At 39.2% G+C, this 72,089-nt stretch overlaps 1 protein-coding gene across 3 annotated transcripts; it reads left to right on the top strand.

The window, feature by feature from the left end:
- Positions 1-25,937: 25,937 nt before the first annotated feature.
- On the top strand, positions 25,938-70,753 carry LOC117345226. 3 transcript variants are annotated; one of them, XM_033908250.1, is made up of 3 exons: positions 25,938-25,994; positions 66,222-66,840; positions 66,913-70,753. In XM_033908250.1, the coding sequence occupies exon 3, from the start codon at positions 67,635-67,637 to the stop codon at positions 70,365-70,367; it is 2,733 nt and encodes a 910-aa protein (XP_033764141.1). In that variant the 5' UTR covers positions 25,938-25,994; positions 66,222-66,840; positions 66,913-67,634; the 3' UTR covers positions 70,368-70,753. The 3 variants fall into 3 exon arrangements, with proteins under 3 accessions (XP_033764141.1, XP_033764142.1, XP_033764140.1); XM_033908251.1 differs by having other exon boundaries at positions 66,222-66,912; positions 66,961-70,753; XM_033908249.1 differs by lacking the exon at positions 25,938-25,994 and adding an exon at positions 51,766-51,966 and having other exon boundaries at positions 66,222-70,753.
- The last annotated feature ends 1,336 nt before the right edge of the window (positions 70,754-72,089 follow it).

The following is a 72,089-nucleotide window of genomic DNA, read 5'->3' as shown; positions in this document are numbered from 1 at the left end:
CCATTCAGACTGATCTGTCTACAGTGGCTCAGTGTCTGGTGAGCATACATGGTTTGTTCAGGATGATATAGATTTGTCTCTATAAACAGATGGATAGAGATTTGTCGCTATAAACAGATGTATAGAGGTTTGTCTCTATAAACAGGGGTATAGAGATTTGTCTCTATAAACAGAGTGATAGAGATTTGTCGCTATAAACAGATGGATAGAGATTTGTCTCTATAAACAGATGGATAGAGATTTGTCGCTATAAACAGATGGATAGAGATTTGTCTCTATAAACAGGGGTATAGAGATTTGTCTCTATAAACAGATGGATAGAGATTTGTCTCTATAAACAGATGGATAGAGATTTGTCCCTATAAACAGATGGATAGAGATTTGTCTCTATAAACAGATGGATAGAGATTTGTCTCTATAAACAGATGGATAGAGGTTTGTCTCTATAAACAGAGTGATGGAGATTTGTCTCTATAAGCAGATGGATAGAGATTTGTCTCTATAAACAGATGGATAGAGATTTGTCTCTATAAGCAGATGGAAAGAGATTTGTCTCTATAAACAGATGGATAGAGATTTGTCTCTATAAACAGAGTGATAGAGATCTGTCACTATAAACAGATGGATAGAGATCTGTCTCTATAAACAGATAGATAGAGATTTGTCTCTATAAACAGATGGAAAGAGATTTGTCTCTATAAACAGGGGTATAGAGATTTGTCTCTATAAACAGGGGTATAGAGATTTGTCTCTATAAACAGATGGATAGAGATTTGTCCCTATAAACAGATGGATAGAGATTTGTCTCTATAAAAAGATGGATAGAGGTTTGTCTCTATAAACAGAGTGATGGAGATTTGTCTCTATAAACAGATGGATAGAGATTTGTCTCTATAAACAGATGGATAGAGATTTGTCTCTATAAACAGATGGATAGAGATTTGTCTCCAAACAGATGGAAAGAGATTTGTCTCTATAAACAGATGGATAGAGATTTGTCTCTATAAACAGAGTGATAGAGATTTGTCACTATAAACAGATGGATAGAGATCTGTCTCTATAAACAGATGGATAGAGATTTGTCTCTATAAACAGATGGATAGAGGTTTGTCTCTATAAACAGAGTGATGGAGATTTGTCTCTATAAACAGATGGAAAGAGATTTGTCTCTATAAACAGATGGAAAGAGATTTGTCTCTATAAACAGATGGATAGAGATTTGTCTCTATAAACAGATGGATAGAGATTTGTCTCTATAAACAGGGGCAAAGAGGTTTTTCTCTATAAATAGGGCAATAGAGGTTTTTCTCTATAAATAGAGCGATAGAAATTTTGAACAGATGCATAAGTCAATAAATGGATGAGGTTCAATTGATGATGGTATGTAGTAATTTGTACCAATTCTCCTCAGAATTGATCAGAAAGCAGTCTTAAGACTATGATTTAATTGTCACGTTGTAGGCGGCCATATTGATGCTATAGGGTAATAATCTCGCCTTACTGAGTCTTCTGGAATGAGCCAATCATTGTGGTATTCTGGTCCAGGAAATTGGTTGGGGAGAGGGGTAACAGGGTCGGTGCATAATCAATTTAGATTTTTCAAAGCATTATTTCAGATAAATGTTAATGCTACAAAATAAACTGAATGAAGCTTGGACAGGCTACAATGAATTGATAAAAAAGGGTGTTACATGTTTAAACATGGGTATTACATGTACAGACTTGGGTATTACATGTACAGACTTGGGTATTACATGTACAGACTTGGGTATTACATGTACAGACTTGGGTATTACATGTACAGACTTGGGTATTACATGTACAGACTTGGGTATTACATGTACAGACTTGGGTAATACAGGTTTAGATTTGGGTAATACAGGTTTAGATTTGGGTAATATGTGTTTAGACATTAATTCAGAATGGTGGATGTCCTTGTGACTCTGATATAGGATTGTAGAAGAGTAGAATATATCACTAACTTATCATTATGTGTAAACTTTTAATTATTTGCTAGATCAGTTTGATTTGAATTATAGTAGTTCGTTATATTCCACCATGTAATCATTATATTTCATTGTACGTGACTTAACCAGCTAGAATTAGATGTCTGTGTAACTTGTTTGTCATTTAGGGTCATATTGGGGATAGTCTTCTTGTAGTAGCTGGTGACTTCCTCACTGAACAACATTCTGGAGGCCCAGACTGTATGCTATCCACAGTAATTGGGGTAAAGTGTCCTTCTTGAAGACACAACCACAGCAGAGGATGGATTATGATCTCAGTTTCCCGAGGTGGGAATCCAATCTTAATTACCCTGAGGCTAAATTCTCTGACACTCTGCTTACTGAGGTATAGAACTTATAGTCTTTATAAATTAAGTAACTAAAAAAACCTGATGTTTCGCCATCTTATTTCAATCCATGATTCTCTTCCTTTGTTTATCATACTTTTCCTTTCTTTAATCTTTTCTTATTCTGTTACTACTTTCTCCTTTATTACTTTCTTTGCTTTTTCTTTCTGATCTTCAGTTCGTCTCTGCATCGTTGTCGATCTCCTCCACTTTCTCTCACTCTTTTCCCCATGTGTACCATGTAACATGCACTTGAATCCAGGCTCTCATGGCTGTATAGAATAATGACTTGCATTGACATTTTAGCCAAATGATTGATGGTATAATTAAGCTTAATTTGAGGTCTCGTTTATATAACATCCCAGTTATAGATGACATCAAACTTCAAAGCCAGTAAAAACACTTAGGTGCAGTTTTTGTATAGAATTATATAGTTTGTCACCGCTCTGTCAGTTATTTGATTTGATTATACATCCTTTAAATATTTGGAATTCCTGTTTGTGAATGGGAGCATAAATACTGGAGAGAATACAAGATAATTTGATGAACATTAGTGAAGCAGTATTGTGTATAGAGGATTACAGATAATACCCGTAGGAGGTATAAAGGTACTACCCCTTATCCTCCAACAGAAATCCACATATTTATCAGCTGAAATGAAGCCTGAAGTGCCATTTGTGGAGGCTTTTGTTGTGCGAGTCTCTAGTAAACCTGTTATGCCCAGGGTCATGATATTGGACCAGTAGCATGCTGGGGTGACAGGTTACCAAGTTTATTCAAATGAATGACCTTGACCTAATTTCAAGATCACAGGGGTCAAAAGGAAATGAATCTTGGTAATAAATAAGCAGTACAAATACATAATTCTAATGCAGAATATAACATTAGTTTAGAGACTACTAGATAGTGCATAAAGACTAGGGATTGACATTCATATTTGGGAAAATATAAATTGATTCAGGAAATGCACATGTAATATATATATAGGTCATTAAAAAGGGCAGTCTTGTATCCAACATAGTGTAAGCTGGTAGCATATGCAGGATTATAAACCTCTAATTTTGAATGGTATTGATGGTTTGTGGAAACCATTTTTTTTTTTTTTTTTGAAGAAAGTTTTAAGTTCCAATTGATTAATTTTTTTGTTTGTAAGAGTTTAAATAAACTTAATTTATCATGTTTAATATCCATATTGCAAAGTGCTACTGCTATATCTAAAGAGATATCTCCAAGAAATATATTTCCAAACCATTATTATCTGATTTTACAATTTTTTTCTTTTTCTTTCTCACAATAAGGTAAATATAATGGGTTTTTTTTTAATCAGGTACACTTGTAAATACATTTGTATGCTTTTATGTTTTATTTATTTCATTCTGTATTTGTTCATGTCTTTTACTGTTTGAGTCGGTTTTGATAGCTCGATCATCATTAGAGCTAATGTTGATTTGTTATAATATTTACCAACTATATAGATGAAGTTTGAGTTGAATTGAATTGAACACATCGATGGACATGGATGAATGATTGACTTTCAATGTAGATTAGGTTAATCACCTTTGGAATGTCAAAGAAAAAAATAACAATTATTTCATTCATACAGGGAAAATCATATTTTTGAGCATCATTTGTTGAATTGCCGTTGGAAATAATCAAAATTTTGTTAGAATTATAAGTATTCATGGGATGTCAGTTTGAGGGTATGTACATATTGGCCCTTACTCACCTTCTGGGGCCGATGGATGGGACCAAAATTGGTCAAATTGACTGAAATATATTAGAACTCAAGTGACTAAAAAACAACAGGCCTCTTCTTTTTAATAGACTGCAATGTGAAGGTATATGTTTTATATCTTTCAGAAAATTTTGCCATAGGATTTTAATTTTTATTGTCATCATCACTGCAGTAAATCATTATTGTCTTTATTAGCGGTTTAATATATTTCTAGCATGTTACTATTTACATTTTACGTTTGATATTAATTTTTTTCTTGAAGGGATTAAATTAGGATTTTTTCTCTAATGGCACTGTAACATCCTTAAAACACAAATATATGGTTGGAATTTGATGGATGTTTTTACAAAATAATATCATATTTACTTGTTAAGGTCACTCTAAAACCCCCTCCTTATTTCAGAATAGCATGGTTCTAATGTACATGTACATCATTTATTCACAATTATGTAGAATGGTTTATGTATTTATGAACAGAAAAGATAGTTTTAAATCCATTTTGATTTATAAATATCCCTTTGGAGCCCCATGGGGAGGAAAACCTAGTAATCACCACCCCGCCTGAACCCAACAGGGTAAAAAGAATGATAATTTGCCATGCTTGACATTCCCGTATAGAGGCTACAGCAATACACACACCATTCTGGTCCCTACTGATAGCACCGTACAGCTGTGTCTATTGTGATCTACCTGTGTTCTGTGTGTAATTACTGGGACAGGTATTTACTCTGACAACCTGGCAAGGTTTGAAGGATAAAAACATGGAGTTAAGATGGAAGATGTGGTATTTCAGCCATTTGGATTTAAACAAACAGAGGGCTAGTGTTTTCTAATCATCACACCAACAAGCTACAAAACGTGATTCATCTCTGGTCTGACACAGGTATGTTACACACAACCACACTACAACATTGAAATCTCCATGAATTTGATCAATTTAAGCTCTACCTTCACCTGTTTAGAATTAGTGATGATCTTCAGGGGCCCCCAATATAGAAAGTTTGGATTTGATAAGATGTTGGCACACGTTTTCCCATGTTTACATGGCTATCTAGTGCAATGCCTAACCCCTGACAGGCCCAAGTCTGTCTAAGAGTGCTACACTGGGTTGTTTGTAGTAAATACAACATTTGTGGGAGTGTAGCGAAATTTCACCTTGTATTTACCTGTGAATGTGTTAACGTTGGCCTGTTACCTGGTCGTTTTCACGTGAACCACCATTTTTTAGTGGTTCTGACCTACATGGGTAGTTTTAATGGAGTAATGTTAGAATGAGGGAGCCGTAGACTTTGAGCCCACTCAGTCTAGTTGGAATTCCTATCTATAGTGATGTGTTACAAAGTTAGCTGTATCTAGACTTTACATTGATTTTATATAGGAGGACTAGAAAGTTAACATTGATTTTATACAGCAGGTCCAGAAAGTTTTTATTTCCCCTGTGTTCGTCTAGAAAGTTTTTATTTCCCCTGTGTTCGTCTAGAAAGTTTTTATTTCCCCTGTGTTCGTCTAGAAAGTTTTTATTTCCCCTGTGTTCCTCCGTGGTGAAGACTAAAATGGTCCTTGTATAAACTTGTAAAAGTAAAAGATGCAAATTCTGTACAACTTTGATAACAAAGAGAAGAAAAAGCCGAATCACATTTTATATCACATTTTGTATATACAATGTATAGTCGTATCAAGTCTATGTCTACAAATTAATTCAAATTCATCTGTTTTGTTATGTTTAAATAATTTGTTGGTCAATTGCTGTAAATAAAGGGGCTCTATTCAGAAATGCTTTAATCCACCCAGCTAAACATTATGTTGGGCAGTACAAGTATGATGGACCACAAGATAATGGAGTAACATCAATCACTAAATGGCTATCAAAACTCGGGCCAAATTCAAGATAGAGGTTAAAAATCACTTGTTAACTTGTTCTTTTTGAGTCTCGTATAGACTCCCTGTACATATATATACATGTATCTTAGACTCCCTGTACATATATATACATGTATCATAGACTCCCTGTACACATATATATACATGTATCTTAGACTCCCTGTACATATATATACATGTATCTTAGACTCCCTGTACACATATATACATGTATCTTAGACTCCCTGTACACATATATACATGTATCTTAGACTCCCTGTACACATATATACATGTATCTTAGACTCCCTGTACACATATATATACATGTATCTTAGACTCCCTGTACACATATATATACATGTATCTTAGACTCCCTGTACATATATATACATGTATCTTAGACTCCCTGTACATATATATACATGTATCTTAGACTCCCTGTACACATATATACATGTATCTTAGACTCCCTGTACACATATATATACATGTATCTTAGACTCCCTGTACATATATATATACATGTATCTTAGACTCCCTGTACACATATATACATGTATCTTAGACTCCCTGTACACATATATACATGTATCTTAGACTCCTGTACATATATATACATGTATCTTAGACTCCCTGTACACATATATACATGTATCTTAGACTCCCTGTACATATATATACATGTATCTTAGACTCCCTGTACACATATATACATGTATCTTAGACTCCCTGTACACATATATATACATGTATCATAGACTCCCTGTACATATATATACATGTATCTTAGACTCCCTGTACACATATATACATGTACGTATAGACTCCCTGTACATATATATACATGTATCTTAGACTCCCTGTACACATATATACATGTATCTTAGACTCCCTGTACATATATATACATGTATCTTAGACTCCCTGTACACATATATACATGTATCTTAGACTCCCTGTACATATATATACATGTATCTTAGACTCCCTGTACACATATATACATGTATCTTAGACTCCCTGTACACATATATACATGTATCTTAGACTCCCTGTACACATATATACATGTATCTTAGACTCCCTGTACATATATATACATGTATCTTAGACTCCCTGTACATATATATACATGTATCTTAGACTCCCTGTACACATATATACATGTATCTTAGACTCCCTGTACATATATATACATGTATCTTAGACTCCCTGTACACATATATACATGTATCTTAGACTCCCTGTACATATATATACATGTATCTTAGACTCCCTGTACACATATATACATGTATCTTAGACTCCCTGTACATATATATACATGTATCATAGACTCCCTGTACACATATATACATGTATCATAGACTCCCTGTACACATATATACATGTATCTTAGACTCCCTGTACATATATATACATGTATCTTAACTGCTCAAGACATATGTTCTGTACATTCTGCAACACTTGAAATAATATGTATTATTTTATTACGTAATGTACAGCACATTAGAGTAATTTTACAGATTAGATAGTGCGCTATGTAAATGTTGTATATTAATCAAAGCACCATTTGGATCCGACTTGTCCTAAGATTACTGTAAGGTAAAATTAACAAAGGTGTTTATACATGACGGACCCTACTGCACCATTTCATGATTCATAACTTATTTCTTCTTCCTGAACAATAAATATATATCTTCCGTGACACTTCCTCCCTTTTGACGTTAGAGTGGAGTATGTCCTCTGTGAAAGCTTTGATTCTGTCCCCTATCTGGCTAAGACAAACCAAAGTCTATAATACTGGTACTTGCTGTCTAGCATGACATTTAATTTAAACTTCTGAATGTTAATTCTGTTGTATATTGTGATCAGATTAGATCCCATACCATGCTTAAGTACCCAGGTATGGCATTTCAGTGTGATTACACTGTAAAAGTCAGTCAGTGGCCCCATCATCCCTGGACAATGTCTGTATAAGTAACCTGAATGTGTTAATAAAACATTTTCAGGGTTTGATCTAGACCTAGACTAGTTTAATGTATTTGATAAAGATACAAATTTATATGCAGTGAGACTGCTCTGTTTAAAGTGACATTATGTATCTGTTTATTGATGGCCATGTATCAGTGTTTATCTGTGTTACGACCATGTATCAGTGTTTATCTGTGACGTGGTGTAACGACCATGTATCAGTGTTTATCTGTGTTACGGCCATGTATCAGTGTTTATCTGTGTTACGACCATGTATCAGTGTTTATCTGTGACGTGGTGTTACGGCCATGTATCAGTGTTTATCTGTGACGTGGTGTTACGACCATGTATCAGTGTTTACCTGTGTTACGGCCATGTATCAGTGTTTACCTGTGACATGGTGTAACGACCATGTAACAGTGTTTACCTGTGTTACGGCCATGTATCAGTGTTTACCTGTGTTACGACCATGTATCAGTGTTTACCTGTGACGTGGTGTTACGGCCATGTATCAGTGTTTATCTGTGACTTGGTGTTACGACCATGTAACAGTGTTTACCTGTGTTACGGCCATGTATCAGTGTTTACCTGTGACATGGTGTAACGACCATGTAACAGTGTTTATCTGTGACGTGGTGTTACGGCCATGTATCAGTGTTTACCTGTGACGTGGTGTTACGGCCATGTATCAGTGTTTACCTGTGACGTGGTGTTACGGCCATGTATCAGTGTTTATCTGTGACTTGGTGTTACGACCATGTAACAGTGTTTACCTGTGTTACGGCCATGTATCAGTGTTTACCTGTGACATGGTGTAACGACCATGTAACAGTGTTTATCTGTGACGTGGTGTTACGGCCATGTATCAGTGTTTACCTGTGACATGGTGTTACGACCATGTATCAGTGTTTACGTGTGACGTGGTGTTACGACCATGTATCAGTGTTTACCTGTGACGTGGTGTTACGGCCATGTATCAGTGTTTACCTGTGTTACGACCATGTATCAGTGTTTACCTGTGTTACGACCATGTATCTGTTTACCTGTGACGTGGTGTTACGGCCATGTATCGGTGTTTACCTGTGACGTGGTGTTACGACCATGTATCAGTGTTTACCTGTGTTACGACCATGTATCAGTGTTTACCTGTGTTACGACCATGTATCAGTGTTTATCTGTGTAACAACCATGTATCAGTGTTTACCTGTGACGTGGTGTTACGTCCATGTAACAGTGTTTATCTGTGACGTAGTATTACGACCATGTATCAGTGTTTACCTGTGACGTAGTGTTACGTCCATGTATCAGTGTTTACCTGTGACGTGGTGTTACGGCCATGTATCAGTGTTTATCTGTGATGTGGTGTTACGTCCATGTATCAGTGTTTACCTGTGTTACGACCATGTATCAGTGTTTACCTGTGTTACGACCATGTATCAGTGTTTATCTGTGTAACAACCATGTATCAGTGTTTACCTGTGACGTGGTGTTACGTCCATGTATCTGTGTTTACCTGTGACGTGGTGTTACGGCCATGTATCAGTGTTTATCTGTGACATGGTGTTACGGCCATGTATCAGTGTTTATCTGTGACGTGGTGTTACGGCCATGTATCAGTGTTTACCTGTGTTACGACCATGTATCAGTGTTTATCTGTGACGTGGTGTTACGGCCATGTATCAGTGTTTACCTGTGACGTGGTGTTACGGCTATGTATCAGTGTTTACCTGTGACGTGGTGTTACGGCCATGTATCAGTGTTTACCTGTGACGTGGTGTTACGACCATGTGTCATTGTTTACCTGTGACGTGGTGTTACGACCATGTATCAGTGTTTATCTGTGACGTGGTGTTACGGCCATGTATCAGTGTTTACCTGTGACGTGGTGTTACGGCCATGTATCAGTGTTTACCTCTGTTACGGCCATGTATCAGTGTTTATCTGTGACGTGGTGTTACGGCCATGTATCAGTGTTTACCTGTGACGTGGTGTTACGGCCATGTATCTGTGTTTACCTGTGACGTGGTGTTACGACCATGTATCAGTGTTTACCTGTGACGTGGTGTTACGGCTATGTATCAGTGTTTACCTGTGTTACGACCATGTATCAGTGTTTACCTGTGTTACGACCATGTATCAGTGTTTATCTGTGACATGGTGTTACGACCATGTGTCAGTGTTTACCTGTGACGTGGTGTTACGACCATGTAACAGTGTTTACCTGTGTTACGGCCATGTATCAGTGTTTACCTGTGTTACGACCATGTATCAGTGTTTACCTGTGTTACGACCATGTATCTGTGTTTACCTGTGACGTGGTGTTACGGCCATGTACCAGTGTTTACCTGTGACGTGGTGTTACGGCCATGTATCAGTGTTTACCTGTGACGTGGTGTTACGGCCATGTATCAGTGTTTATCTGTGACGTGGTGTTACGGCCATGTATCAGTGTTTACCTGTGTTACGACCATGTATCAGTGTTTACCTGTGACATGGTGTTACATTTCTGTATTCATGTTTCATGTTTCACTTTATATGTGTATGTGTCATTGTCACTCCAGTTGATGGCTCTATAACAGTTAACATCATCCGAAAATAGAAAATGATAAATTCCAGGTATAAAATATAGCGGTAATTATGGATAACAGTGTAATGCTGTCAGCCTGTGTGAGTTAACCCCTACAGAACTATATTGTCATCCTGTAGTCACGGTTAAAATAACATATTTACATATTTCACCTGAATTCCTATATTATTTATTGGTGTGTGTTGTGTTTGGAGCGATGATAATGCAGGTGTACCTGTGCTGGTTTGTTGATAGCTCGTCACTGATAAACAATACTGGTTAGTAAAGTTTTCTACTTATTTATTATTTTCTAAACCAGAAAGTATATACCAAATGGTGCGGCCATTTCCCTCCCAGCAGTAGACATGTTGTAAGAGGGGTCACTTAAAATGAATACATCCTCAGTTAGGCTAATTTACACCTGGAAATGTGAAAGGAAGTAAAATGAATATAAACTGAGAAAGTCTTCAAAATAGAATTGTTAGATATATAGGACAGCCCCTATGTATCTCTGTCAGGAGACGTAGTGGAGTACTGATATAGGACTAACTCCCTCTATATCTGTCTGTCAGGAGACGTGGTGGAGAACTGATATAGGACTAACTCCCTCTAGTACTCCCTCTATATCTGTCTGTCAGGAGACACGGTGGAGTACTGATATAGGACTAACTCCCTCTATATCTGTCTGTCAGGAGACACGGTGGAGTACTGATATAGGACTAACTCCCTCTATATCTGTCTGTCAGGAGACACGGTGGAGTACTGATATAGGACTAACTCCCTCTGTATCTGTCTGTCAGGAGACACGGTGGAGTACTGATATAGGACTAACTCCCTCTAGTACTCCCTCTGTATCTGTCTGTCAGGAGACACGGTGGAGTACTGATATAGGACTAACTCCCTCTAGTACTCCCTCTGTATCTGTCTGTCAGGAGACATGGTGGAGTACTGATATAGGACTAACTCCCTCTATATCTGTCTGTCAGGAGACACGGTGGAGAACTGATATAGGACTAACTCCCTCTAGTACTCCCTCTGTACATCAGCCCTCCCCCCCCCCCCCCCCCCCCCAAAAAAAATAAAAAATTAACACCAAAAACCATCTTCCCTCTCCCCTTCTCTCTCCATGAACAGGTATATCTTACTCCTCCCCCCTCCCCATAACACACCCTGCAGTACATGGTACCTCGCACAGCCCCAGTATCCCCATGTACATTTCACTCCCCAAGTCCTGCTGGACTCATTAATAACACTCCAAAACTCCTTGCAGCTGTAACAACACATACTGTTCCTTCATTTGTATTTGATACAAAAAGAACCATGTACTACTCCATAGCCTCTTATGGTATGATTTGATCGCTGATTTCACAAGTTTATGATATAAATGTTAGTCTTTCTTTCTGGTGTATTAAGGCTTCCATCTTTTCTTTTGAAGCCATTATTGTGTACACTGTAAGATCAATTTGTTCTGGACCAAGTGTAATGATGGATCATCACAAACTTAATGATATATCTTACTTAAAGTGACATTCATTCTCATCCTACAGTAATATGTTCTTATAGATAGTGAAATAGCAATGCCTGAACCTATACTGTAAAAATGTTCTATAAGTATATATTGATGGGTCTCAAAACGTTAACAGTACTGTTTTCTTGGTTGATGTTTGTAAACAATACTTGCAGAGAAAGCTGAATGGAGTCACTTGGATGCAACTATGGGCAGTACCATATAAGTATTTTTGGTAGGACCTACCAATTTGTAATATTATTACTTTGCTCTGATTCATGTAGTTACAAAACTCTGTTTCATACACTAAATTTTAATGTTACTTAATTAAGGGAAAGTCTTAGTTTTATGTTATATTTTTTAGAAAATACTGTTCACTCTTACCTATTGTCTTTGTGTTTTCCTATAATCTATTGTCCTTATACTTTCATTGTGACCTATATTGTCCTTATACTTTCATTGTGACCTATATTGTCCTTATACTTTCATTGTGACCTATTGTCCTTATACTTTCATTGTGACCTATATTGTCCTTATACTTTCATTGTGACCTATTGTCCTTATACTTTCATTGTGACCTATATTGTCCTGGTATTTGTCTGGATGACATTAGAATCTACAACCAGAATGTTATGAAAAGTGTGTTGTACTGGGGTAGCTGTTTTAGTGTTGTTAAAAATAGGACTGGGTACATGACAGGAGATATGGATTAGGTAGATAGACTGTTTACACCTAAAACTGTGTGGCTTTATGGATTAGGTAGATAGACTGTTTACACCTAAAACTGTGTGGCTTTATGGATTAGGTAGATATACTGTTTACACCTAAAACTGTGTGGCTTTATGGATTAGGTAGATAGACTGTTTACACCTAACACTGTGTGGCTTTATGGATTAGGTAGATAGACTGTTTACACCTAACACTGTGTGGCTTTATGGATTAGGTAGATAGACTGTTTACACCTAAAACTGTGTGGCTTTATGGATTAGGTAGATAGACTGTTTACACCTAACACTGTGTGGCTTTATGGATTAGGTAGATGGACTGTTTACACCTAAAACTGTGTGGCTTTATGGATTAGGTAGGTAGACTGTTTACACCTAACACTGTGTGGCTTTATGGATTAGGTAGATAGACTGTTTACACCTAACACTGTGTGGCTTTATGGATTAGGTAGATGGACTGTTTACACCTAACACTGTGTGGCTTTATGGATTAGGTAGATAGACTGTTTACACCTAACACTGTGTGGCTTTATGGATTAGGTAGATAGACTGTTTACACCTAAAACTGTGTGGCTTTATGGATTAGGTAGATAGACTGTTTACACCTAAAACTGTGTGGCTTTATGGATTAGGTAGATAGACTGTTTACACCTAAAACTGTGTGGCTTTATGGATTAGGTAGGTAGACTGTTTACACCTAACACTGTGTGGCTTTATGGATTAGGTAGATAGACTGTTTACACCTAACACTGTGTGGCTTTATGGATTAGGTAGATGGACTGTTTACACCTAAAACTGTGTGGCTTTATGGATTAGGTAGGTAGACTGTTTACACCTAACACTGTGTGGCTTTATGGATTAGGTAGATAGACTGTTTACACCTAACACTGTGTGGCTTTATGGATTAGGTAGATGGACTGTTTACACCTAACACTGTGTGGCTTTATGGATTAGGTAGATAGACTGTTTACACCTAACACTGTGTGGCTTTATGGATTAGGTAGATAGACTGTTTACACCTAAAACTGTGTGGCTTTATGGATTAGGTAGATAGACTGTTTACACCTAAAACTGTGTGGCTTTATGGATTAGGTAGATAGACTGTTTACACCTAAAACTGTGTGGCTTTATGGATTAGGTAGATAGACTGTTTACACCTAAAACTGTGTGGCTTTATGGATTAGGTAGATAGACTGTTTACACCTAACACTGTGTGGCTTTATGGATTAGGTAGATAGACTGTTTACACCTAAAACTGTGTGGCTTTATGGATTAGGTAGACTGTTTACACCTAAAACTGTGTGGCTTTATGGATTAGGTAGGTAGACTGTTTACACCTAAAACTGTGTGGCTTTATGGATTAGGTAGGTAGACTGTTTACACCTAAAACTGTGTGGCTTTATGGATTAGGTAGATGGACTGTTTACACCTAACACTGTGTGGCTTTATGGATTAGGTAGATAGACTGTTTACACCTAAAACTGTGTGGCTTTACCAGTATTTGTTATAATTACGGTGAAGATGTATAGTTTTGTAAGGACTTTAAAGTGGCAAGGGGTGCAACACTCAAATACCATTGCAGGTTGTTACCTGTGTGACAATTAGTGGGACGGGAGGTTAGTTGGTACGTCTGTAGACAGAAAGACGCTTTAACCATTCAATCTGGCCATCATTATTACGATTCAGAGATAATGACAGACAATTACCCTGTCTCGTCGTCACTTTTCTGTTGTCACACTCTTACAAAAGATTCCCACTTATCCTTCAGCCTCCAACTATTTAAATGGGTTTTTTTTTGTGTAATTATTTTTGTCTTAATTGCTGTTTATATTTGTTCATCCAGATAGTTTTAAATTGCATGTAAAGAGCGTTTTTTTTTTCTTTCTCTGTCAGCTTTAAGATTGACTAATCTGGGAGCCTGATTGATGGAGTTGTTTAAATGCCTGTAATGACATTCATCTGGGTTCATTTTAAGTATAAGAGACATTCCATAATGAACTCCAGGACTAGATTTTGACAAATTCTGGTTAAGGATATAACCCTTCTAGTGGATGGAACATCTCCGGCTCATCTTCAATTACCAGTGGCAGACTCTAAAACAAGGCACAGCTTAAAATGGTGTCATATCCAAGATATTAACTGGTATGCTCGTTATGTTTTGCCATTTTGTCAGTAAAAGATAAAGAAAATATCTTTGAAAAAAGATGTGTTAGCTGAACACCAAATATATCATAATGTAGGTAACAGATATACATATAAAGTGTATATATGTACATTTCACCCTCATACCCTCTTTACCCTTATAAGGAGAGCATTTATATCTCAGCTAAATTTGTTGTTACCAGTATTGTGTTATGTAAACTTAATTAACAAAGGGAAGTGCTGCAAAATTGCTGCCCTGCAGGTAGGGCGTAAGAATTGTACCTGCTGCCCCCATTGCATGATCGTAAGAAGCGACTAAACTTGGGATCTTATCTTTTCTCTTCTTTCTTAACAACTTTCTTTTTCCTAATGTCTCCCTTGACAATGCCACACTTTTGGCCTTTAGTTGAGCGTTCGCCGCTGTGAGGAAGGTTTTGGGTTCTGTCCCCTAGCCGAGACATACCAGAGTCTTTAAAAATGGTAGTTGCTACTCCTGCTTAGCGCTCAGCATATTTGGAGTGGGACGACTGGTTCGCCCGTGTCAGTATAATGTGACCGGGTGGGGTGTGCTGCTGGGTGTCTTCGGCAGTATGCTTCAGTGAGATAGCACTTTAAAAAAGTTCCGGACTATCACAAGGAGACTTAACACGAACATACCGCAGCCTCCTAAAACACACATACGCACTAACCAGGTTAGGGGGTGACATCCTCATCTAAGATGGAGGTGGAATGTACCTTACGATGAGGTTAGGGGGTGACATCCTCATCTAAAATGGAGGTGGAATGTACCTTACAATGAGGTTAGGGGGTCACATCCTCATCTAAGATGGAGGTGGAATGTACCTTACGATGAGGTTAGGGGATGACATCCTCATCTAAGATGGAGGTGGAATGTACCTTACAATGAGGTTAGGGGGTGACATCCTCATCTAAGATGGAGGTGGAATGTACCTTACAATGAGGTTAGGGGGTGACATCCTCATCTAAGATGGAGGTGGAATGTACCTTACAATGAGGTTAGGGGGTCACATCCTCATCTAAGATGGAGGTGGAATGTACCTTACAATGAGGTTAGGGGGTGACATCCTCATCTAAGATGGAGGTGGAATGTACCTTACAATGAGGTTAGGGGGTGACATCCTCATCTAAGATGGAGGTGGAATGTACCTTACAATGAGGTTAGGGGGTCACATCCTCATCTAAGATGGAGGTGGAATGTATCTTACAATGAGGTTAGGAGGTGACATCCTCATCTAAGATGGAGGTGGAATGTACCTTACAATGAGGTTAGGGGGTGACATCCTCATCTAAGATGGAGGTGGAATGTACCTTACGATGAGGTTAGGGGGTGACATCCTCATCTAAGATGGAGGTGGAATGTACCTTACAATGAGGTTAGGGGGTGACATCCTCATCTAAGATGGAGGTGGAATGTACCTTACAATGAGGTTAGGGGGTGACATCCTCATCTAAGATGGAGGTGGAATGTACCTTACAATGAGGTTAGGGGGTGACATCCTCATCTAAGATGGAGGTGGAATGTACCTTACAATGAGGTTAGGGGGTGACATCCTCATCTAAGATGGAGGTGGAATGTACCTTACGATGAGGTTAGGGGGTGACATCCTCATCTAAAATGGAGGTGGAATGTACCTTACAATGAGGTTAGGGGGTGACATCCTCATCTAAGATGGAGGTGGAATGTACCTTACAATGAGGTTAGGGGGTAACATCCTCATCTAAGATGGAGGTGGAATGTACCTAACAATGAGGTTAGGGGGTCACATCCTCATCTAAGATGGAGGTGGAATGTACCTTACAATGAGGTTAGGGGGTCACATCCTCATCTAAGATGGAGGTGGAATGTACCTTACGATGAGGTTAGGGGATGACATCCTCATCTAAGATGGAGGTGGAATGTACCTTACAATGAGGTTAGGGGGTGACATCCTCATCTAAGATGGAGGTGGAATGTACCTTACAATGAGGTTAGGGGGTGACATCCTCATCTAAGATGGAGGTGGAATGTACCTTACAATGAGGTTAGGGGGGTGACATCCTCATCTAAGATGGAGGTGGAATGTACCTTACAATGAGGTTAGGGGGTCACATCCTCATCTAAGATGGAGGTGGAATGTATCTTACAATGAGGTTAGGGGGTCACATCCTCATCTAAGATGGAGGTGGAATGTACCTTACAATGAGGTTAGGGGTGACATCCTCATCTAAGATGGAGGTGGAATGTACCTTACAATGAGGTTAGGGGGTCACATCCTCATCTAAGATGGAGGTGGAATGTACCTTACGATGAGGTTAGGGGGTGACATCCTCATCTAAGATGGAGGTGGAATGTACCTTACGATGAGGTTAGGGGGTGACATCCTCATCTAAGATGGAGGTGGAATGTACCTTACAATGAGGTTAGGGGGTGACATCCTCATCTAAGATGGAGGTGGAATGTACCTTACAATGAGGTTAGGGGTGACATCCTCATCTAAGATGGAGGTGGAATGTACCTTACAATGAGGTAAGGGGGTGACATCCTCATCTAAGATGGAGGTGGAATGTACCTTACAATGAGGTTAGGGGGTCACATCCTCATCTAAGATGGAGGTGGAATGTACCTTACAATGAGGTTAGGAGGTGACATCCTCATCTAAGATGGAGGTGGAATGTACCTTACAATGAGGTTAGGGGGTGACATCCTCATCTAAGATGGAGGTGGAATGTACCTTACAATGAGGTTGGGGGTTGACATGCAGTCATTCTGCTGTTTCTTTGTGTTACACATATAATGTAATTGTTGGTGGTTACTAGAAACTACACAAGTTAGTAAGACATAATTAGGATCAGAAAGTACATGTAAATGTTTGGTGTTTAGAGAGAACATACCACTCCAGTCCATAATTTTCAATTAACCAAACTCTTGTCTAGCTGCAGGGAGTGTGACAACTAGAAGTTGATTTAATCACATTGCATGCATTCTGCTCATAATTAAAGTAGCAAGTCTTCATACCACTGGACAAAGCATGTCTGAACACCCAGCTTCCATTCATTATTCAAACAAAAACATGCTACAGACAAACACCAGTGAATGTGTTCCTTTGATTCCACTGTCTGTGTGGTAAAGCTGTCTCCATGCAATTACACAAAAATCTTTGATGAAGGTCAATGTGATGAGAGTTTGTTTGATACTGGAATATCTTGGGCATAAGACCATTCATCAATATTAACCTCTTTATGAATGGTAAAATGTACAGGGGCAATTTTTTTTATCGTACATAGCCTAGGTTTAGGCATCAGGGGTATATATGGTAGTTTTTCTATTGTACAGCAATCAACTTAGAAATTAAAAATATGCTAATGAGTAATGAGCTTACCTCCATCTTTATGGCCTCGTGTTAGAATTTTCTGAGTTTTGATAATGTGATAAAGTTGTTGATGGGAGTGTTTAGGTCAGACTGAACTATTAGCTGTGGACAGTAGCGTATTTAATTCTCTTTGTTGATGTCTCTTACTGATGTTCTTTCCATCCTAGCTGTACATGTTCAAGTTTTTTTTATGAAATATTTGATGATGACAATTGTCTCAGTTTTAGGACATACACTTTTGGAAAAACAATTTGGTTAGGTTTTTGCCTGCTCTAGTTTTGAATGGATCTTTTTGTTGTATTTTGGCCTGAAATTCCTATAGCAGATGTGATCAGCTTACTGGCAATAAGACGGCCTTACATTGTACATAATCATTGAATCAGAAAATCCAATAAAACAGGTATTAATGCATTGACTTCAGTAGTAAAATTCCTCTGAAAAAATTTAATCTATTTTAAATTTTTTTCCTTCGATCTTTTCATTGAGAGTATAATGTTGATTTTTATGTCTTTTCAGTCGAGGGAATAATGAAAGCGTACCCTTAATCTCCCGTCATGTAAATACTTGTCCACAAGGAAAACTGGGCTACGTGTTATATGTCATGGATATATAAGAATAGACGTCACTCTCAAAGTGTACAAGCGTTAAAGATATTTAAGTTTACTAAAGATTGTCGGACTGTCCTGTCAGTTTGAGTTTTAAAAGGAATAATCATTGAATGTTATTATGAAAAGGGTAACGGAATTAAGCATGCTTGCCTAAATCGGTATCCAGTGGTTCATTTGTATGCCCTGTTCCTAAATCTCTTCCCCGTTAGAGCACTGCACCTTGAAAATATCCTATACTTCTCCTTAAGTTCCAATTCATGTCTACTCTTATGTCTAAAATCACTCCCCTGTCCCCTCCCTGACACCTCCAACATGTCTACTCTTATGTCTGGTTTCCAGTTTTGATTTATATTTTACGTTATTGCAGCCTATTGAGATTTTGCCTGATTCCTTCCGTGTGGTTTTGCTCAGGTTATAAAGCCTGACCTTGTGTGGTTTGTAGGGAACAAGATGTGACAATTAAAGCTCACCTTTGTCAATAAAGACCTCCTTCTGGCATCCACAGGTGTGAGAGATTAATGGCAATACGTGAAATGTGTTCACTGGAGATTGGTGAATTCATCATACGGTATGATGTAATGGGACAGAGAGAGTAGATTTGAACTCAGAACCTCAATCCATTCCTTTATTTCCACCCTCCCTCCCTCCCTCCAGGTAGGGCTATTGGTTTAGTTACACTCTACCAGGTTCTACACTTGACTAGATCTCCTAGCTACTTGATCTCCTATCCTCTAGATCTCCTATCCTCTAGATCTCCTAGCTTCTAGATCTCTAAGCCTCTAGATCTCCTAGCCTCTAGACTTCCTACCCTCTAGATCTCCTAGCCTCTAGATCTCCTAGCCTCTAGACTTCCTAGCCTCTAGATCTCTAAGCCTCTAGATCTCCTAGCCTCTAGATCTCCTACCATCCAGATCTCCTAGCCTCTAGACTTCCTAGCCTCTAGATCTCCTAGCCTCTAGATCTCTTAGCCTCTAGATCTCCTAGCCTCCAGATCTCCTACCATCTAGATCTCCTAGCCTCTAGACTTCCTAGCCTCTAGATCTCCTAGCCTCTAGATCTCTTAGCCTCTAGATCTCCTACCCTCCAGATCTCCTAGCCTCTAGACTTCCTAGCCTTTAGATCTCCTATCCTCTAGATCTCCTAGCCTCTAGATCTCCTACCATCTAGATCTCCTAGCCTCTAGATCTCCTATCCTCTAGATCTCTTAGCCTCTAGATCTCCTAGCCTCTAGACTTCCTAGCCTCTAGATCTCCTAGCCTCTAGATCTCCTAGCCTCTAGATCTCTTAGCCTCTAGATCTCTTAGCCTCTAGATCTCTTAGCCTCTAGATCTCCTATCCTCTAGATCTCCTAGCCTCTAGATCTCCTACCCTCTAGATCTCCTAGCCTCTAGATCTCTTATCCTCTAGATCTCTTAGCCTCTAGATCTCCTAGCCTCTAGACTTCCTAGCCTCTAGATCTCCTAGCCTCTAGATCTCTTAGCCTCTAGATCTCTTAGCCTCTAGATCTCCTAGCCTCTAGAGTTCCTGGCCTCTAGATCTCTTAGCCTCTAGATCTCTTAGCCTCTAGATCTCCTACCCTCTATATCTCCTAGCCTCTAGATCTCTTACCCTCTAGATATCTTACCCTCTAGATCTCCTAGCCTCTATATCTCCTAGCCTCTAGAGTTCCTGGCCTCTAGATCTCTTAGCCTCTAGATCTCCTAGCCTCTAGATCTCCTAGCCTCTAGATCTCCTATCCTCTAGATCTCCTAGCCTCTCAGTCTCGACAGAATTAATCACAACAAAATTTAAATAAACTTGATAGTGCACCTGTACCTGCTAACTAATGAATAATGCTGTTGATAACACCAGCTTAGCTTTTTAGAAAGCTAGTTAATACTGGACTTTAGTGCTAGAACGTTGGAACTAGTGCTGGGAACAAGATAGAGCAATAACATCTCCATAGGTTTCTTTTGTAAAGAATTCTCACTATATTACTGAAGTACGAAATCTTGATCATGATCTACACCAAGGTCCACAATGGCGTCTACACAGTCACATAGGCACTACTGACTACTGTACAACACTTGGCCTGTACATGTCTGACTACTGAACAATACTTGGCCTGTACAGGTCTGACTACTGTACAACACTTGGTCTGTACATGTCTGACTACTGTACAACACTTGGCCTGTACATGTCTGACTACTGTACAACACTTGGCCTGTACATGTCTGACTACTGTACAATACTTGGCCTGTACATGTCTGACTACTGTACAACACTTGGCCTGTACATGTCTGACTACTGTACAACACTTGGCCTGTACATGTCTGACTACTGTACAACACTTGGCCTGTACATGTTTGACTACTGTACAACACTTGGTCTGTACATGTCTGACTACTGTACAACACTTGGCCTGTACATGTCTGACTACTGTACAACACTTGGCCTGTACATGTCTGACTACTGTACAACACTTGGCCTGTACATGTCTGACTACTGTACAACACTTGGCCTGTACATGTCTGACTACTGTACAACACTTGGCCTGTACATGTTTGACTACTGTACAACACTTGGTCTGTACATGTCTGACTACTGTACAACACTTGGCCTGTACATGTCTGACTACTGTACAACACTTGGCCTGTACATGTCTGACTACTGTACAACACCTGGCCTGTACATATCTGACTACTGTAAAACACTTGGTCTGTACATGTTTGACTACTGTACAACACTTGGTCTGTACATGTCTGACTACCGTACAACACTTGGTCTGTACATGTCCGACTACTGTACAACACTTGGTCTGTACATGTCTGACTACTGTACAACACTTGGCCTGTACATGTCTGACTACCGTACAACACTTGGTCTGTACATGTCCGACTACTGTACAACACTTGGTCTGTACATGTCTGACTACTGTACAACACTTGGCCTGTACATGTCTGACTACTGTACAACACTTGGCCTGTACATGTCTGACTACTGTACAACACTTGGCCTGTACATGTTTGACTATACTGTACAATACTTAGCCTGTACATGTCTGACTATTGTACAACACTTGGCCTGTACATGTCTGACTACTGAACAGGTCCTGTATTGGCTGATCTGTATGATCACTTCCACAATGTTTACACTTGGCAGGCAGTTTGTGTACTTATGATTTAATCATGCACTAAGGTAGCCCCATGTTGTAAGGAGCTGCTTCCAAAACCGCACATGTTTAATCTTCTCCTTGTGTTGATTTTGTGGTTTTGGGACAACTTCTCCTTACACAAGGCAGAAGAGTCAGCAAATAGGTTGATTTGAAAAAAAAAAGTGACTGAATCTTCTAGGAGGTGAGTCATCAGTGAAAACTTTAACTTAAATTAAAATAGTACATGAAATGGTCTGTGGAATCAAATGGTCTGTACAGTCCATATGTGAAACCAAATGGTTCGTAGATGTACATGTGGAACACAATTCAATGGTCCGTAGATGTACATATGGAACCAAATGGTCCGTAGATGTACATGTGGAACACAATTCAATGGTCCGTAGATGTACATGTGGAACCAAATGGTCCGTAGATGTACATGTGGAACACAATTCAATGGTCCGTAGATGTACATGTGGAACCAAATGGTCCATAGATGTACATGTGGAACACAATTCAATGGTCCGTAGATGTACATGTGGAACCAAATGGTCCGAAGATGTACATGTGGAACCAAATGGTCTGTAGATGTACATGTGGAACCAACTGGTCTTTAGATGTACATGTGAAACACAACCAAATGATCTGTAGATGTACATGTGGAACACAAATGGTCCATATATAGATGTACATGTGGAACACAGTTAAATGGTCTGTGTGTACCTGTGTAAAACTCTTCGTACAAATGTACCTGTTGATGTATTCTCCAGTGTACACAATTCACCAACAGTATAGATTAAGATACAGATGGATGTCTTTAAAAATTCCACATGTCAGAGAAAAACCTGGTTCTGAAGATAAAAACTAGAGATAAAGAGTTGTTGTGTTGTCGTTATATACCGGTTACCTTGTATATCTTACCAGTTTTTTGTCAGCTTTAAGAGATTTATCTACTATCAAGATGACATTTACATAATGTATATAGCCCACCATTTTTGACTTACATCTATTACAATGTGGGTTATGAGGAAGTATATTTGTGTAGAACAGACACTGGTGTAGTTTATTGTACATACAACTGTATATCAACTTCTTTATCTGTAAAACAAAACAAAAAATGGGCTAATTGTTTGGAGATCAATTATCATATTGACATGCTGTAGAATGTCCTGGTGTGTGATACAGTTTGTATCAAGTTACACTTATAGCTCACATGTCCAAAGGGTGTCAACTTTTCTCTTTAAACAACTTCTTCTCAAAAACCAGAGACCCACAGACAAGATACTGGGCATACTGGATGAAGAGCTCCGGAGTTTGTTCTGACTGACTGTCAAGGTTACAGGGGTCAAATGTGCTAAACTCTTTAGATAGATTTTTCTCAACAGTCAAGAGTCCCAGAGACCTTGTATTAGGCATGTTGCATGCTGAGGTGAAAGGCTGAAAAGTTTGTTCAAGTGGATGGCCTTGACCCTTCATTCAAGGTCACAGGGGTCAAATATGCTTAAATCTTTAAATGACTTCATCTTGATAACCAAAATCTTTAAATGACTTCATCTTGATAACCAAAAGTCCCAGAGACCCAATATTAAGTCTGTTGCATGCTGTGATGAAGGGCTACCAAGTTTGTTCAAATGGATGACCTTGACTTTCATTCAAGGTCACAGGGGTCAAATATGCTAATATATATACGTGTATCAAAACTCAGGTGACGTTAAGGCCCATGCGTCTCTTGTTTAATAGATACATTACTTGCTCATATAATGTATGCTGTCTTACAGAATAAATGGAGGAAATTCAAATTATAAACAAATAATGATCACTGGTATCATTCTTAGGACTTCTTTTAGAGTTTTATTTTTGCTGGTAAAACATTTATTGAAATTCAGACAAATAGCTCACTCTGCCAACAACACCAAGAGCTGTTCTCATATGAGATCAAGAGAGATCCCCCTGGGCCACGTTTACCTACCACAAACCATTCAATCTGTTCCACAGCTCACCAGACAAAACATTTCTACTTTGAAGATTTCATATATAATCCATGTGTTGGAATGATTTTGGCCCTATATACTATTTATTTAGACTGTGTCATGTATTGCCAGGAAGTTGGTTAAACAAGAATATATTACATTGTATTTCCATCACTATAAAATGTGGGTTAAGAAGTACAATGCTCATATACATGGATATTGTGGTTTTATCTTTGTGAAGGTCAACCTGATAAACTCTGACGACAGAGTGTACTGGTTCTGAGACATCCCATTAGTCAATACATGTATTTCTAAAGTGAATTATGTGTAGCAAAACAGATCACCTACCAAACAAGAAATATCTTTAAAAATGATAAACGGCATAGTTTAATTCTGGTGGTTATAATGTAAATCTACTGGTGAAATAAATTAACAAAGTAATGTGTTTCAGCACGGATAACAAAATAAGATCAGTTTGAATCATTTTTGGTGATAATAAGACTGTATTTGAATCAGGAATTTTATTAAAGTGTCATTTGAAAAGATACATCCACTTATTCAGCTTGCATTCAATCTTAACTTTGTTTCATTTTTAACTGCATATCTGCATTTTGCATTTATCGCCACATTGACCAATCACATACTTCATCTTGACCAGTCGCGTCATATCCGGGGCCAAAAGAATATTATACAGCTATGCAGAAAAAATATTGCTATAATGTGGCACATTGTAGCTGGTTTCCAGCTATTTATAGCACATATTCTTCTGTGAAAGGTGTTAAAAAGGTCTCTGTCACTCAGCTGAGGGAACATGCACCTTAGGCTCCGGAGGTAGAGTCTGGCTTATCATGACTGAGATGGAGGCTCCGCAGGTAGAGTCTGGCTTATCATGACTGAGATGGGGGCTCCGGAGGTATAGAGTCTGGCTTATCATGACTGAGATGGAGGCTCCGGAGGTAGAGTCTGGCTTATCATGACTGAGATGGAGGCTCCGGAGGTAGAGTCTGGCTTATCATGACTGAGATGGAGGCTCCGGAGGTAGAGTCTGGCTTATCATGACTGAGATGGAGGCTCCGGAGGTAGAGTCTGGCTTATCATGACTGAGATGGAGGCTCCGGAGGTAGAGTCTGGCTTATCATGACTGAGATGGAGGCTCCGGAGGTAGAGTCTGGCTTATCATGACTGAGATGGAGGCTCCGGAGGTAGAGTCTGGCTTATCATGACTGAGATGGAGGCTCCGGAGGTATAGAGTCTGGCTTATCATGACTGAGATGGAGGCTCCGGAGGTAGAGTCTGGCTTATCATGACTGAGATGGAGGCTCCGGAGGTATAGAGTCTGGCTTATCATGACTGAGATGGAGGCTCCGGAGGTAGAGTCTGGCTTATCATGACTGAGATGGAGGCTCCGGAGGTAGAGTCTGGCTTATCATGACTGAGATGGAGGCTCCGGAGGTAGAGTCTGGCTTATCATGACTGAGATGGAGGCTCCGGAGGTAGAGTCTGGCTTATCATGACTGAGATGGAGGCTCCGGAGGTAGAGTCTGGCTTATCATGACTGAGATGGAGGCTCCGGAGGTAGAGTCTGGCTTATCATGACTGAGATCGGGTTCGATTCCTGTTGGGGCACTCGGCAGGAATGTGTTTTTTTCACTGTTCTTTCACACAACTTACCCAATACCTTTGTGGAACAAATATGGTTGGGTTTTAAATTGTTAAAAGTTGTCTTTTTTTAAGGTATGAAACACACATTGGTCATTAGAAATAATGTTTAGTTGTATGACCATGATGATACACCCATTGTCTGCAAATGTTTGAATACAAAAGTTTGATTATTAAGGACATCGTGTAAAATTCATGATTGCATATGTGACATATCATCAAATCATTAAGGATGTATAACACACAGAGTATGACCCCAGAAAGTATTTGTACTTCTGTCTCATTTTGAAGGATATTGATGGTGGTTTTAAATACTAATTTTGATATTTACAGGTGTCACTGCTAACCTCTGTGGATTAACAAGATCAGTCCGTCCACAAAGACACCGGTAAGTACTCTAATACAGACAGTGTTTAATGGAACCAATGGTGTACAGTTATGTTGTGTAATACATGTGTAACATTGGTATAGCTTCAAATTCAAGCGTTTACAGTCTTTACCTTTCCTGTATCCATATTGGATCTATTTAGCCATATAAGACTGGACCAGATAAATCACTGAAAATATTCTCGTAAATACCAGGAGTATTTGTGGAAACTTTGGAATTTCTATGATGCTGGAAGGTCCTAATAGGCCTGTATAACATTGTTGAGTGTAGTGTTGATCCTACAGTATACTATTGTTGAGTGTAGTGGTGATCCTACAGTATAACATTGTTGAGTGTAGTGGTGATCCTACAGTATAACTGTGTAGTGGTGATCCTACAGTATAACTGTAGTGGTGATCCTACAGTATAACTGTGTAGTGGTGATCCTACAGTATAACATTGTTGAGTGTAGTGGTGATCCTACAGTATAACTGTAGTGGTGATCCTACAGTATACTATTGTTGAGTGTAGTGGTGATCCTACAGTATAACATTGTTGAGTGTAGTGGTGATCCTACAGTATAACTGTGCAGTGGTGATCCTACAGTATAACTGTAGTGGTGATCCTACAGTATAACTGTGTAGTGGTGATCCTACAGTATAACATTGTTGAGTGTAGTGGTGATCCTACAGTATAACTGTAGTGGTGATCCTACAGTATACTATTGTTGAGTGTAGTGGTGTTCCTACAGTATAACATTGTTGAGTGTAGTGGTGATCCTACAGTATAACATTGTTGAGTGTAGTGTAGTGGTGATCCTACAGTATAACTGTGTAGTGATGATCCTACAGTATAACATTGTTGAGTGTAGTGGTGATCCTACAGTATAACATTGTTGAGTGTAGTGGTGATCCTACAGTATAACTGTGTAGTGATGATCCTACAGTATAACATTGTTGAGTGTAGTGGTGATCCTACAGTATAACATTGTTGAGTGTAGTGGTGATCCTACAGTATAACATTGTTGAGTGTAGTGTAGTGGTGATCCTACAGTATAACATTGTTGAGTGTAGTGTAGTGGTGATCCTACAGTATAACTGTAGTGGTGATCCTACAGTATAACATTGTTGAGTGTAGTGGTGATCCTACAGTATAACTGTGTAGCAGTGATCCTACAGTATAACTGTGTAGTGGTGATCCTACAGTATAACATTGTTGAGTGTATTGGTGATCCTACAGTATAACTGTGTAGTGGTGATCCTACAGTATAACATTGTTGAGTGTAGTGGTGATCCTACAGTATAACATTGTTGAGTGTAGTGGTGATCCTACAGTATAACATTGTTGAGTGTAGTGATGATCCTACAGTATAACATTGTTGAGTGTAGTGGTGATCCTACAGTATAACTGTGTAGTGGTGATCCTACAGTATAACATTGTTGAGTGTAGTGGTGATCCTACAGTATAACATTGTTGAGTGTAGTGGTGATCCTACAGTATAACTGTGTATTGGTGATCCTACAGTATAACTGTAATGGTGATCCTACAGTATAACATTGTTGAGTGTAGTGGTGATCCTACAGTATAACATTGTTGAGTATAGTATTGACCCTACAGAAGTCGTGACATGATAGAGACCTGTTGCTGTACATGATCCGATGCCAGGTAGATGATAACAATGGCCTCCTTTTCCTTCACCTCCATTTACCAGGCTTTCACCAACTTGTTAAGTATTAATCACCACCTATTCACACAAGTATGCTGAAAACTAGGTCAGCTTCGATTTTTTTCAGTTGTTGACAACAAAGAGTTTTAGTGACAGTGAATGGGGTTTGAGTGTATTTATTATGATGCCGATTTAGAACGGACTTTGAGGACATGTTTTGTGGTTAAGATTGTGTTACAGTGATGGAACATTAATGTTGTTTTCTTTACTTGGGAGAAACATTACTCGTGACAAGTGACACACCATGATAGGTTTCAGGTTCTCAATCTCTGAACCAGGTGTAATTGTGAAATCAATTTTCTATGGTCATTAAATACAGGCGTTTTAAATTATTATTTAAGTTAATTAAAATATAGAAAATTGGCATTGGGCTATGCTACAGTAATTTTTTAGAGAATTTTTTTTTTTTTAATTCAAGTTGTATACACCTCATACATTCAGGTAATACTCTATTTCATTTCGACAAATATTCAAACCTGTTTGAGCCTATATCATTTCAGCTCTAGATATATACCACACATCAAAAACACTCCAGGCCTATATTACTTCTCTCCTACATATAATATTCTATAACTATGTTTCACTCTAAAGAAAAACCACACATCAAATATGAAATAGCTCTGTGAAGCATTCATTTGTAGGTGTAATAGAAAATGTATTTATACAGCGGTTTATGATCTTATGAACTGACATTCCAATGTACATTGTATCAGTGTTAATGTTGATTGATACCTGTAATGATGATTGTAGTTTTTTATCTATGTGTATACATGTTTTAGATCTTGTCCTATATACACGTACATGTACCATACCACTCCTTAACTCTGTGTCTCACGTACTATCCCATCCTAAACTCTTTATGTGTCCCACTCCCCAACTCGTTCTGTGTCCCACACGTACTATCCCATCCCAAACTCTTTATGTGTCCCACACGTACTATCCCACTCCCCAACTCTTCTGTGTCTCACATGTACTATCCCACTCCCCAACTCTTTCTGTGTCTCACACGTACTATCCCATTCCCCAAACTCTTGCTGTGTCTCACACGTACTATCCCACTCCCCAAACTCTTGCTGTGTCTCACACGTACTATCCCACTCCCCAACTCTTTCTGTGTCCCACACGTACTATCCCACTCCCCAACTCTTCTGTGTCTCACACGTACTATCCCACTCCCCAACTCTTTCTGTGTCTCACACGTACTATCCCACTCCCCAACTCTTTCTGTGTCCCACACCCCAACTCGTTCTGTGTCCCACCCCAATTCTTTTGTGTCCACACCAACTCTCTCCCACCCCAAACTCTTGCTGTGTCCACTACACCACTCCCAACTCTTTCTGTGTCCCACACCCCAACTCGTTTCTGTGTCCCACACCCCAACTCTTTCTGTGTCCCACTCATGCCCGCCAACTCCCCAACTCGATCTGTGTCCCAGTAATGCATCCCACTCCCCAACTCTTTCTGTGTCTCACACGTACTATCCCATCCAAAACTCTTTGTGTCCCACTCATGCCCTCCCACTCCCCAACTCTTTCTGTGTCCCACATGTACTATCCCACTCCCCAACTCTTTCTGTGTCTCACACGTACTATCCCACTCCCCAACTCTTTCTGTGTCTCACGTACTATCCGACTCCCCAACTCTTTCATGTCCCACACGTACCCTCCCACTCCCCAACTCTTGCTGTGTCCCACACGTACTATCCCACTCCCCAACTCTTTCTGTGTCTCACACGTACTATCCCACTCCCCAACTCTTTCTGTGTCTCACGTACTATCCCACTCCCCAACTCTTTCTGTGTCTCACGTACTATCCCACTCCCCAACTCGTTCTGTGTCTCACACATGCTTTCCCACTCCCCAACTCTTTCTGTGTCTCACGTACTATCCCACTCCCCAACTCTTTCTGTGTCTCACACGTACTATCCCACTCCCCAAACTCTTGCTGTGTCTCACACGTACTATCCCACTCCCCAACTCTTCTGTGTCTCACACGTACTATCCCACTCCCCAACTCTTCTGTGTCTCACACGTACTATCCCACTCCCCAAACTCTTGCTGTGTCTCACACGTACTATCCCACTCCCCAACTCTTTCTGTGTCCCACACGTACTATCCCACTCCCCAACTCTTCTGTGTCTCACACGTACTATCCCACTCCCCAACTCTTTCTGTGTCTCACACGTACTATCCCACTCCCCAACTCTTTCTGTGTCCCACTCATGCCCGCCAACTCCCCAACTCGATCTGTGTCCCAGTAATGCATCCCACTCCCCAATTCTTTCTGTGTCCCACACGTACCCTCCCACTCCCCAACTCTTTCTGTGTCTCACACGTACTATCCCACTCCCCAAACTCTTTCTGTGTCTCACGTACTATCCCACTCCCCAACTCTTTCTTCTGTGTCCTCAACGTACTATCCTCCACTCCCCAACTCTTTCTGTGGTCTCACACGTACTATCCGGCTCCCCAACTCTTCTGTGTCCCACACAATCCGACTCCCCAACCTTCTTTCTGTTGGTCCTCACACGTACATCATCCCACTCCCCAACTCTTTCTGTGTCTCACACGTACTATCCCACTCCCCAACTCTTTCTGTGTCTCACGTACTATCCCACTCCCCAACTCTTTCTGTGTCTCACACGTACTATCCCACTCCCCAACTCTTCTGTGTCTCACACGTACTATCCCACTCCCCAACTCTTTCTGTGTCTCACGTACTATCCCACTCCCCAACTCTTTCTGTGTCTCACACGTACTATCCCACTCCCCAACTCTTTCTGTGTCTCACACGTACTATCCTGCTCCCCAACTCTTTCTGTGTCCCACACAATCCGACTCCCCAACTCTTTCTGTGTCTCACGTACTATCCCATTCCCCAACTCTTTCTGTGTCTCACGTACTATCCCACTCCCCAACTCTTTCTGTGTCTCACGTACTATCCCACTCCCCAACTCTTTCTGTGTCCCACACAATCCGACTCCCCAACTCTTTCTGTGTCTCACATGTACTATCCCACTCCCCAACTCTTTCTGTGTCTCACACGTACTATCCCACTCCCCAATTCTTTCTGTGTCTCACACGTACTATCCCACTCCCCAACTCTTTCTGTGTCTCACACATGCTTTCCCACTCCCCAACTCTTTCTGTGTCTCACGTACTATCCCACTCCCCAACTCTTTCTGTGTCTCACGTACTATCCCACTCCCCAGCTCTTTCTGTGTCCCACACGTACCCTCCTGCTCCCCAACTCTTTCTGTGACCCACACAATCCCACTCCCCAACTCTTTCTGTGTCTCACGTACTATCCCACTCCCCAATTCTTTCTGTGTCTCACATACTATCCCACTCCCCAACTCTTTCTGTGTCTCACACGTACCATCCCACTCCCAAACTCTTTATGTGTCCCACACGTACTATCCCACTCCCCAACTCTTTCTGTGTCTCACACGTACTCTCCCACTCCCCAGCTCTTTCTGTGTCCCACACGTACCCTCCTGCTCCCCAACTCTTTCTGTGACCCACACAATTCCACTCCCCAACTCTTTCTGTGTCTCACGTACTATCCCACTCCCCAATTCTTTCTGTGTCTCACACGTACTATCCCACTCCCCAACTCTTTCTGTGTCTCACACATGCTATCCCACTCCCCTATATGGGCTGATCAGGAGTATGCCATTCATCAATATTTAGACAAGGGATACTGTAAATGTACATATTTTAGTGGTAATTTTATTTTAGCGCTTTTCGCGCTGGAAGCCTTGCGCTAAATTATGATTGCGCTAATTACTTTTTGTACGTTCTATTTCTATAGAAAGTTCTGTGGATGCGCTAATTCATCATTGCGCTAACTGGCTAAAATCTGCAAATGCGCTAAAATTTGATTGCGCTAAAATAAGTACGTTTACAGTATTCAATTATGTAAATGTCCTAACATTTTGCTCTTTAGAAATGAACACTTAATTATGGTTTTTGTTGCTGGTATGTAACAATGAAAATATATACAACAAATAAAGTTGATATACTTGCAAACTATCTGTATTAGATTGAATGTTAAATATCATCAAACTACAAATAATATGGCCGTGGATATTTCCTGTGGTAGAGGTTTTTTTTATGTAGTCTGACCAGGTATCTAATGTTAGTGATCTGTGTTTAGTACCAATCTGAACATTTATACAAAAAGATGTGAACTTTTTTATTCAATAATGAAATTTTAAATACAGATTCTGTAGAGAAAAAAATTAATGGTTCAAAGTTTGTGAATATTTGTTGTACCGAAATGAAATTCTTGTGTACTGTGAGGGCCGGTAGTAACATTCCGCTTGGCATGTCACATTATATTCTGTATAAAGAATTACTATACATACAGGTATTTCGGGACACATAATCAGCCCGAGTCCCGTAGGACATTAGGCTCGAGTCGATTGGTCCATTATGTGATTATAGAGCAATTGTGAATATGAAGGCCCAGAGATAAGATGGATTATACTACATATTTTCTTAAACAAATGACTATCAATTTGGTGGGATCGACTCCGTGATCAGTGTGTTAAAAATAACTCAGAATTAGTGGGACAATTCTAAACGTGGCTGGGTCAGAAAGATCCTCGGAATTATTGCGACAATCCGGTAGATTTATTCACAAAATTCCTCAGGATTAGTAGGACAATGCTGATTGGAAATTATGTCGGCGTACTCAAGTTTGCAGAAAAATCCTTAAGGTACGTCTTATAACACCTCAAAGTTTATTGGGTTCTAAAGATAGATTATATATCACTTTGTAGAATTTAAGGGACTGTTCCATCTGTATATCGGTGGTCAGTTACATAAGTTGGGTTTTATCTCGCTTAAAGTAAAAAGTAAATATTTAGATCACATACATTATACTAAACCTTAAAAATTGCTATCAGGTTTTGGAATGTGAGCTAGAGTACAGGTGTACACTTCTATGAGCGCTGTCAAAGACAAACATGTTTTATACATTATTAGCTATTCTGTTCAAGATGTTGGCTCTTGATAAACAAGGCTTGTTTAATATTCTGTTTAGGGGATTGATAAATCTCTTGGTTAAATTGAATTGATAAGTTTATTAAGCATTAAAAGTTTCAGGGCAATATTCAATGAGTTAAACCATACATTGTGACAACACTGAATTACTGCCGTCCAACGGCCAATGGCATAGTACTGGTCAAATACTGCCGTCCAAAGGCCAATGGTATAGTACTGGTCAAATATTGTCGTCCAATGGCCAAGGGCACAGTACTGTGGTCAAATACCGCCACCCAATGGCTAAGGGCACAGTACTGTGGCCAAATACTGTCGTCCAACGGCCAATGGCATAGTACTGGTCAAATACTGTCGTCCAACGGCCAAGGGCACAGTACTGGTCAAACACTGTCGTCCAACTCTAAGGACACAGTACTGTGGTCAAACACTGCTGTCCAATGGCCAAGGGCACGGTACTGTGGTCTAGTAATGCTGTCCAACGGTCAAGGGCACAGTACTGGTCAAATACTGCCATCCAACGGCCAGTGGCACAGTACGTTGGTCAAATACTGTCGTCCAATGACCAAGGGCACAGAAGGGTGGTCAAATACTGTCGTCTAATGACCAAGGGCACAGAAGGGTGGTCAAATACTGTCGTCCAATGACCAAGGGCACAGAAGGGTGGTCAAATACACAAGTACCTGTAATCACTTAAATACATGTAAACAAAAGAAGAGTTTGAACTTTTAAACATTTGTGTTTAGAATTCTTGGATGATGTTATGGATAGATGTCAATCGGTTTTTGACAGCATGTATGGTTTAGTAGGCCCCTGTGTAGCCCTGGTAAATACTAGCCGCAATATACCACTCGGCTAGAGAGATCTTCTCTTTAGCTCGATCGGTTGAGCGCAAGACTAGTAAGCCAGAGGTCCCGGGTTCGATCCCTAGCGGAGGCAGCGATTTAAATTTATATAATTCCTGGCTCTGTTACATTGGTGCCCATGAAGGGACTCGGGAATGATACTCGTCGGCTGTGATGGCATGCAGATGTTACCCATGCAGAAACTGCAGGGCGAGTTCTAGTTCTCTGGAAGGGAGTAGTATATCATGGGTAAACTAGCGCATATATGCCGGCAGAAATCTCTCTTTGGCGATCGGTTAGGCAAGTAGTAAGTCACAGGGTCCGGGTCGATCCTAGCGGAGGCAGTGATTTAAATTTATAATTCCTGCGCTCTGTTACACCTGCATGCAGTAATATCCATATCATGTAGAAATGTCTATATCATGCAGTAATATCTATGGCATGCAGTAATATCTATGGCATGTAGAAATGTCTATATCATGGAGTAATATCTATGGCATGCAGTAATATCTATGGCATGTAAAAATGTCTATATCATGCAGTACGTAATATCTATGGCATGCAGAAATGTCTTTAGCATGCAGAAATATCTATGGCATGCAGAAATGTCTTTAGCATGCAGAAATGTCTAGAATGCAGAAATGTCTATATCATGTAGAAATATCTAGCATGTAGATCTAGTAATATCTATAGCATGCAGAAATGTCTATAGCATGCAGAAATGTCTTTAGCATGCAGAAATGTCTATAGGATGTAGAAATGTCTATATCATGTAGAAATATCTAGCATGTAGATCTAGTAATATCTATAGCATGCAGAAAGTCATAGCATGCCAGACATGTCTTTAGAGCTCAGAAATGTCTATAGGATTGTGAAATGTCTATATCAGTAGAAATATCTAGCATGTAGATCTAGTAATAGTATCATGTAGAAATGTCTATATCATGTAGAAATGTCTATATCATGCAGAAATGTCTATATCATGCAGAAATGTCTATATCATGTAGAAATATCTAGCATGTAGATCTAGTAATATCTATAGCATGCAGAAATGTCTAGAATGCAGAAATGTCTATATCATGCAGTAATGTCTATATCATGCAGTAATGTCTATATCATGTAGAAATGTCTATATCATGCAGAAATGTCTATATCATGCAGAAATGTCTATATCATGTAGAAATATCTAGCATGTAGATCTAGTAATATCTATAGCATGCAGAAATGTCTAGAATGCAGAAATGTCTATATCATGCAGTAATGTCTATATCATGTAGAAATGTCTATATCATGTAGAAATGTCTATATCATGTAGAAATGTCTATATCATGTAGAAATGTCTATAGCATGCAGAAATGTCTATAGCATGCAGAAATGTCTATAGCATGCAGAAATGTCTTTAGCATGCAGAAATGTTTATATCACGTAGAAATGTCTATATCATGTAGAAATGTCTATATCATGTAGAAATGTCTATAGCATGTAGAAATGTCTATATCATGTAGAAATGTCTATATCATGTAGAAATGTCTATAGCATGTAGAAATGTCTATAGCATGCAGTAATATCTATAGCATGTAGAAATGTCTTTAGCATGTAGAAATGTCTATAGTTGTGTATAACTTTGCAGACTTTGATGAGTCTGAGCTGTAAATACCAGGATAGAACATGAGTCAGAACTTACAAGGCTAAACTCGATCTCTGTGTGGTAGTTTAAATCTCAAGAATTTCTAAAATTGGTACAAGGTCATTGTGTAAAAAAATTCCTGTTGATAATTGTTCACTGTATATAAGTTTTAGACTGGGGAGATCAAACTGATAAAACTGTTTAAAATAGCTTTGTTGAACAACGATTTGTTTTGGAAGTACTTTGTAGATTTACAAAATATTTTACTCTTATCCAGATATTACTGTAGATCTCTGTCCATCAGCTTTTTCTAAAATTTTATATGGCGTGATACACTGGTTTGCAAATGTTCAATCGGCAAATTAAAAAAAAGGTTCTAATGTTAATGTCAAGGTTGCTGTAACTATAAATGGAACAAAGAATATATACTTTCAAAATACATTACATTGTTGAGGTCAAACTTTATGTGATTATTACCTGTATATATTCTTTAATCCAAATGATTGCTTTTGTATTTGCTTCATACCTATAGGGAGACTCGTTGTACACTGTGCACCCTATGGGCAGGGTGAGCTATAATTCTGGAATACAGCTTTTACCAAGGTCAAGGTCATTAAGATAAATGGGTTTAATGGGTTTTTTTCCTGTATAAGCAAGAGAGCTAGGGCCATGATATTTGACCGGTAGTTTGCTGGGACCAAGGGCTACATATGTACACATGTATTTAAATGAAACCTACTTTCATATTTGAATATACGTACTGGTAATCAGCTTAGCATCAACATAAAGTACCTAGATCAACTTCAAAGTTGCATCAGATGAGCAATACAGGCTCATTGGGCCTCATGTTTTGTTGAACATCTAATATCAATACCTATATATATATATATTGGTGCTGGTGATTGTTGGGTGATATCAATAGATTGATTGAGGTGCACGCACATAAACAAAATAAGGTCTGTGATCTTAGTTGCAAGTCTGCATGAGATATAAAACTGTTTATGCTACAAGCCATGCATTAGAATGACCTTAGAAGTCGGTGACCTTCTAGTCCACCACCTGGGATTTGCCAATTCATTTACTGGTAATAGTCAACTTAAGAATAGTTTTTAAAATGAATCAACACGTTGCTAGGTAGTTGTGGATGAGTTGTGGTAACAGGACGTTATTAATTATATACATGATTTATATAACACTAAAATCAAGTGGTTTGGTACACAGAAAGGTGTTTCTGTGAGTCACATACTACAGCATTCAGTTGGACTACGTATCCTAGTGATTGTGAAAGAACAGGGAAAACTGCTTCCAGGGTGGTCGGGTGGCACAGTGGTAACACATTGCCTTTCACCTAGGCAGCCGGGGTTCGATTCCCCAATCGGACGTGAAAAGGTATGGGGTCACCTGCCCAACCACGTGGGTTTTCCCTGGTACTCCAGTTTCCTCCAACAGTAAGACCCCTCGGGCGCTTCCATCAGGCCCAACAAGCGTGATTAATATAAGTTAATATAACTTGTTTCGTAATTGTTGTAAAATAAATAAAGTTTACATTTTCTTATTCTTGTAATGTGCCCTGACAGGTATGGAACCAGGATCTCTGATGTCATCCTTTTACATGAGGGGCCATGATAGCCCATTCAGTTAGAACCCCCGAGCACATAACCTCAGGTGAAGGTCCGAGAAGCAATATGGTTCAACACTCCTTACCCGTGTCAGTTTTTGTCTCTCGGAAAGCTGAGAAACCGGCCGAACTGTGCTGTCGTAGATTTGTCCTTGGACAAGGCTTTTTACCCTAATTGCTCCGCATGGCATGTGACTTTCTTGAAAGATTTTGATCAAAATTCACACAATTACTTATTTATCTCAGACAAGTTTGAGTTGTTGGGTTAGGACAATGATATACCTGAGACAAGTTTGAGTTTCAGGGTTAGGACAATGATATACCTGAGACAAGTTTGAGTTGTTGGGTTAGGACAATGATATACCTGAGACAAGTTTGAGTTTCAGGGTTAGGACAATGATATACCTGAGACAAGTTTGAGTTGTTGGGTTAGGACAATGATATACCTGAGACAAGTTTGAGTTCCAGGGTTAGGACAATGATATACCTGAGACAAGTTTGAGTTCCAGGGTTAGGACAATGATATACCTGAGACAAGTTTGAGTTCCAGGGTTAGGACAATGATATACCTGAGACAAGTTTGAGTTTCAGGGTTAGGACAATGATATACCTGAGACAAGTTTGAGTTCCAGGGTTAGGACAATGATATACCTCAGACAAGTTTGAGTTCCAGGGTTAGGACAATGATATACCTGAGACAAGTTTGAGCTCCAGAGTTAGGACAATGATATATCTCAGACAAGTTTGAGTTCCAGGGTTAGGACAATGATATACCTGAGACAAGTTTGAGTTCCAGGGTTAGGACAATGATATATCTCAGACAAGTTTGAGTTCCAGGGTTAGGACAATGATATAAATGTACCTGAGACAAGTTTGAGTTTCAGGGTTAGGACAATGATATACCTGAGACAAGTTTGAGTTTCAGGGTTAGGACAATGATATACCTGAGACACGTTTGAGTTCCAGGGTTAGGACAATGATATACCTCAGACAAGTTTGAGTTCCAGGGTTAGGACAATGATATACCTGAGACAAGTTTGAGTTCCAGGGTTAGGACAATGATATACCTGAGACAAGTTTGAGTTCCAGGGTTAGGACAATGATATACCTGAGACAAGTTTGAGTTCCAGGGTTAGGACAATGATATATCTCAGACAAGTTTGAGTTCCAGGGTTAGGACAATGATATACCTGAGACAAGTTTGAGTTCCAGGGTTAGGACAATGATATACCTGAGACAACTTTGAGTTCCAGGGTTAGGACAATGATATACCTGAGACAAGTTTGAGTTCCAGGGTTAGGACAATGATATACCTGAGACAAGTTTGAGTTCCAGGTTTAGGACAATGATATACCTGAGACAAGTTTGAGTTCCAGGGTTAGGACAATGATATATCTCAGACAAGTTTGAGTTCCAGGGTTAGGACAATGATATACCTGAGACAAGTTTGAGTTCCAGGGTTAGGACAATGATATACCTGAGACAAGTTTGAGTTCCAGGGTTAGGACAATGATATATCTCAGACAAGTTTGAGTTCCAGGGTTAGGACAATGATATACCTGAGACAAGTTTGAGTTCCAGGGTTAGGACAATGATATACCTGAGACAAGTTTGAGTTCCAGGTTTAGGACAATGATATACCTGAGACAAGTTTGAGTTCCAGGGTTAGGACAATGATATACCTGAGACAAGTTTGAGTTCCAGGGTTAGGACAATGATATAAATGTACCTGAGACAAGTTTGAGTTCCAGGGTTAGGGCAATGATATACCTGAGACAAGTTTGAGTTCCAGGGTTAGGACAATGATATACCTGAGACAAGTTTGAGTTCCAGGTTTAGGACAATGATATACCTGAGACAAGTTTGAGTTCCAGGGTTAGGACAATGATATACCTGAGACAAGTTTGAGTTCCAGGGTTAGGACAATGATATACCTGAGACAAGTTTGCGTTCCAGGGTTAGGACAATGATATACCTGAGACAAGTTTGAGTTTCAGGGTTAGGACAATGATATACCTGAGACAAGTTTGAGTTCCAGGGTTAGGACAATGATATACCTGAGACAAGTTTGAGTTCCAGGGTTAGGACAATGATATATCTCAGACAAGTTTGAGATTCAGGGTTAGGACAATGATATACCTGAGACAACTTTGAGTTCCAGGTTTAGGACAATGATATACCTGAGACAAGTTTGAGTTCCAGGGTTAGGACAATGATATACCTGAGACAACTTTGAGTTCCAGGTTTAGGACAATGATATACCTGAGACAAGTTTGAGTTCCAGGTTTAGGACAATGATATACCTGAGACAAGTTTGAGTTTCAGGGTTAGGACAATGATATACCTGAGACAAGTTTGAGTTCCAGGGTTAGGACAATGATATACCTGAGACAAGTTTGAGTTCCAGGGTTAGGACAATGATATATCTCAGACAAGTTTGAGTTTCAGGGTTAGGACAATGATATACCTGAGACAAGTTTGAGTTCCAGGGTTAGGACAATGATATATCTCAGACAAGTTTGAGTTCCAGGGTTAGGACAATGATATACCTCAGACAAGTTTGAGTTCCAGGGTTAGGACAATGATATATCTCAGACAAGTTTGAGATTCAGGGTTAGGACAATGATATACCTGAGACAACTTTGAGTTCCAGGTTTAGGACAATGATATACCTGAGACAAGTTTGAGATTCAGGGTTAGGACAATGATATATCTCAGACGAGTTTGAGTTCCAGGGTTAGGACAATGATATACCTGAGACAAGTTTGAGTTTCAGGGTTAGGACAATGATATACCTGAGACAAGTTTGAGTTTCAGGGTTAGGACAATGATATACCTGAGACAAGTTTGAGTTCCAGGGTTAGGACAATGATATACCTGAGACAAGTTTGAGTTCCAGGGTTAGGACAATGATATACCTGAGACAAGTTTGAGTTCCAGGGTTAGGACAATGATATACCTCAGACAAGTTTGAGTTCCAGGGTTAGGACAATGATATACCTGAGACAAGTTTGAGTTCCAGGGTTAGGACAATGATATACCTGAGACAAGTTTGAGTTCCAGGGTTAGGACAATGATATACCTGAGACAAGTTTGAGTTTCAGGGTTAGGACAATGATATACCTGAGACAAGTTTGAGTTCCAGGGTTAGGACAATGATATACCTGAGACAAGTTTGAGTTCCAGGGTTAGGACAATGATATACCTGAGACAAGTTTGAGTTCCAGGGTTAGGACAATGATATACCTGAGACAAGTTTGAGTTGTTGGGTTAGGACAATGATATACCTGAGACAAGTTTGAGTTCCAGGGTTAGGACAATGATATACCTGAGACAAGTTTGAGTTCCAGGGTTAGGACAATGATATATCTGAGACAAGTTTGAGTTGTTGGGTTAGGACAATGATATACCTCAGACAAGTTTGAGTTCCAGGGTTAGGACAATGATATACCTCAGACAAGTTTGAGTTCCAGGGTTAGGACAATGATATACCTGAGACAAGTTTGAGTTTCAGGGTTAGGACAATGATATATCTCAGACAAGTTTGAGTTCCAGGGTTAGGACAATGATATACCTGAGACAAGTTTGAGTTCCAGGGTTAGGACAATGATATACCTGAGACAAGTTTGAGTTCCAGGGTTAGGACAATGATATATCTCAGACAAGTTTGAGTTCCAGGGTTAGGACAATGATATACCTGAGACAAGTTTGAGTTCCAGGTTTAGGACAATGATATATCTCAGACAAGTTTGAGTTCCAGGGTTAGGACAATGATATACCTGAGACAAGTTTGAGTTCCAGGGTTAGGACAATGATATACCTGAGACAAGTTTGAGTTCCAGGGTTAGGACAATGATATACCTGAGACAAGTTTGAGTTTCAGGGTAAGGACAATGATATACCTGAGACAAGTTTGAGTTCCAGGGTTAGGACAATGATATACCTCAGACAAGTTTGAGTTCCAGGGTTAGGACAATGATATACCTGAGACAAGTTTGAGTTCCAGGGTTAGGACAATGATATATCTCAGACAAGTTTGAGTTTCAGGGTTAGGACAATGATATACCTGAGACAAGTTTGAGTTCCAGGGTTAGGACAATGATATACCTGAGACAAGTTTGAGTTCCAGGGTTAGGACAATGATATACCTAAGACAAGTTTGAGTTCCAGGGTTAGGACAATGATATACCTGAGACAAGTTTGAGTTCCAGGGTTAGGACAATGATATACCTGAGACAAGTTTGAGTTTCAGGGTTAGGACAATGATATATCTGAGACAAGTTTGAGTTCCAGGGTTAGGACAATGATATACCTCAGACAAGTTTGAGTTCCAGGGTTAGGACAATGATATACCTGAGACAAGTTTGAGTTCCAGGGTTAGGACAATGATATACCTCAGACAAGTTTGAGTTGTTGGGTTAGGACAATGATATACCTCAGACAAGTTTGAGTTCCAGGGTTAGGACAATGATATACCTGAGACAAGTTTGAGTTTCAGGGTTAGGACAATGATATACCTGAGACAAGTTTGAGTTCCAGGGTTAGGACAATGATATACCTCAGACAAGTTTGAGTTGTTGGGTTAGGACAATGATATATCTCAGACAAGTTTGAGTTCCAGGGTTAGGACAATGATATACCTCAGACAAGTTTGAGTTCCAGGTTTAGGACAATGATATACCTGAGACAAGTTTGAGTTCCAGGGTTAGGACAATGATATACCTGAGACAAGTTTGAGTTGTTGGGTTAGGACAATGATATACCTGAGACAAGTTTGAGTTCCAGGGTTAGGACAATGATATACCTGAGACAAGTTTGAGTTGTTGGGTTAGGACAATGATATACCTGAGACAAGTTTGAGTTCCAGGGTTAGGACAATGATATACCTGAGACAAGTTTGAGTTCCAGGGTTAGGACAATGATATACCTGAGACAAGTTTGAGTTCCAGGGTTAGGACAATGATATATCTCAGACAAGTTTGAGTTCCAGGGTTAGGACAATGATATACCTGAGACAAGTTTGAGTTCCAGGGTTAGGACAATGATATACCTGAGACAAGTTTGAGTTCCAGGGTTAGGACAATGATATATCTCAGACAAGTTTGAGTTTCAGGGTTAGGACAATGATATACCTGAGACAAGTTTGAGTTCCAGGGTTAGGACAATGATATATCTCAGACAAGTTTGAGTTTCAGGGTTAGGACAATGATATACCTGAGACAAGTTTGAGTTCCAGGGTTAGGACAATGATATACCTGAGACAAGTTTGAGTTTCAGGGTTAGGACAATGATATACCTGAGACAAGTTTGAGTTCCAGGGTTAGGACAATGATATACCTGAGACAAGTTTGAGTTCCAGGGTTAGGACAATGATATACCTGAGACAAGTTTGAGTTGTTGGGTTAGGACAATGATATACCTGAGACAAGTTTGAGTTCCAGGGTTAGGACAATGATATACCTGAGACAAGTTTGAGTTCCAGGTTTAGGACAATGATATACCTGAGACAAGTTTGAGTTTCAGGGTTAGGACAATGATATACCTGAGACAAGTTTGAGTTCCAGGGTTAGGACAATGATATACCTGAGACAAGTTTGAGTTTCAGGGTTAGGACAATGATATACCTGAGACAAGTTTGAGTTTCAGGGTTAGGACAATGATATACCTGAGACAAGTTTGAGTTTCAGGGTTAGGACAATGATATACCTGAGACAAGTTTGAGTTCCAGGGTTAGGACAATGATATACCTGAGACAAGTTTGAGTTTCAGGGTTAGGACAATGATATACCTGAGACAAGTTTGAGTTTCAGGGTTAGGACAATGATATACCTGAGACAAGTTTGAGTTTCAGGGTTAGGACAATGATATACCTGAGACAAGTTTGAGTTCCAGGGTTAGGACAATGATATACCTGAGACAAGTTTGAGTTGATGGGTTGAAGTCACCATTATTTTTTACAAAATCCTCGTCAGTGCGCTAGCAGCTTCATATCATGAGGAATCTTGATCAAGCTTCACACAATTATAAAGTACCTTATACATAATAATTAGTACCTTAGGTTTGAGTTTCAGGGTTGTTGGGTCAAGCTAGGACACCATACTATTTTTAGAAAATTCTACTTTCATTTTATATAGCTCCTCAGTCAAAGTACTAACATTACAATTTCTTTTGTTATTACATTAAAATCAGTTAACAAGCTTATCATATACTTTTTATTTTCCCAAATAAACACGAAAGGGTGCTGGATCTTTATAAATCATAGCTAGCGAGGGTGGGTAGGGGACATGTTTTGGTTTAGCTATACTCAGTAAACTTGTTATGTTGTTAAAGTACACAAGTCATTATGGACTATCAGACAGTGATGTGAAACTTTATTGATATCCTTATACAATAAATGTCCTCTACTCCACCTGTGTATATTTGTATGTGAGAAAAAGGGAAAGCTTACCTGTAGGACCGACCACCAGTACTCTTAACGATCAGGCATGAAATGACGGTGATCAATCATGCATGTTATTGATGAGCGATCTATTTCTGGTGATGTATGGTTGACAAATCTACTGTTTGTTTAGATTGATTGAGGATACTGTTTGATGTTTAATTAAGGATTACCTACACCAATGTAATGGGTCAAAGTACAGTCAAACCTGTATTAAGCGGCCACCCAAGGGATCGACAGATATTGGCTGCTTAAGACAGGTCGCTGTTTAAACCAGGGTGGCAAGAAACGGCCTATTGCCCAATTTTTTTTTCAACAGTTTATTGAATTTATCATATTATAATGCACTTATTGATATTGATAACAATATACCGTGTACAGTGTATTTTGAAATGAAAACCAACAAAGACGCGATGAATTTGATAAAAATACCTGGCTTTGTGATCATCGCGGATGCCTACTTCCGGACAAAATGGCTTAATACAGGACGATACAACAACTCAGGGCAGATTTTTGTGGCCGTTGCCTGTGTTAGACAACATAGTGTTTTCCATCGGGCGGACCACAGACTGGCTGCTTAACGGAGGTGGCTGCTTATTCAAGGTGGCTGTTGCAGCAGGTTTGACTGTAACTGAAATTTCAAAAATCTTCTTCTATATATACTCTCTGATATAGTGGAATCAAACACTCTTCATAGATGGAAGGGTCTTAGGTAGCACACCACAGTAAGACAGCCTGGCCATGGGCAATTTTTTTGTTAAGCAAATAACTCCTGTATTATGATATGTATAAAAAATGAAAAAATAAATGTACACTATAATTGGTATATCCAGTATGAAGTAGTACATACAGGCTCCACATTTATTAAAACAAAAGTCAATAAATTGGTTCCGGATTTTAAATATCCGGATCTTCCGAACGTGTGTTTACACAGGAAATTTAGTTTCGCCTACAGCGCAAAATGGAAGCCCACAGAAAAGGTAAGATAGCGGAAAAACTTAATTTACAACATATGTCCAAACAAGATTAATTCTGTCTTTGGGATAGAGATATTTAATTTTAAATAGGTTTCAGAAAAAAAATTGTGTAGAGAATTGTGCCATTTTGGGTCAAATATCATAATATTTTGCAATTTTTGAGAATTTTTTAAGCTGTTACCATGGTATTCACAGCTCTAAAAATCACAGAAAATATCAGTTTACTTATCCTTCAGAGCTCTATTAAAATTGCAAATGTTGTACAGATTTCAAATATATATACTTTATTAGAGGTTATATGTAAGGTTAACTGGCAATGTTTACATATCTAAAGCGTGTGCCATATTTTTCAGAATTTGGCATTTTTACTGTACACTGCTACCTTATAAGGGCTGAAAAATGTAATTTTTTGGAAATTGTGCTTAATTATGCTTGATTAAGCTTCATTTTAGTTCATTATTGCTGAAAAATGCATAAAAACAATTTAAAACTTGTTTATTATCTGGCTTGTCATATTAGAGGAATCAAGGGAGGTAACTCGCATATTTACCCTTTTTAAGGGTGGGTTAATTAAGCATAATGTTAATGAGTCAGTGTAAATTGAAAAGATATTCTATGTTTTATAACAAACCCAAAATAACTTATTGGGTATCTAACAAACCATATAGACTGAATTCTGGTTTGTTTTACCTGATTTATTACCCCGTATCCATGGAAACTATTACAGTAAGTGTTATTTTTTGAAATATTTGGTGAAACCATTATTTTCAATTTATTTATACATTGGTAAGCATGTAATTTCAATTGATGGAGTGTACGGTTGATACAATATTGTCAATTATTGTCACTTCCTTCGGTAAAGCAGAAAAAATAGCATTTTCCGCATAAAATGGGATCAGCGGACACTTTCATATGATCATTGGTACATATCTGAATTACCGGGGTGGAAACAGATGACTGTAATGTCATAGGCATGACATTTTGAAATCTTGGATGTCATGTCATGATTTATCAGTTAGAATATTGCATGTGTTGCTAAGCTGAGGTTTGGAAAGGAATTTGGTTATTTATTATGACACCATTGAGTATTTATGACGTCATAGATACCATCTGATGACGTCATAGTTACTGATGACGTCATGATAACTATGACGTCATATTACAAGGCTAAATTTGATAGTTGTATAGTATTTTTTTGCTTGATTACATGCACAGAGACTCAAAGTACCACATTCAACTCAAAACACAACTTTATTCAAGAGATATACAGAATTATGGGAGTTTTCATCTTTAAAATTACCTCCCCTTATTACTGGATTGGGAGAAAAAGTTGTCAAAATACACCTCTCAGGGAAATCAGCAATACTCGGTGACTATTAAAGATACACACTAACCCGATATGTCATTTTGTTCGTCGGAACATATTCTAGACATTCATGGGTTTTTTAGTAAAATTAGAATTAACAAAAGTGATGTATAAGGTAGCACACCACAGTAAGACAGCCTGGCCATGGGCAATTTTTTTGTTAAGCAAATAACTCCTGTATTATGATATGTATAAAAAATGAAAAAATAAATGTACACTATAATTGGTATATCCAGTATGAAGTAGTACATACAGGCTCCACATTTATTAAAACAAAAGTCAATAAATTGGTTCCGGATTTTAAATATCCGGATCTTCCGAACGTGTGTTTACACAGGAAATTTAGTTTCGCCTACAGCGCAAAATGGAAGCCCACAGAAAAGGTAAGATAGCGGAAAAACTTAATTTACAACATATGTCCAAACAAGATTAATTCTGTCTTTGGGATAGAGATATTTAATTTTAAATAGGTTTCAGAAAAAAAATTGTGTAGAGAATTGTGCCATTTTGGGTCAAATATCATAATATTTTGCAATTTTTGAGAATTTTTTAAGCTGTTACCATGGTATTCACAGCTCTAAAAATCACAGAAAATATCAGTTTACTTATCCTTCAGAGCTCTATTAAAATTGCAAATGTTGTACAGATTTCAAATATATATACTTTATTAGAGGTTATATGTAAGGTTAACTGGCAATGTTTACATATCTAAAGCGTGTGCCATATTTTTCAGAATTTGGCATTTTTACTGTACACTGCTACCTTATGGTGCTTTACCAAAATTGTGAATTTCATAACCCTGGGGTCACACGTTTCCTCCTGGGGAGGGGATAAACTTTAGTATAGTTTATATAGGGAAATCACATTTTTGACCATCATTTGTTTGATTTTGATTGGAATTCATTCTAACTTTGCTAATATTATCAGCATGGGATGACAGCTTAATGGTATGCACATTTTGGCCCTGACTGATCCCTTAGACAGATGGGTCGAGCCAAAAAAGGCCAATGAAATTTACTGAAATATTTCAAATCTCAGGTGACCGTTAAGGCCCATGGGCCTCTTGTTATAGAAAACATTCCCATATTTTCAGGTAAGTTCAATCCTAATTTATTTCTTATATGTGTACGGCTGTATAGTAGAAATTTAACACTCCTGAATACACAGTGAGCATGACAAAAAATGCTACAACTCACAGGGGACATCGGGTAGAGAAGTAAGGTCCTACTTTAAAGTTTGTTGAGAACTTTTTAACATTTGTCTTGCCTCCCCCCATTGACAGAGGTGTGACACACATAGGGGTTACCAGGTGCAAGCAAAGAGCAGTTGGGGTTAGCTAGGTGTTTGATTCAAGTGCAAAAAATTGATGTAAGAAGAATTACTTACTGGAAGCTCGAGGCTGAAGTGTACAGGAGCCATGGCGACAGAAATGAGACAGAGTATTGGTAATGAGAGAGGGTCACAGGGTACACTCTCATTCATTCCCATCAGCTGAAATATTTCACCAGATACACCTATTTGTGTTGTATACATTCATTTATGTTTTATAATCAAGTGTTCAATAGTTTTGAGAACACTTGAAAATAATGTAATATTCTTGAGGTCTTAATCATATGCAAGGAGTTATCAGGATTTCTAGAACAAAACTTACTTGAATAAAATGGTATACACTATTTGGAGAAGTAAAAATAAAATGGAATACACTATTCAGAGAAGTAAAGATGAAATGGTGTATACTATTCGGAGAAGTAAAGATAGAATGGTATACACTATTCGGAGAAGTAAAGATAGAATGGAATACACTGTTTGGGGGGAAAAAATAAAATGGTATACACTATTCGGAGAAGTAAAGATACACTATTTTGAGAAGTAAAGATACACTATTTTGAGAAGTAAAGATGAAATGGTATACACTATTCGGAGAAGTAAAGATAGAATAGAATACACTATTCGAAGAAGTAAGACTTTATTTTGAACATGACTGTTACTGAGCATATCTTAATAACCATGATGAGATGTCTCACTAGTATGTATCTGTTTAATAGATCAGATTAAATGTTATGGAAAAGTCATCTTTTTAGATGCGCAAACCGTGACACAGTTTCTGTTTTATGACAGTAGGACTTCTAGATCTATTGCTTTTTACTTTGGACACATGTTGGGGGGACATGTTATTTACAGCTAGTTGGGGGACATGTTGTTTATGGCTAGTTGGGGACATGTTGTTTACAGCTAGTTGGGGACATGTTGTTTATGGCTAGTTGGGGACATGTTGTTTACAGCTAGTTGGGGACATGTTGTTTATGGCTAGCTGGGGGACATGTTGTTTATGGCTAGCTGGGGGACATGTTGTTTATGGCTAGTTGGGGACATGTTGTTTACAGCTAGTTGGGGACATGTTGTTTACAGCTAGTTGGGGACATGTTGTTTATGGCTAGTTGGGGACATGTTGTTTACGGCTAGTTGGGGACATGTTGTTTATGGCTAGTTGGGGACATGTTGTTTACAGCTAGTTGGGGGACATGTTGTTTACAGCTAGTTGGGGGACATGTTGTTTACAGCTAGTTGGGGACATGTTGTTTACAGCTAGTTGGGGACATGTTGTTTATGGCTAGTTGGGGACATGTTGTTTACGGCTAGTTGGGGACATGTTGTTTATGGCTAGTTGGGGACATGTTGTTTACAGCTAGTTGGGGGACATGTTGTTTACAGCTAGTTGGGGGACATGTTGTTTACAGCTAGTTGGGGACATGTTGTTTACAGCTAGTTGGGGACATGTTGTTTACAGCTAGTTGGGGACATGTTGTTTACAGCTAGTTGGGGACATGTTGTTTACAGCTAGTTGGGGGACATGTTGTTTATGGCTAGCTGGGGGACTTGTTGCTTATGGCTAGCTGGGGGACATGTTGTTTACAGCTAGTTGGGGACATGTTGTTTACAGCTAGTTGGGGGACATGTTGTTTATGGCTAGCTGGGGGACATGTTGTTTATGGCTAGTTTGGGGACATGTTGTTTATGGCTAGTTGGGGACATGTTGTTTATGGCTAGCTGGGGGACATGTTGTTTATGGCTAGTTGGGGGACATGTTGTTTACAACGTAAAAAAATGATTATAAATTTGTATTGTGCTCTAAGTTTAAAAGCCAGAAACAATTAAAAGTTGTCTATCCTATTTCTGTCTAACTTTCTTAGTCTGGCCTCAGGCAACCATGACATACGGTTTTACCAGGAAATATTTGAGTAAAACAGTGCATGTATACAGGGAAACAAACCATTGGGTGGGAAACAATGTTGTACATTGTATCTAATGTAACAACTAGTGGTTGTTAACAATATTGATCAGAATTTTTCTAGCCAGGCGATTCCTTTTCTGTCTTACTCCCAAGGTATAGCTAGATGTGCAGTATATATAGAAAGTTTTAGAACTTTTTATCTTTAAGAAACATTTTATCACCATTTTATGTTGTTGCGGTTGTTTGCCTACACTACACACTCCTGAGGGCACCAAACATATGGTGGATGATTTGGCCATTAGTATGGGCACACCTCACCCTGTGGGAACTGGCCATGGATGGTCAGTATGTGTCAGTGTGGTGATGGATGAAATCTCTACTGACCACAGCTGACCTCTAAACATGTAATGTCCAGTCAATGTGTCTGTAGCCCTAGCTCTGACCTTGTCACTCCAGGTATCACCATTGACCTAAAGACTTATAGCTCCATAATGCTTAATCATTATCATCATACAGTTATATAAATGTACTGTAAGCTGTATGTGTGTGAGGAGGACTGGAGATTGGTCTGTAGGTGTTGGCAGTGATGTAGATTAGAAACTGTTCCAAATTATCAAATCATATTCTAGGAAGTATTTATCTTGGTAATGCAATTAAAGAAGAATTTAATGAAGAAAACTTGCTGACACAACAAATAACATTCGAGAGTTTTCTTAGGATGTGATGATACAGTGAAGGCCAAGAACTGCTGATTTAATTCCTAAATGATCAAAGATTTTACCACATTTTAGCAATTTTGTTATATTTGAAGACTTTTAGATCTACCTGGAGGTGAGGAAGTAACAAGTCCCCTGTCAAAACCTTTTAACACAGACTTACTATATCTACCTGTAATTATCCCAGTAGGATTTTGGCCAGGAAGTCCATTTGTCCAGATGGTTTACTTGAAGTGATCAAACCTTTAAAACTAATGGGTTACATTAGTTAGTTTATTAGACCGGCATGGCTTTTAATACCCAGCCATGCATGAATTCTAAATAGGAAACATTAATTAAGTTAACCTAATCTAAAGACAAAGCTATATAAGAAAGAACAGGGAAATAACTTTTCAATGTAATTAAGTATACAATTGCATGGGACATCTGTGACTGTACTGGTTAACATCCCTGGGACACTTTGACTTGTCTGTCTTTGTTTACATGTCATTAGTGACAGAATGTGTGACCTGCTGTGTCCAGTAGGGCCATGTAATCAGAAAATTGATCTTGACCCAGTCTGGACAGTAGGTGGCTGTAGGGTGTGTAGTGGTCAAGAATCAAAGAGCCTGGTGATGCTAAATTGATTGTCAACACATGTCATGATTGTAGGAAGTATAATGGTCAAACTGACCACTACCACAGAGTGATAAGGCTCTTTACAGGTATTTCTGTCAATTGTTTTACACATTACAATGATGAACCACATCATTTTCCCTTTATCTTACTTCACTATTTCATTTTACATAGAATTATCATTAGATATTTATACAAAGACTAGGTCACCTGACTCAGGCTAACAGGAGTTTTTCTTTTTCCTATAGTCAATGGTGGGATGTCAGAGTGGTTGAAACTGGCTCAGACAGAATGGTAGGATGTATTCTTGGGCAGGATTCAAAACACAATGTCCTATTACATGTTAAATATTTGTAAACAAGTTCAACAACAGAGCTTTGTCCTAAAAATAAGAAACAGAGTTATTTTACTCAGATCTTGTATGGATGGTCATTGCATTTATCCTTTGGTGACAAGAGTGTCGATGATCGAGAGTTGATGATTTCATTGTACATTTGTGAATGCCATTGATCAATTCCTCTTGAAATCATAGGTGTACATGTGAGACATTTGAAACTGGACATTCATTCAGTGGTCACCTGACTGTGACTAAGTCATTGGAGTAGACATAATTCAGGTGTAAATCTTGGAATGACCACTAGACTTGGGCCGAGTGTGTGGAGTTGCCTGAAGGTGGCCTCAGTTGACAATGGTTGATATCTACCTGAGGTATACACCTGTTGTACACAGATCGGGTGTGAAGATGTTGACTTACGGCATTAAGGCCTTATTAAGCCTTGTTAACATGTTTGTGTGTTGACTCAGTAAAAGCGTTCAAATACTTGATCTGTAGAATGTTTGACGTCAGTGGGAGTGTACAACTGTGTGATATGATCCGTCTCTCCCACAGGAAATATCCTCTTCCTTTTACTGTCATTAAGGTATTCTTGACACAAAACACTTCAGCACGATGAAAATATATGGTTTTATATAAAAAATGTACAATACAAATGATTTGAGTGTCAGTGGGGTGTCAGTTTCATCTGAAGGGACATTCTCCATAATAACAATTAAGCTCTATATCCTCTTCAATATAAAATACATGTTTAATATATGTACATGCGTTTTCGAGTCTATCAAAATTGTAAACATAGAATGACCTGGCAGGTTCTGTTGTCCAAACTGACAGAGGTGTTTAGATGTAACAGTCCACCAGTATAGGGATGGTATAGAGTTTATATCAGTGTGTGTGATCTGTCAGAGAATTAACAAAGTCATCAAGATTACATGACAAAAGATTTTATCTTTCATAAACGTTTTATCTGGTAGCTTAGGAAGTATATCTCCATACCGGATATCTTTAAATATGAAATTTTCTCAAAAAATATCATGTGGTAGTTTTTTGGAAAAAGACAATCTCTACATGTTTGGATATTAGAAATTTTCTTTTCATCTGTGAGGGAAATTTAGCATGGGATAACTTCCCCAGCCTGTCCTTCACTAAGTGATACCACACACTCCCTTATTGTGCCGCATATTGACACCATTGATGGTATTTAATTCCTATTTATTCGCTATTATTTTGTGGGTTGTGTATGACATATGGGTGTGAGTGGGTAATTACTGCTAGGTGACAACAATAGAGTGATCAGTGTAGTATGTCGGGGAGTACTCCAGTACCAAGCCTTTCGGACACCACTCATTTTTTACATGTATTGAGAAGCATAGAGTTCAGAGTTGTGGGAAAAATGCATAAATATATCTACCAGCTTCTGTAAGTTTGTAATCCTGTACAAACTTGGAAATATTACATTGTTTTCTGGGATTTTAAGATAACTTTGGAAAAGGTAAGATATTAAAATTTGTCAGTTTACAAAACTAAATCATTACCTGGCCGACTAATTCACAGAAAAAAACAGCTGATTCATTGTATTCTAATTATAGAAATATTTATCTGTGAACTTGATTATGGTACTGGTATACATTTGTAGGTATTTAGTGTACGCTGTGATCTGATCTAGCTGCCTTTTGAAGTGGAAGAATGCTTCAAACATATCCAGATAATTCCCGATGTGTCCCCACTAACAATACACCACTGTATCTTTTACACCAATAATCATTTTGAAAAACTTGATAGAGCTATCGGTATGTCATGACCTTGTGTAGAACTTGTGAGCTAGGTCACAACCTTGTGTAGGACTGAGTTTTGGTTTAGTTTAGTTTATTTTGTTTAACGTCCTATTAACAGCCAGGGTCATTTAAGGACGTGCCAGGTTTGGAGGTGGAGGAAAGCCGGAGTACCCGGAGAAAAACCACCAGCCTACGGTCAGTACCTGGCAACTGCCTCACGTAGGTTTCGAACTCGCAACCCAGAGGTGGAGGGCTAGTGATAAAGTGTCGGGACACCTTAACCACTCGGCCACCGCGGCCCCTGAGCTAGGTCTCAGCCCTGTGTAGGACTTGTGAGCTAGGTCTCTGTCCTGTGTAAGACTTGTGAGCTAGATCTCTGTCCTTTGTAGGACTTGTGAGCTAGGTCTCTGTCATGTGTAGGACTTGTGAGCTAGGTCTCTGTCCTGTGTAAGACTTGTGAGCTAGATCTCTGTCATGTATAGGACTTGTGAGCTAGGTCTCTGTCCTGTGTAGGACTTGTGAGCTAGGTCTCTGTCATGTGTATGACTTGTGAGTTAGGTCTCTGTCCTGTGTAGGACTTGTGAGCTAGGTCTCTGTCCTGTGTAGGACTTGTGAGCTAGGTCTCTGTCCTGTGTAAGACTTGTGAGCTAGATCTCTGTCATGTGTATGACTTGTGAGCTAGGTCTCTGTCATGTGTATGACTTGTGAGCTAGGTCTCAGCCCTGTGTAGGATTTGTGAGCTAGGTCTCTGTCCTGTGTAAGACTTGTGAGCTAGATCTCTGTCCTTTGTAGGACTTGTGAGCTAGGTCTCTGTCCTGTGTAGGACTTGTGAGCTAGGTCTCTGTCATGTGTATGACTTGTGAGCTAGGTCTCTGTCATGTGTATGACTTGTGAGCTAGATCTCTGTCCTGTGTAAGACTTGTGAGCTAGGTCTCAGCCCTGTGTAGGACTTGTGAGCTAGGTCTCTGTCCTGTGTAGGACTTGTGAGCTAGGTCTCAACCCTGTGTATGACTTGTGAGCTAGGTCTCTGTCATGTGTATGACTTGTGAGCTAGGTTTCTGTCATGTGTATGACTTGTGAGCTAGGTCTCTGTCATGTGTATGACTTGTGAGCTAGGTCTCTGTCATGTGTATGACTTGTGAGCTAGGTCTCTGTCCTGTGTAGGACTTGTGAGCTAGGTCTCTGTCCTGTGTAGGACTTGTGAGCTAGGTCTCTGTCATGTGTATGACTTGTGAGCTAGGTCTCTGTCCTGTGTAGGACTTGTGAGCTAGGTCTCAGCCCTGTGTAGGACTTGTGAGCTAGGTCTCTGTCATGTGTATGACTTGTGAGCTAGGTTTCTGTCATGTGTATGACTTGTGAGCTAGGTCTCTGTCATGTGTATGACTTGTGAGCTAGGTCTCTGTCATGTGTATGACTTGTGAGCTAGGTCTCTGTCCTGTGTAGGACTTGTGAGCTAGGTCTCTGTCCTGTGTAGGACTTGTGAGCTAGGTCTCTGTCATGTGTATGACTTGTGAGCTAGGTCTCTGTCCTGTGTAGGACTTGTGAGCTAGGTCTCTGTCCTGTGTAGGTCTTGTGAGCTAGGTCTCTGTCATGTGTAAGACTTGTGAGCTAGGTCTCTGTCATGTGTAAGACTTGTGAGCTAGGTCTCTGTCATGTGTATGACTTGTGAGCTAGGTCTCTGTCATGTGTATGACTTGTGAGCTAGGTCTCTGTCATGTGTATGACTTGTGAGCTAGGTCACAACCCTGTGTAGGACTGTATATGTTATGCACTTGCAAATTATTTAGGCTGTTTGTAACATCTAAGACTTACTAGGATAGACACCTCAGAAAACATCTAATAAAGAAATACTACTGTACCAATATGTAGAAAAGAAAATGTCCCAAGATCAATTTAAATTGAAACAACAGGAAAAACTTCTTTCTTTAGAACATAAAAAAGCCCTGTATGAGACTATTACTGTAAGTACAGTGTCCTTAATGACAAGGCACAGATAGATGTTGGAACTCTGCCACTCAGAGCATTTATACAAATATGTTAATTACCCATTTCTATTGATACAACATATTTTTATGGGGACAGAGTCAATTTAGCTATACACTCGTCTGGCTGGAGTATCTGTGTTAGGATCAAACTAGGGAATTAAATATCTATATCAGGGGTCTTCATACATTTCTGTACGCATAAAAGGAGTACTGTTAAAGTCAGGACATTTGTTGTAAACTGCAGATAAAATAAAAAAGATATCTTATAAATATTTGTTTTGGGTGGACATGAGTATTGATATACAGAATTTTTTTTTTTTTTGTAATGAATAATTAGGTGTTTTGTGACCTCTTGTTGTAAAATGGAATGAAGCTAATTTGAATTCAAGAGTAATTGATGGTATAAGTGATCTCTATCAGCTGAAGGTGCTATATGGGTTATTAATGTATTCAATATTTACCAATAGCTACCTTCAATATCAGGTATTGTTGTGTTCCTTTGAGACACACAATTTTATGTAATTGCAGTTTGACAAGTGTGGGAATGATGTCATGCTATCTGTTTGTAAACAACTTAGTAGGAATATTTATTATGAGATTGATCTGACAGAGTATTGAGGTTACTGCAGATTAATGTCTTATCATGAATCATACTAAGGCAGTGTTAGGGGGAAGTAATTAGGCAGTGTTAGGTGGAAGTAATTAGGCAGTGTAAGGGGAGGTAATTAGGCAGTTTTATGGGAGGTAATTAGACAGTGTTAGGGGGGGGGGGGGGGGGGGTAATTAGGCAGTGTTAGGGGAGGTAATTAGGCAGTGTTAGGGGGAGGTAATTAGGCAGTGATAGGGGGAGGTAATTAGGCAGTGTAAGGGGAGGTAAGTAGGCAGTGTAAGTGGAGGTAATTAGGCAGTGTTAGGGGGAAGTAATTAGGCAGTGTAAGGGGAGGTAATTAGGCAGTGTTAGGGGGAGGTAATTAGGCAGTGTAAGGGGAAGTAATTAGGCAGTGTTAGGGGAGGTAATTAGGCAGTGTTAGGGGAGGTAATTAGGCAGTTTTAGGGGAGGTAATTAGGCAGTGTAGGGGAGGTATGGAGTTTAGGGGATAATACAGTGTTAGGGGAGGTAATTAGGCAGTGTTAGGGGGAAGAGGTAGGGGAGGTAATTAGGCAGTGTTAGGGAGGTAATTAGGCAGTGTTAGGGGGAGGTAATTAGGCAGTGTTAGGGGAGGTAATTAGGCAGTGTTAGGGGGAGGTAATTAGGCAGTGTTAGGGGAGGTAATTAGGCAGTGTTAGGGGGAGGTAATTAGGCAGTGTTAGGGGGAGGTAATTAGGCAGTATTAGGGGGAGGTTATTAGGCAGTGTTAGGGGGAGGTAATTAGACAGTGTTAGGGGACGTAATTTGGCAGTGTTAGGGGGAGGTAATTAGGCAGTGTTAGGGGGAGGTAATTAGACAGTGTTAGGGGACGTAATTTGGCAGTGTTAGGGGGAGGTAATTAGGCAGTGTTAGGGGGAGGTAATTAGACAGTGTTAGGGGAGATAATTAGGCAGTGTTAGGGGAGGTAATTAGACAGTGTTAGGGGAGGTAATTAGGCAGTGTTAGGGGAGGTAATTAGGCAGTGTTAGGGGGAAGTAATTGGGCAGTGATAGGGGGAGGTAATTAGGCAGTGTAAGGGGAGGTAATTAGGCAGTGTTAGGGGGAGGTAATTAGGCAGTGTTAGGGAAGGTAATTAGACAGTGTTAGGGGAGGTAATTAGGCAGTGTTAGGGGAGGTAATTAGGCAGTGTAAGGGGAGGTAATTAGGCAGTGTTAGGGGGAAGTAATTAGGCAGTGATAGGGGGAGGTAATTAGGCAGTGTAAGGGGAGGTAATTAGGCAGTGTTAGGGGAGGTAATTAGGCAGTGTTAGGGGGAAGTAATTAGGCAGTGATAGGGGTAGGTAATTAGGCAGTGTAAGGGGAGGTAATTAGGCAGTGTAAGGGGAGGTAATTAGGCAGTGTAAGTGGAGGTAATTAGGCAGTGTAAGGGGAGGTAATTAGGCAGTGTTAGGGGAGGTAATTAGGCAATGTTGGGGGAAGTAATTAGGCAGTGTTAGGGGGAAGTAACAAGGCAGTGTTAGGGGGAGGTAATTAGGCAGTGCTAGGGGAGGTAATTAGACAGTGTTAGGGGAGGTAATTAGGCAGTGTTAGGGGAGGTAATTAGGCAGTGTTAGGGGGAGGTAATTAGGCAGTGTTAGGGGGAGGTAATTAGGCAGTGTTAGGGGAGGTAATTAGACAGTGTTAGGGGAGGTAATTAGGCAGTGTTAGGGGAGGTAATTAGGCAGTGTTAGGGGGGGGGGGGGGGTAATTAAGCAGTGTTAGGGGGAGGTAATTAGGCAGTGTTAGGGGAGGTAATTAGGCAGTGTTACTACTCTACATTCAAATCTAATAATCAATAAAGGAATGATGGGATTACAAAGCAGTTTTTATGTAGCTTCTGTGTGAAAAACCTGCTCATTTGATGACTGAAGTTATTATGGTACAGAACCTTGACTTAGTCTAAGTTGTTATCGTACACAACCTTGACTTAGTCTAAGTTGTTATATGGTACACAACCTTGACTTAGTCTAAGTTGTTATCGTACACAACCTTGACTTAGTCTAAGTTGTTATATGGTACACAACCTTGACTTAGTCTAAGTTGTGATGGTACAGAACCTTGACTTAGTCTAAGTTGTTATATGGTACACAACCTTGACTTAGTCAAGTTGTGATGGTACAGAACCTTGACTTAGTCTAAGTTGTGATATGGTACAGAACCTTGACTTAGTCTAAGTTGTGATATGGTACAGAACCTTGACTTAGTCTAAGTTGTTATGGTACATAACCTTGACTTAGTCTAAGTTGTTATGGTACAGAACCTTGACTTAGTCTAAGTTGTTATGGTACAGAACCTTGACTTAGTCTACGTTGTGATGGTACAGAACCTTGACTTAGTCTAAGTTGTTATATGGTACAGAACCTTGACTTAATCTAAGTTGTTATGGTACAGAACCTTGACTTAGTCTAAGTTGTTATATGGTACAGAACCTTGACTTAGTCTAAGTTGTTATGGTACAGAACCTTGACTTAGTCTAAGTTGTTATGGTACAGAACCTTGACTTAGTCTACGTTGTGATGGTACAGAACCTTGACTTAGTCTAAGTTGTTATGGTACAGAACCTTGACTTAGTCTAAGTTGTTATGGTACACAACCTTGACTTAGTCTAAGTTGTTATGGTACACAACCTTGACTTAGTCTAAGTTGTTATGGTACAGAACCTTGACTTAGTCTAAGTTGTTATATGGTACACAACCTTGACTTAGTCTAAGTGGTGATGGTACAGAACCATGACTTAGTCTAAGTTGTTATGGTACAGAACCTTGACTTAGTCTAGGTTGTTATGGTACAGAACCTTGACTTAGTCTAAGTTGTTATGGTACAGAACCTTGACTTAGTCTAAGTTGTTATGGTACAGAACCTTGACTTAGTCTAGGTTGTTATGGTACAGAACCTTGACTTAGTCTAGGTTGTTATGGTACAGAACCTTGACTTAGTCTAGGTTGTTATGGTACAGAACCTTGACTTAGTCTAAGTTGTTATCGTACAGAACCTTGACTTAGTCTAAGTTGTTATGGTACAGAACCTTGACTTAGTCTAAGTTGTTATGGTACAGAACCTTGACTTAGTCTAAGTTGTTATCGTACAGAACCTTGACTTAGTCTAAGTTGTTATGGTACAGAACCTTGACTTAGTCTACGTTGTGACGGTACAGAACCTTGACTTAGTCTAAGTTGTTATATGGTACATAACCTTGACTTATTCTAAGTTGTTATGGTACAGAACCTTGACTTAGTCTAAGTTGTTACGGTACAGAACCTTGACTTAGTCTACGTTGATATGGTACAGAACCTTGACTTAGTCTACGTTGATATGGTACAGAACCTTGACTTAGTCTAAGTTGTTATGGTACAGAACCTTGACTTAGTCTAAGTTGTGATGGTACAGAACCTTGACTTAGTCTAAGTTGTTATGGTACAGAACCTTGACTTAGTCTAAGTTGTTATGGTACAGAACCTTGACTTAGTCTAAGTTGTTATGGTACAGAACCTTGACTTAGTCTAAGTTGTTATGGTACAGAACCTTGACTTAGTCTAAGTTGTTATATGGTACAGAACCTTGACTTAGTCTAAGTTGTTATGGTACAGAACCTTGACTTAGCCTAAGTTGTTATATGGTACAGAACCTTGACTTAGCCTAAGTTGTTATATGGTACAGAACCTTGACTTAGCCTAAGTTGTTACGGTACAGAACCTTGACTTAGTCTAAGTTATTATATGGTACAGAATCTTGACTTAGTCTAAGTTGTTATGGTACAGAACCTTGACTTAGTCTAAGTTGTTATGGTACAGAACCTTGACTTAGTCTAAGTTGTTATGGTACAGAACCTTGACTTAGTCTACGTTGTGATGGTACAGAACCTTGACTTAGTCTAAGTTGTTATGGTACAGAACCTTGACTTAGTCTAGGTTGTTATATGGTACAGAACCTTGACTTAGTCTAAGTTGTTATGGTACAGAACCTTGACTTAGTCTAAGTTGTTATGGTACAGAACCTTGACTTAGTCTAAGTTGTTATGGTACAGAACCTTGACTTAGTCTAAGTTGTTATGGTACAGAACCTTGACTTAGCCTAAGTTGTTATATGGTACAGAACCTTGACTTAGTCTAAGTTGTTATGGTACAGAACCTTGACTTAGTCTAAGTTGTTATGGTACAGAACCTTGACTTAGTCTACGTTGTTATATGGTACAGAACCTTGACTTAGTCTAAGTTGTTATGGTACAGAACCTTGACTTAGTCTAAGTTGTTATATGGTACAGAACCTTGACTTAGTCTAAGTTGTTATGGTACAGAACCTTGACTTAGTCTAAGTTGTTATATGGTACAGAACCTTGACTTAGTCTAAGTTGTTATGGTACATAACCTTGACTTAGCCTAAGTTGTTATATGGTACAGAACCTTGACTTAGTCTAAGTTGTTATATGGTACAGAACCTTGACTTAGTCTAAGTTGTTATATGGTACAGAACCTTGACTTAGTCTAAGTTGTTATATGGTACAGAACCTTGACTTAGCCTAAGTTGTTATATGGTACAGAACCTTGACTTAGTCTAAGTTGTTATGGTACATAACCTTGACTTAGCCTAAGTTGTTATATGGTACAGAACCTTGACTTAGTCTAAGTTGTTATGGTACAGAACCTTGACTTAGTCTAAGTTGTTATGGTACAGAACCTTGACTTAGTCTAAGTTGTTATGGTACAGAACCTTGACTTAGTCTATGTTGTGATATGGTACAGAACCTTGACTTAGTCTAAGTTGTTATATGGTACAGAACCTTGACTTAGTCTAAGTTGTTATGGTACAGAACCTTGACTTAGTCTAAGTTGTTATATGGTACAGAACCTTGACTTAGTCTAAGTTGTTATATGGTACAGAACCTTGACTTAGTCTAAGTTGTTATGGTACAGAACCTTGACTTAGTCTAAGTTGTGATATGGTACAGAACCTTGACTTAGTCTAAGTTGTTATATGGTACAGAACCTTGACTTAGCCTAAGTTGTTATATGGTACAGAACCTTGACTTAGTCTAAGTTGTTATATGGTACAGAACCTTGACTTAGTCTAAGTTGTTATGGTACAGAACCTTGACTTAGTATAAGTTGTTATATGATACAGAACCTTGACTTAGTCTAAGTTGTTATATGGTACAGAACCTTGACTTAGTCTAAGTTGTTATATGGTACAGAACCTTGACTTAGTCTAAGTTGTTATATGGTACAGAACCTTGACTTAGTATAAGTTGTTATATGGTACAGAACCTTGACTTAGTCTAAGTTGTTATGGTACAGAACCTTGACTTAGTCTAAGTTGTTACGGTACAGAACCTTGACTTAGTCTAAGTTGTTATGGTACAGAACCTTGACTTAGTCTAAGTTGTTATGGTACAGAACCTTGACTTAGTCTAAGTTGTTATGGTACAGAACCTTGACTTAGTCTAAGTTGTTATGGTACAGAACCTTGACTTAGTCTAAGTTGTGATGGTACAGAACCTTGACTTAGTCTAAGTTGTTATGGTACAGAACCTTGACTTAGTCTAAGTTGTTATGGTACAGACCTTGACTTAGTCTAAGTTGTTATGGTACAGAACCTTGACTTAGTCTAAGTTGTTATATGGTACAGAACCTTGACTTAGTCTAAGTTGTTATGGTACAGAACCTTGACTTAGTCTAAGTTGTTATGGTACAGAACCTTGACTTAGTCTAAGTTGTTATGGTACAGAACCTTGACTTAATCTAAGTTGTTATGGTACAGAACCTTGACTTAGTCTAAGTTGTTATGGTACAGAACCTTGACTTAGTCTAAGTTGTTATGGTACAGAACCTTGACTTAGTCTAAGTTGTTATGGTACAGAACCTTGACTTAGTCTAAGTTGTTATATGGTACATAACCTTGACTTAGTCTAAGTTGTTATGGTACAGAACCTTGACTTAGTCTACGTTGTTATGGTACAGAACCTTGACTTAGTCTAAGTTGTTATGGTACAGAACCTTGACTTAGTCTACGTTGTTATGGTACACAACCTTGACTTAGTCTAAGTTGTGATATGGTACAGAACCTTGACTTAGTCTAAGTTGTTATGGTACAGAACCTTGACTTAGTCTAAGTTGTTATGGTACAGAACCTTGACTTAGTCTAAGTTGTTATGGTACAGAACCTTGACTTAGTCTAAGTTGTTATGGTACAGAACCTTGACTTAGTCTAAGTTGTTATATGGTACAGAACCTTGACTTATTCTAAGTTGTTATGGTACAGAACCTTGACTTAGTCTACGTTGTTATGGTACAGAACCTTGACTTAGTCTAAGTTGTTATGGTACAGAACCTTGACTTATTCTAAGTTGTGATGGTACAGAACCTTGACTTAGTCTAAGTTGTTATGGTACAGAACCTTGACTTAGTCTAAGTTGTTATATGGTACAGAACCTTGACTTATTCTAAGTTGTGATGGTACAGAACCTTGACTTAGTCTAAGTTGTTATGGTACAGAACCTTGACTTAGTCTAAGTTGTTATGGTACAGAACCTTGACTTAGTCTAAGTTGTTATGGTACACAACCTTGACTTAGTCTAAGTTGTTATGGTACAGAACCTTGACTTAGTCTAAGTTGTTATGGTACAGAACCATGACTTAGTCTATGTTGTTATGGTACAGAACCTTGACTTAGTCTAAGTTGTTATGGTACACAACCTTGACTCAGTCTAAGTTGTTATGGTACAGAAACTTGACTTTGTCTAAGTTGTTATGGTACACAACCTTGACTTAGTCTAAGTTGTTATATGGTACACAACCTTGACTTAGTCTAAGTTGTTATATGGTACAGAACCTTGACTTAGTCTAAGTTGTTATGGTACAGAACCTTGACTTAGTCTAAGTTGTTATATGGTACACAACCTTGACTTAGTCTAAGTTGTGATATGGTACAGAACCTTGACTTAGTCTAAGTTGTGATGGTACAGAACCTTGACTTAGTCTAAGTTGTTATGGTACAGAACCTTGACTTAGTCTAAGTTGTTATGGTACACAACCTTGACTTAGTCTAAGTTGTTATATGGTACAGAACCTTGACTTAGTCTAAGTTGTTATGGTACAGAACCTTGACTTAGTCTAGGTTGTTATGGTACAGAACCTTGACTTAGTCTAGGTTGTTATGGTACAGAACCTTGACTTAGCCTAAGTTGTTATATGGTACAGAACCTTGACTTAGTCTAAGTTGTGATATGGTACAGAACCTTGACTTAGTCTAAGTTGTGATATGGTACAGAACCTTGACTTAGTCTAAGTTGTTATATGGTACAGAACCTTGACTTAGTCTAAGTTGTGATATGGTACAGAACCTTGACTTAGTCTAAGTTGTTATGGTACAGAACCTTGACTTAGTCTAAGTTGTTATGGTACAGAACCTTGACTTAGCCTAAGTTGTTATGGTACAGAACCTTGACTTAGTCTAAGTTGTGATATGGTACAGAACCTTGACTTAGTCTTAGTTGTAATGGTACACAACCTTGACTTAGTCTAAGTTGTTATATGGTACAGAACCTTGACTTAGTCTTAGTTGTTATGGTACAGAACCTTGACTTAGTCTAAGTTGTTATGGTACAGAACCTTGACTTAGTCTAAGTTGTTATGGTACAGAACCTTGACTTAGTCTAAGTTGTGATATGGTACAGAACCTTGACTTAGTCTTAGTTGTAATGGTACACAACCTTGACTTAGTCTAAGTTGTTATATGGTACAGAACCTTGACTTAGTCTTAGTTGTAATGGTACACAACCTTGACTTAGTCTACGTTGTGATATGGTACAGAACCTTGACTTAGTCTAAGTTGTTATGGTACACAACCTTGACTTAGTCTTAGTTGTAATGGTACACAACCTTGACTTAGTCTACGTTGTGATATGGTACAGAACCTTGACTTAGTCTACGTTGTTATGGTACACAACCTTGACTTAGTCTTAGTTGTAATGGTACACAACCTTGACTTAGTCTAAGTTGTTATATGGTACAGAACCTTGACTTAGTCTAAGTTGTTATGGTACAGAACCTTGACTTAGTCTAAGTTGTTATGGTACAGAACCTTGACTTAGTCTAAGTTGTTATGGTACAGAACCTTGACTTAGCCTACGTTGTTATGGTACAGAACCTTGACTTAGTCTACGTTGTTATGGCACACAACCTTGACTTAGTCTAGGTTGTGATGGTACAGAACCTTGACTTAGTCTAAGTTGTGATGGTACACAACCTTGACTTAATCTACGTTGTGATATGGTACAGAACCTTGACTTAATCTAAGTTGTTATGGTACAGAACCTTGACTTAGTCTAAGTTGTTATGGTACAGAACCTTGACTTAATCTAAGTTGTTATGGTACACAACCTTGACTTAGTCTAAGTTGTTATGGTACAGAACCTTGACTTAGTCTACGTTGTTATGGCACACAACCTTGACTTAATCTAAGTTGTGATGGTACAGAACCTTGACTTAGTCTAAGTTGTTATGGTACACAACCTTGACTTAGTCTAAGTTGTGATGGTACAGAACCTTGACTTAGTCTAAGTTGTTATGGTACAGAACCTTGACTTAGTCTAAGTTGTTATGGTACAGAACCTTGACTTAGTCTAAGTTGTTATATGGTACATAACCTTGACTTAGTCTAAGTTGTTATATGGTACAGAACCTTGACTTAGTCTAAGTTGTTATGGTACAGAACCTTGACTTAGTCTAAGTTGTTATGGTACAGAACCTTGACTTAGTCTAAGTTGTTATGGTACATAACCTTGACTTAGTCTAAGTTGTTATATGGTACAGAACCTTGACTTAGTCTAAGTTGTTATGGTACACAACCTTGACTTAGTCTAAGTTGTTATGGTACACAACCTTGACTTAGTCTTGATTGAGTTTTAAGGATTTGGGATTCACTGTTGGACTATACCACTGTGAGTTAAGGGATGTGGGATTTACTGTCGGACTATACCACTGTGAGTTTTAGGTATGTGGGATTGATGTAGTGGGGCTGATACCTAAGTACTATTACACACTGATGTAGATCTTTATAAACATCCTAAAGGCATCAGATGATTGGGGTAAGTTAATAGAGCCTGGCTGGTTCATTATTGGTCTCGCCACCCATTAGGGCAGCCCACAGCCCCTACTCAGTGCCTATAAAGGCCTGCCTATATATAATGTGGATGTAAATGGCTTTAATGGTTGTTCTCTCAGCCAGAAGGGTAATTACTAAATGACCTCTTGATTGATGTGTATTTTGTAAAGTTTATACCTAAACAGGACTTATGGAGGGATGGGTCTCACAAATACTTTATTGTGTTTCACAAATGTCACTGTAGGCACTTTGTGGTCAGGTAGGTTGTCACTGTAATGAAAAATGTCCTGCCCACATTGAGCCTGGAACTTAGTGACCTTGACCTCTCCAGTGGACATTCTACTACTAGGCTAAGGAAAACTCAAACTAGCCTCAGCTAGCAGGGTGATCATCCCAGCCAATGTTTGATGATAACCACCCAGTTGTATTCCCCTACAGTAGTATCAGCTGTACATAACTGTCTGTCCTGTGTACTATTTTGAGAACTGAGGCCTCTCTATTATCATGCTTACTGTTGATTTATCCTAGTGCCTTGCCCCCCCCCCCCCCCCCCCCCCCCCCCCTTGACCTCACCCCCACCCCCCACACACTTCTCCCTATCTAGATGTCCCCCTACTTCTTCCCCACCCTACTAGTTGTCCCAACTCCTCTAATCTATCTATATAGTGGGTCATTCATCAGTACACACACCCTTACCCCCCACAAGATTGTTTGGATTCTCCCTACTATCTCTTAATGCCTGGGAAGGGGTGGGGGTATAAGATCAACTGTTCCTGTGTCAGGGTGGGGTCGGCTAGTCAACACCCATGAGTCACGAAGTAGAAATTCTATCCAATTTTAAAATGCATATAATGCAAGGAATTAAGTTATCTGAAAATGTTTATCTTGGTGTGTTGGTGTAAGTCACGATTAACTGCAAGTAGGACAATTCAATATGAAATTCATTCCTGAAACCAAATATCTTTTTTACATTGTAACTTTCTTATTTGCTAGTTATATCAACTTGTTCAAATGGGGGTTTTTTTTCCGACAACATAGGTGATCGTGATGAGGTTATAAGTTGTTGGTACAGTCTAAGTCTAGGTGACTGTTATTAGGTTATAAGTTTTTGGTACAGTCTAGTCTAGGTGACTGTGATTAGGTTATAAGTGTTTGGTACAGTCTAGTCTAGGTGACTGTGATTAGGTTATAAGTGTTTGGTACAGTCTAGTCTAGGTGACTGTTATTGGGTTATAAGTGTTTGGTACAGTCTAGTCTAGGTGACTGTGATAAGTGTTTGGTACAGTCTAGTCTAGGTGACTGTGATTAGGTTATAAGTGTTTGGTACAGTCTAAGTCTTAATAGGTTTATTTTCATAAAATTTTCTACACATTTTCTGATGATGAATTGATACCCAACACATATACCTGTTTACTGTATTGAAATTTGTGTAAATTCTGGAAGTTTGCCAGCCGACACATGTTACATTAGTATCAATAAAACGGTGCCACATCTGACGATTCCCACGTACATTTATTTATAGGTGCCATCGCCCATTATATGAGGACTTACCTATATAGCTTTCATTCATAATACTCAGATATAGTCACTTGATACAATGCCAGCTGAAATTGAAGATTTATGAAAAATTTATTGCTCGCAACATAAACAGGCCAATATGTATATGTCTTGTCAGAGTCATCATAAGTGTCTGGAAATTTACGCTGATTCATGGGAAATCAATGATAGGATTAGACATTGACACATCAACATTTCGTATATATATACCTAATAAGGACCTGTATGATTTTATATTGAAAGATTATGTTTCGAAAATATATTTAAAATCAGTTTATTTTTACTAGTTGTCTAATTTTAGAAATTTGAGGAACACAGGTTTTTAAAGTCTTCCAGTTTGTAAATTACACTAACAAGAGCCATTTTATCATATGTCCTGTACACATTGTACATAATCGTTAATACTCGTATAGTAATGGCAGATTAGTCCTTCAAGGTGTTTTAAATGTTTGTTGAGAAGTTTACACGAAAATAAAATATAGGTGCCTGTTTTTATCATACTTCATCCTAAAATTGGTTTTTGTTTTCAAAGTATCTCGATCCTGTTTTTATATAAAAAGATTTTTTTACCCCGTAGAGTCCTCGCTATCCTAAGTGCTGGAAGCTTACCAGACTCAAGAATTTAAAATGTCCATAAGGTTTGAAACACTCTGAATTGTCATGGATGAATGGCTGACTGACTTGTTTCTCTTCCTATGTTACAGAGAGTGCCCTGGTAACTGGTCACTGAATCTACTGGAGGAAATCCACTCCCTCAACACCACCCATCTACTGAGAAAAAAAGTTGGAGAGAATTTCCAGTGAATTTTACTGTAACACAGCTGGTGATCTGCTTGTGATGCTGAAGACAATTTTAATGGAGAACTTGATATGTGTTGTGTAAGGATTCTCTTGTCACTCTGACTCATCCCACAGTCGACTGGTGCTGAGGAGCATCTGTGTGTTGTGTTGATGAGGTACAGGTTACAACCAGTGAACTCACATGTAAAGTTAGCACTTCAGGCCATACACATCCACATACACTGGCTATACCTACTCTGTGAAAATCTCACATCATTAGTGGCTTGAAATTTACCTGTAAACTGACATTTTGAACTCTTGGATTACAAACAGATATAAGTTGCTGGAAGTGAAATACTGGATATTATACTGGCATAAACACACAACATAGGGATTTAGAATCCCTGTTGTGAATGATTAGAGAACTATCTGCCAGACAACACTTGTGGCTTGTTATCAACATATTCTACAGTCTACTACAGACCACTGGATTTACACTGTTGTGCTACATTTGGACAGGTACTGTGTGCTACTTTTGGACAGGTATTGAATGGTAATTTTGGACAGGTACTGTGTGCTACTTTTGGACAGGTATTGGATGCTAATTTTGGACAGGTACTGTGTGCTACTTTTGGACAGGTATTGGATGCTAATTTTGGACAGGTACTGTGTGCTACTTTTATCAGGAGAGGTATTGTGTCATTCACTGCCCTTGGGAATTAGACAACATATTGACCAGCTTACCAGCTGTTGCATACCAAATTGAATTACTGTAGAATTTGCCTGCTAGGCCTGTGTTTAGACACCAGGTTTTAACTCGGAAATTACTACCTAGGATTTCCAGTCAGTCTTGTCGGAGTTTATTTTTAAGTGAAGTGAAAATAAAATTGCTTTGTCACCTTCCTTTAAAACAAAGTTCCATAATTCTTTTTGGATCATTAACAACCTTTTCACTGGATCTGTTTAACCATGCCTGTTATTTTAAGCTGTGTTGTATACAAAACCTTGGACGCTATATTCTACCTTATACATCCACCACCACCAGACTGTCCCGAGCAAGCTGATGGCCAGAGGGTCAGTTTTGGCCACTACTCAATGTAATATGGCATTTTTGTGACTGACTGATTGACCAATGTGATTATTGGAGTGTGACCATGCATAACTTTGCACAAGCAGACGACAGTTGGAATGTAGTTTATGTGGCAATGAAAGGAACAGTGAAAGACTACTGATCACAGATAAACATGGCTACTCAGGTGACTTACTATTATTTATCTGAATCACAAGGAATTGTGTGACGAGAATTAACAAATCAATTGTTTACAGGAAAAAAACATATGAGAATGACCAGCACTAGTCATCATCAACTATTACAAAGCTCGTCTCGGCCGTCACATATGATTGAGAATTACCAGCAATCCTTCATACCTCGAAGGATGCCTCAGGCTAGGCAGGATACAGTGAACCGTGATGACAAACTTACACCACCTTTACCACCTAGGAGTCGAGATGTGAGCAAGTCAACAGAGCAAGCTGGAGAGTTCCCACCCAAAGGGGGAATATCCAGTCTTTTAAAAACCTCACCAAACTCTTCAGTTCTTACCCAGAGATATCCATACAACAGAACTCTCGGATCAACAGGAAGGACATTCAGCTCACTGCCACGTCGCGTTAGTGACAAAGCTAAAAACAATTCGCAGGTAAATGAGTCGAGGTCTCACCTTTACCCTCAGCGTGGTGATCAGGTTGAATCAGTGCATAGTCATACTGGTCAGCGAGGCGACTCCTTACCGGGGCGGCCTTCCCACAACCAAGTCAATGATAGAACTGTTCTGTTAAATACTAAAAAACAGAGTGAATTAGTAACTCATACTGCAGAATCAGAGGACTTGCCTCCTCAGATTCCTCCGCGGGGTTTACCACACAGAATTTCAACGAATGGCATGCCTCCATCTCCAAAATCACCAGAACAGGATCCAAGTTCCTCTCCTAAAGAGAGTGCTCCAACCCCGGAACCACAGCCTCTAACTCGTACGAATGTCACGAAGCACGACACAATCTGGACTGTTGAGGACGAGGCTGACGAGGGGGTAGGTGACCTACTTAGTCCTCCTATGAAGCATTTGACTCCAGAAGTTACGGCACAAATGCTTGACAATTTTGATCCACATGATGTGTTAGATTCAGCCAGTGACTCGTCAGCAGATACAATGATCATGATGACAACAGAAGAAGAAAAAAGGAATGAGGAAAGTATAAATCACAGTCGGCAGAAATATGAATCTAAAAAGACTTTCACTGACTCGGATGAGCCAGTTGTGCCGGAATGCAGCAATTCTATCTTGTCCAAGGGAAACGGGGACAGGTCGCATCTAAAAGTGACATTTATGTCTCCGACACGACAAACATCGGAGGATGAAAGCTTAGATGATGGGTACGGAACAAACTCTAGTTCAGGTACATCTTTATCCTCACCATTGTCATCAAGTTCATCCTCGTCCACGACAAATTCCGACCTGGAAAATTCTTGCAATCAGGGAAATGGTTATAATGTGAAAACTCGTGTTAATGGACCAATTATAAAACCATCATTGACTCAGCCACGAAACACTTGGGCAGTGCGAAGGAGAAACAAAATGGTGGAATCGCAGGATAATTCCTTACAGGAAAAATTACGACAGTTGGCAATAATTGAAGAGGAAGAAAATATTCAAAATGTTCAAAGTATGATGGATGTCAATCCCGAGGTTGAAACATCAAATCATATCAACAACAATGACTTGAGTTTGTACAACAGAACTAACATGTACGAAAAAGGGAACACGGAGGTTGGAGCTACCACAGAAATACGTGGTTCGAGAACGCAGTGTGGTGAAAGCATTGGCCCACCAGAGGATTTACGCAGGTTTGAAGGAGATTTGTGTGACAAATTCACAGACATGGATCGAAATTATAGAAATTATTATGACTTTGATAAAACAAATGAAAAGTTGAAAGATGATTCAAAAGTGCTATACTTTCATCAAAAGATGATGAAACAAAACTACGGAAATGATAATTATTATAACCCTCATGCACATCGGAATTCACAAAATATGGGTCAGAGTGGAGAACTAGACCCTACACTTCAGCCACCAGTGTGTTCCGGTGTGCCAATGTTGAGTTTAAAAAGTATGGTTTCCATGGACACAAGGGGACCTCATTCTGCTCGTAGTGACTGTGGAGGAAGGACGCCATTTATGGGCGATATTCCTGCGAGAAGTTTATCATATCAGTCGAATAGTTCAGGGGTCAGTTCTATGGGGAATATGTCTGCTACAAGTGATTTTGTGAAAGCAAATACAAGTTGTGACAATATTTTCACCAATGGCGGTATAGAAGGTATGCCCCATAAAGGTCGTTTCATTTCGGTGGACAATGTTAACCAGAATGGGAGACGTCCATTTTTTGCGAGCTCGGCGGATATTTACAACATGTTTCAAAGTGGGAATAATTTGGCCACACAGATTCACCGGCCTGCCTCATATCGGCATAGTTTTCATGAGATGCCCTCATCAGGTAATGTTGTTGTCGATTCTAGTCAACTACAGCCCGAACAACGGCCACGAGCCTCATCTGCTAGTGTGACAATGCAGAGTAAGTCCTCTTGGAATTTATTTGGAAGTATGTTCAGTAAGAAGAAAACAAAATCTTCACAACAGAAAACTGAAAAGAGTTCCGATGGAAAAAGTGCTAGCAATGGTCAACCAGGCCAGGAAAAAGCTTCTACTTTAAAATCCTCCGGGAAAAAATCTTTGCCGAATGCTAAGATTTTTCCCAAGGAGCCTAGCAAACCTGTCCCTCCGCCTCCAGTGGGACAGAAACAACAATTTAGTGTGGTTCCTGTCATACGAACTCCAAAAGCACAACAAATGAGAAACCAAGCAGCAACTTCTCATGACTTTGGGGTCAGAGGTCAATCTCAGACACTGCCAACCAGGGGTTCATATGACCACAATATGTACAAAAGCCGGTTTAAGACAATTACTACAGATGAGGGGGACAGTCAGAAGTTGTCAACTCTTGTCTGAGTGTTTGGATTTTAGTTAACTTATGTTACATACAATTCTCGGTGGTTATGATTCATGTAACTTATCACATCATGTATACTCATTATAATCATTGTGAATTTTCATCTGTTTTTTCAAAGATAAATTTACAATTATGACATAATTTTGCATATTAATGAGTGCCTGCTAATTCAGCATTTATTAGAATTTATTTCATTTTCTAATTTTATTTTATTAACAAAGCACATTTAGCTAGAACCTAATGATAGTGAAATATGTTACAATCTACCAATTAAATTTTAAAATTTCAAAATTATCAATCAGAGAAAACAGATGATATAGCACCCAGTTAGAGTACTTCTGAGTTGTGTGAGGGGTGGGGGAGTCATTCAGTGTCTATGTGTGAGTGGTGGGATTGGGGGTGGGGGTGGGGGAGTCATTCATTGTTTATGTGTGAGGGGTGGGGGTGGGGGTGGGGGAGTCATTCAGTGTCTGTGGGGGTGGGGGTGGGGTGGGGGAGTCATTCAGTGTCTATGTGTAAGGGGTGGGGGAGTCATTCATTGTTTATGTGTGAGGGGTGGGGGTAATTCAGTTCCTGTATGTGCGAGGGGTGGGGGGTGGGGGTAATACAGTCTGTGTGTGAGGGGTGGGGGGAGTCATTCAGTGTCTATGTGTGAGGGGTGGGGGAGTCATTCAGTGTCTATGTGTGAGGGGTGGGGGTGGGGGTAATTCAGTGTCTGTGTGTGAGGGGTGGGGGAGTCATTCAGTGTCTATGTGTGAGGGGTGGGGGAGTAATTCAGTGTCTATGTGTGAGGGGTGGGGGTGGGGGGTGGGGGTAATTCAGTGTCTGTGTGTGAGGGGTGGGGGGAGTCATTCAGTGTCTATGTGTGAGGGGTGGGGGAGTCATTCAGTGTCTATGTGTGAGGGGTGGGGGGAGTCATTCAGTGTCTATGTGTGAGGGGTGGGGGAGTCATTCAGTGTATGTATGTGTGAGGGGTGGGGGGTGGCGGTAATTCAGTGTCTGTATGTGCGAGGGGTGAGGGAAGTTGTGTCATCACTGGATCCACTGTTGTGAATGCTATTCTGATTAGGAACAATGTTGTATGAAGAGTGCTACACTTGTTTTTGTAATGAAATAATATCTATCATCAATAAAATCAAGATAACTGGAATCCTACTTCTGATGTAAACTAAACTCCATTATGCCCTGAACCCCTGACACTAGTAGTTTTATATCGATTGACATTTGTCCTGTCACCAGTGGAGGTCATCATTGTTATTGTAAGAGGACCATCACCTGTATTTTATAATTAGAGGTCATCAATATGCCAATCAAATAATTAATGAAAATCTACCTCATCATCCAGAACCACACATACTCATCAGTGTAAATATGATTTTTTACTAAATCAGCCTTAAGCCATGTTTTCTTAACACATACGTGTGTGTATATATAATTTGGACTGAATTAGCCTAAAGCCATGTTGTACATGTATCAAATATTTTTATTCATTTTCCATACTTTTAAGACATGATATCATCACTATTTTGTGGAATGTGTCAGCAGTTTTTTATCTTGGGATTTATTATAAATTTTTGCTACATTAAGTCCCTAATTGATAGGGTTAGTATGAGTGAGGCCAGGCCCTTTATGCCAATACTTTAGTTAAGGCACCACTGTGATCTATGGAATTTTTAATAAAAAAATGATGAATTCAATTTTGATATTTAAACTGGTACATT

The sequence above is a fragment of the Pecten maximus genome, chromosome 16 (genome assembly GCF_902652985.1).
Source record: "Pecten maximus chromosome 16, xPecMax1.1, whole genome shotgun sequence".
Lineage (NCBI taxonomy): Eukaryota > Metazoa > Mollusca > Bivalvia > Pectinida > Pectinidae > Pecten > Pecten maximus.
The sequence above is the reverse complement of the archived record's forward strand: the minus strand, read 5'-3'. Positions and strand labels throughout refer to the sequence as shown.

Excerpts from the sequence above, each read along its gene's own strand:
- LOC117345226 (XM_033908250.1), top strand. The coding sequence starts at position 67,635 with ATGAGAATGACCAGCACTAGTCATCATCAACTATTACAAAGCTCGTCT.